At 35.4% G+C, this 52,749-nt stretch overlaps 3 long non-coding RNA genes and 1 pseudogene across 4 annotated transcripts; 3 read left to right on the top strand and 1 right to left on the bottom strand.

Annotated features, from left to right (window-relative positions):
• The first annotated feature begins 11,329 nt into the window (after positions 1 to 11,329).
• Positions 11,330 to 13,222, top strand: LOC108451468 (digalactosyldiacylglycerol synthase 2, chloroplastic-like; annotated as a pseudogene).
• A 5,680-nt stretch (positions 13,223 to 18,902) lies between these two features.
• Positions 18,903 to 21,175, bottom strand: LOC128285134 (uncharacterized). Of its 2 annotated transcripts, XR_008275551.1 has the most exons (3): positions 21,057 to 21,175; positions 20,534 to 20,611; positions 18,903 to 19,089 (listed from the first exon to the last, which is right to left on the bottom strand). It is a non-coding gene; the product is annotated as an uncharacterized LOC128285134 (long non-coding RNA). The 2 variants fall into 2 exon arrangements; XR_008275550.1 differs by lacking the exon at positions 18,903 to 19,089 and having other exon boundaries at positions 20,415 to 20,611.
• Positions 21,176 to 41,009: 19,834 nt separating this feature from the next.
• LOC128285620 (uncharacterized) lies at positions 41,010 to 43,444 on the top strand. Its single transcript, XR_008276132.1, has 2 exons — positions 41,010 to 41,269; positions 43,245 to 43,444. It is a non-coding gene; the product is annotated as an uncharacterized LOC128285620 (long non-coding RNA).
• A 3,921-nt stretch (positions 43,445 to 47,365) lies between these two features.
• On the top strand, positions 47,366 to 49,489 carry LOC128285621 (uncharacterized). The gene is made up of 2 exons (XR_008276133.1): positions 47,366 to 47,525; positions 49,338 to 49,489. It is a non-coding gene; the product is annotated as an uncharacterized LOC128285621 (long non-coding RNA).
• Positions 49,490 to 52,749: the final 3,260 nt, after the last annotated feature.

Genomic DNA, 52,749 nt, shown 5'->3' with positions numbered 1-52,749 from the left:
GTAGAAATTGAAAATACCTCGGCGTGCCTCGAGGCTCAACTCACTTTCGCAATATGAGTTGATTTTGGAAAAACAAAATTGGAGGACGAAATTGAACATCAAAATATCAAAACTTGTCATTTGGTAGAATTCAAGTGTCTTTTCATTTGATTCAATGTGACTCTCATTCCGATTTCTTGCTCATTGGAGTACTGTATATGCCATGCATGATGCACATGTTTGTCTTAAATACCTTTATGCCTACATGATTATGCAAAGGCTCTTTAAGTATGTTTGTCGTATGTCTTTTTTCGTCTCGATTCTTGTGATGGTCTGCATTCATTACTTGACTCTTTGCCATGTACATGTCTTCAAGCTTCACGGTAATCGACGTTTCTCGGTGTCACTCTTTTGTCCCCAATTGAACTTTGTTCCTACTTTGAGGCTCTTGCGCTTATTAAATTTTCATCCGTAATGCTTAACATTTCTTTTGTTTAGAGCATGTCATTTCACCATTTATCACGTAAATAAACACATAATGATATGCATGAAAATGGTCAGCAGGACAAAATGATATCTCATATTCCTTTATTTCAACTGTGGCAAACAAAGAGAGTTAAGCGATGAAAGTACAAAAATGTCAAAAAGAAAGAAAGGGTCGATTCAATGGATACAAATGCTTTAGATATTCGACACATGAACTCTTCACGTTCCTTAATCAAGAATCTTTTAGAGTATGGCTCCTTGCGTAGAAGATTTGAGCTTTCAGAGATGCTTCAAATCATGTAGTCTCACTGTTTGTCGCATGATTTAGAACGCCTTGCCTTGTAAACCGAATATTTGTTCCATTAGAACGCCTCTTGGGTTTTCATTCTAATATTTTATGTTTAACCAAAGCGCCCTTTCGGGTTTTCGCTCTGATCCCTTCCTCCTTTTTTTTTTTTTTTTTTTTTTTAGATGCCCTTTTCGAGTTTTCATCTTAAGCATAATATTTCTTCACTGCATCTGAGTTCTTTGGATTTGACAACTCTTTCCCATCCATCTCGGTAAGGATCAAAGCTCCTCCTGAGAATGCCTTTTTACTGACGCACGGTCCTTCCCAGTTTTGGTGCCCATTTTCCTCGCAGATCTTTTTGTATTGGGAGAATTTTTCTCAGCACGAGTTCTCCTTCGTGGAATTCTCTTGGTCGTACCTTCTTGTCATGGGCTGCGATCATTCTCTTTTGGTACATTTGCCCGTGACAAATTGCCTTTAGACGTTTTTCTTCAATGAGGTTCAACTGATCATATCTAGCTCGAATCCATTCTGCTTCTTCTAACTCTGATTCCATCAATACTCGCAGAGAGGGGATCTCAACCTCGATGGGTAGCACGACTTCCATTCCATAGACTAGAGAGAAAGGAGTTGCTCCGTAGATGTTCGTGACAGATGTGCGATATGCAAACAAAGCAAATGGAAGTTTCTCGTGCCAATCTTTATATGTCTCGACCATTTTCCCAATGATCCTCTTAATGTTCTTGTTAGTCGCTTCAAAACCTCGTTCATCTTTAGGCGATAGGCGAGGAATTATGATGCTTTATTTGAACCGCCGCACACTTCTTTCATCATTTTATTGTTCGATTCATGGCATTATCTGAAATGATTCTTTCGAGCAAACCATACCAAGCAAATGATTTCCTTTTTCAAAACTTGCAAACTGCAATCCTCGTCACATTGGCAAATGAAGCGCTTCTATCCATTTTGTGAAGTAATCGATAACCACAAAATGAATCGATGTCCATTGGATGCTTTTGGAGAAATTGGCCCTATAACATCCATGCCCCACATAGAAAAAGGCCAAGGAGAAGTCATGACGTGAAGGGGCGAAGGGGCTACATGAATTTTGTCGCCATAGATTTGACATTTGTGACATTTTCTGGCAAAACTAATACAGTCGCTTTCCATCGTCAACCAGTAGTAACCGAGTCTCATAATTTTTCTGGCCATACTGAAGCCGTTGGCATGTGTCCCACAGATTCCTTCATGGACATCTTCAAGTATCTTTCTGGCTTCGACATAATCCACGCATCTCAAAAGTATTTGATCCTTTCCCCTTTTATATAGGATATCCCCATCAAGAATGAATCCCACCGCCATTCTTCCGATTGTTCTTTGTCGTTCTCATTTGCTTGTTCGGGATAGCTTTGATTCTTGATATATTCTAAGATATCGTAGAACCATGGTCGTCCGTCCGCCTCTTTCTCAATGCTACAACAAATTGTGGGGACCTCATATATGCTCATTTTGAGGGCATTATTTCGCTTCTTTACTTGCTTTGAACATTGAAGCCAAAGTGGCCAAAGCATCCGCCATTGGTTCTCTTCTCGTGGGAAGTAATGAAAAGTTATTTCTTTGAATTCCTTGATTAATCCACCACTAAATTGTTGTACTTAATCAATTTTGAATCCTCACTTCCCACTCTCCACGAATTTGGTAAATCACTAGGGTGAGTCCCCGTACACCTCCAAGATCTCGATGTTTCGTTCGATAGTCGCACGAAGCCCCATGATCTGAGCCTCATATTCTCGCGATATTATTGGTACGAGAAGAAGTTCAGCCTTGCGGTGAAGCGGATAATGATTCCGTCTGGTGATACCAGATTACTCCAATTCCATGCCCTAGAGCATTTGACGCACCATCAAAGCACATCTTCCATGACTTCTCTTTTGATGACTCGGATTCTATTTCGTGATACACATTAAGTCTTCGTCGGGAAATCGAATCTTAAAGACTCATATTCTCTGTCGCTCGAGTTGCTAAGAAGTCACTATTGCGCTCCCTTTTATCGACTTCGATTTACATAGGTAATGTCATATTCGAAGGAGGATCGCCATCGCGCCATTCTTCCCGATAGTGCGGCGATTCCATCATGTATTTTATTGGGTCCAGCTTTGAAATTAGCCATGTCGTGTGATACAACATATATTGTCCGAGTCTCCGAGCTACCCAAACCGAGCGCAACAATATTTCTCAATGGACGAATATTTTGCCTCATATTCGATGAACTTTTTCGAGGTAGTAGATCGCTTTTCTTTTTTTCGACTCGTCGTGTTGCCCAAGATGCAACCCATTGAACTTTCGAACACGTCAAATACAATATCAAAGGTCTTCCAGGGTTGGCGGTACTAACACCGGAGGACTAGACAAATATTGTTTTATCTTATCAAAGGCCACACGGCATTCTTCGCTCCATTCTCCGGGTTATGTTTTGAAGAAGCCGAAAGATTGGGTCGCATTGGTTGGTAAGTTGAGCGATAAATCGGGCAATGTAGTTTAATCTCCTAAAATCCTCTAACTTCCTTTTGCGTGCGCTTGGAGGTGGTAATTCTTGGATGGCTTTTATTTTATCCGGATCAACCTCAATACCTCTTTTATCGACAATGAAGCCTAGCAACTTTCCGAGGTAGCCCCGAATGTACATTTGGTGGATTAAGCTTTAATGAAACTTTCTCACCTCTCGAACAACTTCTTGAGGTTCACCACATGCTCTTCTTCCCCTGGATTTAGCAATCATGTCGTCGACGTAGACCTCTATTTCTTTGTGCATCATATCATGGAATAACGTTACCATAGCCCTCGATATGTTGCCCCAAAGATTCTTTAACCCGAATGGCATCACCTTGTAGCAAAACGTTCCCCACATTGTTATGAAGGTAGTTTTCTCCATATCCTCGGGGCCATCTTGATCCGATTATACCCCGAGAATCCGTCCATGAAAGAAAACAATGAATGTTTTCTTGTGTTGTCCACCAACGTGTCAATATGTGGCAAGGAAAATTATCTTTTGGGCTTGCTCGATTCAGTCATGATAATCCATGCACATTCGTACTTTTCCATATTTCTTTGGTACCGGACTATGTTAGCTACCCATTCGGATATTTGGAGGATTGTAGGAAGCCGCGTCAAACCGCTTTTGACTTCCTCTTTTATCTTCAACAAAGATTTGGTCTCATCCGTCTTAATTTTTGCTTTGGATGGGCTTGCATTCGGCTTTAATGGGAGCTTATGGACCACTAAATCTTCATCTAGCCTCGCATGTCTGGTATGACCATGCGAAAACATCTTTGTATTCATGAGAGTAAAGTGATCAAACTATGCCCGGTACTCTCGAAATAGAAGTCCCAATCTTCACTTCTTGTTTCCTCTCTTGATGCCCAAATTTATTGTTTCCACAGATTCTTCATGAGGCGAGAATCTGTTTATCCTCTTGCTCCACCATTCTTAACAATTCAGAGACGAGACATAATCTTGACATTTTCTTGACTTCAAATTCTCCTAAGCAAACAAGATTCTCAAAATCGATTTCAAGATTCAGAATTGGGCTTATTCATGTCGTCAATATCCGAGCACCTGAAAGTTGAAATGGAAAAGGAAGCTATAGGGGGACATCCAAGTATTGGAAACAACAAACAAAATGTTATGTCATGGTAATGAGGCAAATGTAAAGATAGGCTATGAAATGAGAGAATGATCATGAAATTAGTGATAACGCGAAAAATCGTGACAAAATGCATCTTCATCGATATTCATTTAAATGATAAAGAGCGAATGAAAGCTCTTACAAAAGAATTCTATTATATCTAAGGACACAATAGAAGGTTAATGTTTAGCATTACTCTGAAGACTTATAAACTACAAGAAGCTCCTCAGTAGTTCAATTGTTCAACATAAAACCAGGAGGGCAAAGGTGTATCCTCGAGACATCTTTACTTGTACCAACTTCTTTGTCGATGACACTTATACCGACATTCGAAAACCCTTTCAATTAACCCAAAGATGTTTCGTGGATCATCTTGTCCAGGTACAACATTCCGCAGATGTAAATATTTTTGACAAATGAGGGTACTCTATCGGTTCCCATTCGGTTCTCGGCCTAAAGTTCTTGCAATTCTTTCTCTTGATCCTTCTTCCACTGTCTTCTTCTTTGACGCATGTCGTTGGAACCCCAAACCGTATCGGGCCTTGTGGTGCATCGCCTTAAAGCCCTAACTATTCCTTGTAGATGTCTCCCTAAACCTCTTCTCGCACGAGCTTCTCTTCCTGATCAACTTGACACCCATTCGGTATTTTCAGCGGTTTGGCATCGAATTTTGTTTCCTTCAACGATGAAAGTGGCATTGACGAATTCGAGGATCGAAAGGAACATTCCACTGCGTCCTTACTTACTTCCAGGTATGGCGCATCAGCAGAGATAGATGCGACAATGTCTTCTTCACCCTCGACTGTGACCAAACAGCCATCCATGATAAATTTCAACTTTTGATGGAGGGATGATGGAACTGCTCCAGCAGAATGGATCCAAGGTCTTCCCAAAAGGCAGTTATAAGAGGGTGTAATGTCCATGACTTGGAACTCGACCTCATAGATGTAAGGGCCCACTTCCAAAGGGATTTCGATCTTTCCCATGACTTCGCGCCTCGTCCCGTCGAATGCCCTTACCATGGAATGACAGGGCCTTAAGTAGGACAAATCCATCGGTATTCTGGAAAGCGTGGCCAATGACATGACGTTTAATGCTGACCCATTATCGATGAGTACGTTCGGTATTATATAGCCCTTGCAGCGAGTCGTGATATGCAGCGCTTTCACCGAGCCTCTACCATTTGGCGGTATCTCATCATCACTAAAAGAGATGAAATTGTCCGCATTCAGATTGTTTACCCATCTACCAAGCTTTTCGACAGATATGTTGTTGGCCACATAAGCTTGATTTAACACCTTCAATAAAGCATTCCGATGTGGCTCTGAATTTAACGAGAGAGATAGGCGAGATTCGTCTTTGGTGCTTGCTCAATTGTTCCACCACACTATACTCGCCGTGCTTAATAAATTTCAAGAATTCTTGAGCTTCTTCCTCATTCACGTGCTTTTAGTTTCTTGTACGGTGGAATTTCTTGCTCGACCTCGACTTCGTGCATCAACGCTTTCCCTTTTTGTTTCAAGTTGCTACTTTTCTTTATCGGTTCAACTTCTTTAGAATAGCACCGTCCATCGCGGGTAAAATGACCTACTTCCCCAATGTCTTGGGCCAGACTTCAAGCTTTTCACCTTGTGTGTAACGATGTTGACATCGTACTTCCACGATCTTGTTTTATTGTCCTTATAGGGAAAGGAGATGGTACTTCAATTATCATTTTGGTTTCATGGCTCCTTCTTCGCGTCATAATAGATTATTAACGGTCGGTCGGCGCTATATGGGAAACCTGATGATTGATTGTCAGAGGCACATATTTCTCCACTGTCGGCCTCTTTGGCTTTACAAAAAATCCCAATCTCCTTATTGTCCATCATACTTTGCAGTAAACTTCTGAATTCCTTACAGGACTGAATGTTATGCTCCCCAATACCATGGAGCTTGCAAAAACTGTGACCTTTTGCATCTTCTCCTTTGGATACTCCGTTAAAACGACAGAGCAACCCTTTCTCACTTAGTATCTCCCAGATTCTCTGCAGAGGTGTTCGTACTTCAGAAACCCATCTTCTATTTTGTTGTTTATCCTCCTCTCCCTCTGCGCCACATTCCCTTGGTGTGGTTTGGGAATGGATTCTGTCTTCTCGCCAGTACCATCGAATCGCAAAATGCCCGCATCGATGAGCCCTTGAACTCTCCTTTTGAAAGCAAGACAATTCTCAGTAGAATGCCCCTGGTTCCCCGCATGGTAGGCGCAACTAGCATTTGGATCGTACCATTTCGGGTATGGAGGTTTAAGGGAGGCCATGTAATGGGGAGATATCAATTGTTTCTCCAGAAGTTTTGGGTACAGTTCCCCATATGACACGAGAATAGGGGTGAATCATTGCTCTCGAGATTAGGCCTTGTTGGTCTTGGTTCATTTCGGGTTGGCTTTGAGTGGGCGAGTGTTTTGTGGAAATGTGGTGACGGGCCTTTGGTTATTCATGGCGTATCTGAGGTGGGACGGATGTGATGCTTGGTAGTAAGGTGTTTGAGGAGGGTAATGGAAATTGGGGTGGATAATTTCGAGGTCGGGGTTGGTTAGAATCTGAATTGGGAATGTAATGACTCCAGTTCCCACCATGTGGGCTTCGCTCTTTCTTCCTTCTGGTCTTTGCTTTTCTTGAGCCTTGATCCTTCCATTCGCCGCTCTTGACGGCATTCTCTATGAGTTCACCAGATATTACGATATCCGAAAAATCCTTCGTAGCACTTCCCACCAACTTGTCATAGAACGGTGCTTTCGAGTATTGATGAAAAGGATTGTTATCTCGGTCTTAGTCGATGGAGGCTCCACTTGGGCGAGATATCTCTCCATCTTTGCGATATTGTCTAAAGGATTCTGCTGGTTTCTTCTCCATCATTTGCAAGGTCATACGATCTCGCACCATCTCCGATACATGCTTGTACTTGATCGCAAAATATCGACGCCAAGTCTTTCCAGGATCGAATCTTTCTCTACTAAGTTGATTATACCACCGAGAGTCACCTACGTTAGACTATCTTGAAAGCAATGTATGAGTAGTTTATCCTCGTTCACATAACCGGTCATTTTTCGACAAAACATGACCAAATGCGCCTTTGGACATCTTATCCCATCATACTTCTCAAAATCGGTACTTTAAACTTTGGGGCAAAATCGATCGGGTACCAAATCGAGCTCTTTGGCACCTAGTGCGAAGAAGACTTGATGCCTTCTATCGTTTTGAGTCTTTCCTCTAGACTCCTATATTTTGCGTCATGGTTATCCGATTTCAACTTGGCTACCTCTCTTTGGGTCATCCAGATCCGGAACTAGTGGATCGGCAGGACTAGCCCCCGGTTTGACGCGAATATTCCTTCCCCAAATTAGCGGATGGAGCGGTGGCATAGGTCGATGTTCCAAGCCGTGGGTTCCCTTGAGTGCACCCTCTTTGTGTTGTATATGCGAATGGTGGAGTGAATCACGGGGATAGAGTGGATCCCGATCGTGGTGAATTCTTGATCGAGATTCTTCAATGTCGGGGCTCGCATGGGTCCTTTCCTTTAACTAGAGTGACATCATCTCCATCATTTTGGCCATTTGATCTCTTTGCTCGAGTGATTCTTCTCGAGATCTCATCATTAGGTCTCTCGTCTCTTGTTGTGATTTGGCCGATTGCTCTTGTAATTCTTTTTGAGTCCTTTCCATCCTTTCAATTCTCTCATTGAATTCAGCTTCCATCACTCTAGCTTGTCGGCGCGTTTTATACTGATGACGTGGTTCCAGTCTTGTGGTATTACAACTGCGAATCATATATTTTGTCTTCAGCGACCGAGTATGGGATATGCAATGTATGGATGAATGCATGAATGAATGTACAAATGTCAAAATGTTAACATGTTAATTATGCAAGGAATGCAAAAAATTGGTGTTAATTTCAAGGTAGCCCCATATTTAGGCATTTCATTGATCAACATAGCCTATTACACAAAGTTTCCATTTTTCAATGGTTACACAAATTTCCTAGCCACATTGCCTTGTTTCTTTACTTGCTCTAAAAACTCTGATATGTTCGATCTTTGGCTCGGAGGGAATTGGTAACTGAGAACTTGGCTTCATCGATAATTGAACAACTTGCATAGCCGCTGCAATTTCATTGATCAAAGTCGAGTTGCATTTCCTTTTCCTTGAGAGTTCCTTCATCTGCGTGAATGTCCCTATCGTATTGCTCACTCTTTTCTTCTAGAGCCTTGAAGGTTATCTAATTGTTGTTGATGAGATTGCAGCATATTTTCTAGATCTCGTGTTTTCCTTTTTAATTCTTGATGTTCGACCGACTTTTCGCCAATTCTGCGATGCTATTTCATACTCGGCGTTCTTCCTTCTTAACTCTATCAAAGCGTGCATGACTTTTTCCTCCTCTTTCTTTGCTTTTCCTTCCAAAACTCCATTCCTCCCTTGATATTGCTAATTTCTTCCTTCCATTCTCATTGTCGACTTGCCCAACCCGCTATTCTTTATAGTGTTTCTTAATTTCTTATTTTCCAAATGAAGGTCCCTTAAGTCGTTTCTCACAATCTCGGCTTCTCTTTGTACCTTTTCGATTCTGGATCTTTCAACCGAATTTCAATCTTGAGTTGATAGTTTTCTTCTTGAAGGGCACTAAGGTCTCGAGACATCTTGGCCTTTTCTCGCTCAATTTTTGTCTTGCCATTTCTAGCTCGACGGCATTTCCTTCGAGAAAGGATTCGGATGGGGTGGTTTGTTGTCGAGATTTGTCGACTATTCACCCGTTGCTTCCTCCATACGTTGTAATCTTGGGTAAGGGTATCAGCATACAAGGCTAATTCCATGAAATGAATTTCCTTCCAAGATTTTGCGGTGTCTCGGACTCTCTTCATATATCCTTCACCCGTGAAAGCGAACTCGAATCGTGCTAATCCTCCGATTCTGGGGAGGAATTGTCGCAAGAAAATTGCCTTTGGACCAATAGCGAGCATATCCAACTCCTCCCCATAACCCAAGTAAAGGTACCCAATCTTGGCTTCCACATTTGTATAGCAAAGACCGAAGGGCGGATCCAGGTGCTCTCCATGTTATATCCTCTGTGAAGGTTACGAAGATCGATACCCAATGTTGCTCAAGAACTTCCTTCGCCATTCTTTCTTGAGGAAAGCTTCTAGCGGGGAGAATGTTTTAGAAAACATATGGAATGGAGGCGCTCTACCTTCTAGAAGTGACTTAAAATCCAAACATTGAGCAAGCTGCAGATCCGATAAATCGTCCCTCCCTTTTCTTCGACAACTACTCGGGGACACGAAGGTCTCGGCTAGGATGGTTGGGACAGGTTGATTCCTTGTTTTAACCTTTCAAGAAATCAACTCTCGCCACTTCGAGATGTCCGAGAATCTTTGGGAAAATAACCGGACCATAAATGGCCAGCGAATAGATTTACCCTTTTCAAAGATGTCGGGATGGTTCGAGTCAAATCTCGTAGGGAGGACCATGGAATGCAAATGGTTTCGTTCTTCTTCTTCATCTGTTTTTCAGCCCATGCATCGGTCATGTCATCGGTCTTACTAACTTTTTCTTGAAGGTCATCGGCTTAGGCTCCTTCACATATATTTTGCCGAATTGTACATTGTCGATGCGAGTAAAGCAAGATACTCTTCTATGGTTGGAGTCATGTCTTCTTGATTGAAGGTGAAACAACGATAAGTCGGGTCCCGAACCGAACCATGGCTTGAATCAACTGCTTCGTCACACGGATGGTGATCGGTGAGCTATATCTCCATACCTCTCGTGAAAACGTCTCTAGTGTCCGAATCCCATCGATTCCAAATTCAACCAAGTCCTCAAAGTTATTTTGGCGAACATTTACAGTTATATGTTCGGACAAATTGGCGACACACCCTTTCACTAGACTATCCCCTTTTCTCTCGAGTTTTAGAGACCGATCCGAACCACGGCATTCTTCTCGGTTATTTGTGTAATTGACTCCTCCATCAGAAACCCGTTTTTTGGCAACCAACCTTTAATCAACACCTTCCTAATATGATGCCTATGATGCATGATGAAAATAAAAACAAACAAACTTGGTTAGTAAACACAACAAATATAATTTAAAAAACAAACTAAACTACCCAATCCAATTATTTTGCATAAACAGTGTAAATGAAAGGTAAAAGGCATTTTCCCCGTGTACTTATTTTGGTGACTATAAGCGGACAGAGGTTCGGCATGGCTCTAATTGGATAGCTCGTATGGTTCATTATATGCAGTCTCGGTTCTAGACAGGTACTCGAATTGCTCGTACTATCATCTGCTAAGATTAGCACGAAGCCTCGGTCATAACCCATCACAGGCTCACGAGTTCAATTCGAGGGATTACATTTATTTATGCCTATGCGGAGGGACAAGTTAACTCACGAAAGCATAAGTCATATGTAACCGAAAGTATTCACTAGCTTTGTCGGAGGGCGAGTTAACTCACGAAGGCGTAGCGTTTACTTTCACTTAAACGGACGGGGCCCGGGTAAAGAGCTCATGTTATGCGAAAATGCAAGTGCATGGTGTGTGGGGAAAAACTCATGAACCTTTACGTTTTACTTAAACCAAACCAAAATTAAAACCATAAAAATCGAAAACTAAAAAAACAACCGAATAAGCAAGTTAGAAGAAGCATTTACGACATGATACAAATGCATGAATTTTGAAAACGAGATTTTCGGATCACGACCAAATTTTTACTTTGAACAAAGAAATTTGAAAATTTTGACAAAACGTGTTTGATTCGACTCGACTCGCAAGGCTATGTCCCCAGTGGAGTCGCCACAATTAGCGACCAACCGAAAGCTAAAATTTTTTACGTCGCTACATATCTCTACCATCTTATATAGCCAAAGGTGGAGACAGAAAGATCACATTGGTGATTCCTTGGTTGTCTTTGAAAGATCAAAAACTAGTATAGTCGGACAATGCTATGTTCGGTTCACCTTGGGAGCAAGAGTCTTATTTCGTCAATGGCCTGAACGGAGGATTGCATTTATACCTGATTTCGGTATATGCTTTTATCCTGGAAAGGTAATCGCACACCTTTAACAAATTCCTAAAGTTAAATGAACATAGATAATTTAAACATCAGAACCATCATTTAATTACCATGGTGACAATCTGATGATAATTTATAGTACTAATTGTGATGCACTTTGCTGTAGTTAAAAAAAGCATAATTCCTGTAGGAGACATATCGGAAATCATCCCTGATGAAGAGGCAGATACTGCTGTCCTCGAGGAGCCCGAGCATCTTACGTGGTTTCATCATGGGAAGAGATGGAAAACGAAATTTCGCCTCGTCATAGGAATAATTCATACCAATTATTTGGAGTACGTAAAGAGGGAGAAAAATGGACGATTGCTAGCATTTCTTCTGAAATATTTAAATAGTTGGGTTGTTAGCATCTATTGCCATAAGGTAAGCTTCCTAATAAGCCTTGATTTTTCTGTGCTTGCCAACAAGTTAAAGCGACTTTTGCTTGATATTTACAGGACTATACAAAATTTGCACTGTTGGATACTTTATTAACTTGTTAGGCTAGATTATTTAAGGAAGACAAAGATTGCAACTTTGCCTCGGGTGATATATTGTTCCGACCTAACAGGAATCAGTGCCACCTTGTTGGTCCACTAGAATGATATGTGTCTCTGATTTTACTAGCATAGTCTAGCTGTTGATGCTGCTGATAGAGAAGAAAGGAGCACTAGGAGAGAAGAAAATCGAATTCCTCGCCTCTCCAAGTGTTGATATTATATTATAATATAATTAATTTCATCTGATTGTAATCATGTTGTTATTGCAGGTAATTAGGTTGTCTGCTGCCACTCAGGATTATCCCAGATCCATCATCTGCAATGTTCATGGAGTTAATCCCAAATTTCTCGAGGTAGGCAAAAAAATTTTCGAGCAACAACAGAGCCGTAACAAAGCCTTCACCAAAGGGGCTTACTACATTGGGAAGATGGTTTGGAGCAAAGGCTACGGGGAACTACTTATTCGTGATCACCAAAAGGAGTTAGCTGGTCTCGAGATTGATCTGTATGGCAATGGAGAAGACTCCGATCAAGTTAAGGAAGCTGCTAACAAGCTGAAATAGTTCCTGGTTGTGATCATGCTGATCCTTTATTCCATGAGTAAGCCTCACTTTGTCCCCCACTCTCTCTTCATATCTGGATCGGGATCAATTAATTTTGATTTTTTTCTTTTCTGGCCTTCCCCTTCAGTTACGAAATATTCTTGAATCCTAGCATCACAGATGTTGTTTGCACAATCACAGCCGAAGCATTGGCTATGGGAAAAATCGTTATTTGTGCCAATCACCCCTCGAATGATTTCTTCTAGCAGTTCTCGAATTGCCGAACTTATGATGATGGCAACGGTTTCGTTGAAGCCACACGTAATGCAGAGCCTGCTCCATTGACCGATGCACAGAGGTACGAGTTGTCATGGGAGGCAGCAACAGAGCGGTTTTTAGGAGTTTAAGAACTCAACCAGGTCGTTGCAAAAGAATTGGATAAAAATCAGTCAACGACATTCGCATCGATATCTTTAAACCTGCAGAAGAACATGGAGGCAACGTTAGCATATCTCCATTACGTGGCTTTAGGATTTGAAACAACTAGAAGAGCATTTGGTGCAGCTCCTGGGAGCTTGTATCCTGATGAAGAGCAATGTAAAGAACTTGGTTTGTTCACTCTTATAGGGAGAGTAGGGTCCAAAAAAGATAATTGATTGAAACATTCTTTGCAATTCAATGCAGTCCAATTACATTGTCGAATTATTTATGCACATCATTTATTGGTAAAATTTCTTTTTGAAGGTTTTTACTTTAAACAGGGTGAAAATTGCTTAACAGATGAAAGTAGAGTTCTCCATTTTGACACGAATTTGAAAGCCCGACTTCATTGATCTGAATTTAAATTTTATTTAATTTGATAAAGAATCACTGGAACTCGGGGAGGAAGAGGGTAGATGCTATGGCTGCATCTCGAAATGATTGAAAAGCGGAGTGCATATTGTCGAAACCATTTAAAAAAAAAAAAAACGGGATTAACTTTGGTTTTGAAAATGGAAATGAAAATTGAGAGTCGTCACCAATCTTTTTTATTTAGGTGTGATCGGATCATCGAGAAGTTTGGTCATTTTAATAAAACATTTTACTAAAACAACAATTTTGGTCTACGAATTTTGAGAAAACGGGATCGGGAGTCGGTTACATACGAGGAAGGATTAACACCCTCGTAACGCCCAAAATTGGTACCTAATCAATTAATTAATGTCTTAATGCCGAAAATTAAAAAGATTTAAAATAAAGTTTGAAGTATGATCCCTTTTTATGAATGTTTGTTTTACAAAAATATTTGAATAAATCGAAGCGGATGTTAAAGACCTTCTTGTCTCGAAGTAACAAAATACTACATCCAGTACATTAGGACACGACATTTTAAAACCTCGAGAATAAGCTTGTCTTTTGATTTTCGAAATTCATGCATTTTGATTTTGAAAGGTTATTCGATCATTTTGGGTTAAACGAGAAAAAAATCGAAACCCAGTAAGTTAGGGCACGATTTCTCGAACTTCCCAAAATACGAAATATTATCTTATTTTATTTAGAATTCATATTTTTGAAATTTGAAGGGATATTAAGTTATTTAGGTTAAATGAGAAAAATCGAAACCTAATAAGTTAGGGCACGTTTTCTCGAATTTCCAAAAGAAAGAAATATTGCCATATTTTGAAAGTTTCTCTTTTTTGAAGTAATTATCAAATATAAGTTTAGAATGATATGAGCTGATTTGAAATATGATATAAAGACGGCTGACTATATTTGAACATAATATATGGGGTAATAATAATGGAATAACATGAAGCGACTATAGTAAATGAATGTTATAATAGTACTAATGCACTACAATAATAGCAATTTTAAGGAACAAATTCTAACAATGAAACATACAAAATGAATGAATAATAGCAATGGCAACATTAACAAATAATAGGCAAATATGAATATAAGAAAAAAGGGCTTGTAAAAATATTGGCGCTAAAACATAAACAAAATTGATGGCCCGATTTATAGTAAAGCATGTATAAATGAATGTGATAGTAATAATAATTCATAATAGTAGGAATAATATATATATATATATATATAAGTAAAAAAGGTGTCTAATCTTAAAGACATAAAAGAGATGATAATTAATCAAGTAGATGAATAAATTAATAATAATAGATAAAAATAAAGGCATGAATAAACTAAATAATTAGTAAAAGATTATTAAAGATTGGAAGGATGATAAATAAAGGGATGCAAGAATGTAAATGAATAATACATATATATAATAACGATGTATAAAAATATTTAAAATAACCTTGACACATATAAAACTTTAAATAAAGAATATACATAAAAGAGAAATAAAACAAATGTGTAAATTATATAAATAAAGTATTTTAAAAATATACAAACGAAAATAGATAGAAAATAAACGATAAAAATAAATTAAAATAATGAATAATATAAAAGTGAATAATAACCTAAAATAAATAATGAGACAATTTTACAAAAATGAAGTTAAAAGGAAAAGGACTCAATTGAGATAAAGATAAGATCAAGAAGATAATCCGTAAATAAATAAGTCGTTGGAACTTAACTTAGGAATGAAATATAACGCGAGTAAACTCACGGGGACTAAGAACGAAATTACCCCAAACTAAAAAAAACACAGTGCTTAAACATGGACTAAATTAATATTGAAATAAATTATGAGGCACAAATTAGAATAAAAGGAAATTGGATTTGGAAGAGCAGCAAATGCGGAGGGACTTTACGCGCAAATTCCTCATTGAAAGGTAAAACACGCGGATCCCATAGAAGGCGGGTCGGGTCGCGCATGGGTGGTTCAAAACGGTGTCGTTTTGGCACCTGGACCCCCACCCAAAAACGACGTCGTTTCCAGGGTTACTCAAGCCTATTTAAAAAAAAAAACCTTCATTTTCTTTCTTTTTCAGAAGCAGACAGCAGCCTCTTTCCCTCAATTTCTTTTCTCTGCTAGGTTTCTTTTTTTAAACCCATCATCGCAGGTGGTCCTTCATTCCTCCACCGTGGACGGTGGTCGTGGCAGCATCGAACGGGCTTTTCAGCCCTTGATCAAGCCACGTTTGAAGGCCAAGCCTTCAAGGCCTGGGCGATCGAGATCGGGAGGCTTCCCTTTGGAGTTCGAACCCGATGATGGAGGGAGGAGTTTCGGCGACGCGATTCGGTAAGTGCCTTTTCCCCTCCTTTTTTATTTATTTCAAGCCTCTTTTTTATAAAGAAAAAGATTTGCAAAATAACTAAAATAAAAACAAATGGAAAAATCAAAAATAAAAAGATAAAAAAAATAAGAACAAACACCTCTTAGATTTCTTTTCTGCTTTCGATTTCTCTGAAAATATATGTGTAATACAAATTTTTTTTAAAAAATGAACCCCCTTTTACATTTCTGTTCTTTGGCTATATAGCCGAATCCCCCCCGTTTTTCGCTATTGCCCTTGCTTTTGTTGCTGTATTTTGGCTATGTCCTTGCTCGTTTTTAGGTTGTTTTGCAGGGCTGTGGAAGGTTAACGGGCAAAGGTTTCCCTTTCGGTGCAAAGGGACGAGGGAAGCCGAGCCTCGGGCGTTGTGTGCGCTGACGGAGGCACGTGGGGTGCGGCGCTCGAGAGAAAGCTAGGGTTAGGCTTTGCTTAAATTTGATTTAAGCATTGGGCCAATTGGGCCATCAGGGTTTGGGCTTAGATGGGTTTAGGTTTTGGGCTTTAAATTTGATATTTTTTGTAAATGGACTTTTTAAATTTGGACTTATTATTTTGGTTTATTTATATCGGGTCCGGGCAAATTTAAGCCCGTACACATATCATTAGGTGTAAGCAAATGACTTGAACAGAATCTTAAAAGTAAAAATTTCTTTTCAATAAATTTAGATTATGATAGAAAAAATTGCAGAGTATTAAGTAAATATAGAAATGAGATAACGAAACTATCTTTTCTAAACATATTTATTAAGAAATAAAAAGATCCAAAATGGCCAAGTGCACTCTTGTGATCATCTACCAAGAAACTGCTAAATGCATTTTTGTGATTCTTGACCACACTGCAATGTTACTTCTGAGGATCATGAATCACAATACTTTCTTGCAAGTATGCATGCGGGACCTTCATCTCAATCATCCATTAAATGCTCCTCTTTCAGCTTTCCTATATAAATAGTTAAAAAGCATTTAATTCAGAATCAATATTAAGGAATGCAAATAAGATTTTAAAAACACAGCATCCATCATTAGAAAAAAAAATTCAAATTAGAACATAGACTGCAAATTAACCCTACAAAATCTCCTAAATTCGAGAACAAAACATATCCAAGATTTAATCATTAGTAGGTGATAATTCATTTTAGAACCAATTTCACCTAAGCTGCACTATTGGTTCTTCATTGATAACAAATATAAGGTCAGCTCTCATACTTCCATTAGTAGGATTCAATTAAATACGTTAAAAGTATTTAAACTTTATATTTTTTTTATTGGCAAATAGATGATAAGTCAATAAGATGAAGGTAAGTAATTTGTTTCTTTCAAATTTTAAGCTAAATTTGATTGAGTTAATTATATTATATACTATCTTTTAATTTTTTAAAAATTATTGTAATAGGCCCATTTCACCCGAGCCCACACCAAAACCAAAAAAAAAAAACCATAAACCAAAATAAAAATAAAGGGTCCAAAGTCCATCAATTACAACAAGCCCAGTTTTGGCCCAATTAAATATCAAATTTTACATTCAACCCCGAGACTCAAAATTGAAACCCAAAATCTATTGACCTAGACCTTAACCCAAAGTCCCATTACACCCAAAATCCCCCAACTTAATCCCTGGTCCAAGTCAGAGTAGCCCATTGCCAAAATGGCCCAAAAAGGCCCAACAACTTGAGAATACCAAAAACCTAGAGGTTTCTAGAACACGCTAGTACTGCAGCCAGGGAATCGGGTTTTCACGAGGGATTTTCCACTCACGGCCTCCATGTCACCACGAGCGGCTTCTTCCGTACGGCCGTTTCTCTATAGAACTTGCGAGAACAGCCCCAATAACAGAAAATAAACCAGCAGATGACAGCAAAAAATTAGAGGTTTTTTTTTTCCTTTTTCTATTTATCCTGTAAATCGGCTATAAAAGGCCGAGAAAATCAGTGTAAAAGAGGACGAACGCATATTGAATACAAAGAAAGCAGTCAAAATTTTTAGAAGGTGATTTTTGTTTAAATTTCTTTAAGTTTTTGCATTTCCTTGCGATTTATTGCCTTCAAATCTTCCGTCATTGCGTTTGAAAATAAAAGGAAAAAAGAAAGAGGAGTCTTACCTTGCGAATATGCCATAGATCTCTTTTTGCTTCGTTGAAATTGAAGCCGAAAGGAGATCTCAAGGCTAAAAAGTCATCCCTCCAAGCTTGAATGTATTGGTTGCTGTTTGTGGAGGTGAATCTGCAGTTGGAGTGAGGGATTTAGGGTTTGAAAAAAGAGAAAGAAAGGGATTAGGGTTTCGTTCAACCGAACGGTTTGCTTGGTTGGGTTTAGCCATTATAAAGGATCTGAAATAGCGTCGTGTAAGCCAATTTCAATGGCTTAAAAACAACACTATCTGGGAGTCATAACCCGATGACCCGACCCCTGCTCGGATGAGATCCGCGCTTTTGGTCTTAGAGGGTTAATTGAGCGCTTGGTCCTCCCCTTTCGCACTGTCATTCGATTGAGCTTCATTTGTTTTACTTTGTTTTTTTTTTAAATTTATCTCTGTAATTTGTACATGAATCAACTTGATTCGCGCCTCAATGCTATGTTTTGAGATCTGGAATATTTCCAGCTTTGATGTAACACCCCCTAACCCCAAACCTCCCCGGAAGAGAGTTATGGAGCGTTACCGGAGTTTACAGAATAATTACACACAATTTCATTTACTTATGTTCATGTCAAAACTGTCTTCTTGAGTAACAGTCACTAAAATATTTATATCTAGAGCTACGAAACTCCAAATTAAGTTCCGTTAATTTTTCTTAAAACTAGACTCATATACCTTTCTACCATAAAATTTTTATAATTTTTGGTTTAGCTAATTAGTATAGTTTATTCCTCAAAGTTACCCCTGATCTGCTGTTTGACAGTTTTGACCTTTCTTTACTAAAATTTAATTATCTCATAGCACAGGACTTGGATGATGTTCCCGTTTATTCCTCTTGAAAATAGACTCATTAAATATTCTAAGCATATAAATTATAGCCTGTAATTATTTTTATACAATTTTTAATGATTTTCCCAATTCAGAATAGGGAATTCCAAAATCAATCTGACATTGTCTCACAAAAATTCAAATTCATACCAAATTAGTCAAATCCTATTTTATACTATAGCCAAATCTAAATTTATTTATTTCATCCTTACATTTACAATTTCAAAATGACATACACAAGACATCCTAGGTACATGCCATTACCAATAATTAACACACTTTACCTTAATGAATTCGGGATCAGATTGGGATGCTGATTCAACGTTCTATCTTTACTAAACCTGCGCACGGACACAAACCGTACGTTGAGTATGGTATATTCAGTGGTATTTCTATAATCCGAACACTTGATAATATAACAATTAAACTTAAAATCACAATGATAAATATAACCATTCATTTATTTATTTTATAGATAAGTTTCATTTACTTACCATAAAAATTCTATACAAGCCATATAACAAACACAACAACATATTTGCTCAATTCTTTTCATTTGCTTACTATATAAATTCTTTCAATATATTCACAATTCACTTGTATTCACACTTTACTTCTTAACAATATACCATTTTAATTCATTCTAACATCAATCATCATCCATTTGAACTTCACTCATTTCATGAACCTTTTGGTTCATGTTTTCAATCTCATATCTCAATTTCAATTCTCAATTCAATTTCTCATTTCATTCCAATAGTTCAATCAATCAAATTCAGTCGACTTATCTTTTCACTTATTTACCCCTATTAACAAACCCGGACTTTGACGGATACACGGATTCCAACCCAAACACACCAGTACGACACATTGTGTCTAAAACGGTACATAGTACCTGATCAGTATACGACACATAAAGTGCCTAAAATGACACACGAGGTGCCTGATACGACACACGAGGTGCCTGAAATACGACACATAAAGTGCCTAATCGGTAAAGCCGGCAAATCCCGTACACTTTCAGATCCTATGGCATGCCAATTATATCTGACTTAGCCCGACTAGTTAATAGGGTATTTCATTCACTTTCTCAATTTAATAATTATTTCATCAATATCTCATTCAGATAATTACATATATTTACCCATTTTCACAATTCATACAGTTTCATTCAATTCAACAATATATTTCAATTATTCACATTAATTCATAATTCAATACAATTCAATTCATTTTTCAATATCAAATATTCAAATATCACAATCTCATATATTCATATCAATTTCCTCATATTTCCAATCAATATATTTTTCAATATAACATTCATTCAATATTCAAATTTCTACATAAATCATATATATTATATAATTCAATCAATATAAATTCAATCAAAATAATTTCAATCAATATAAATTCAATAAAACAGATATTCATAAATCAATTCAATATAAATTTATCACACACTAAATCAATTCATTTCAATTATAAAGACACAATACAAATAATTCCCATCTTAATTATTTATCATAATATTTATCCAAAATTCAATTATCATAATTGCATAATATCTCATTCACACACACACACACACACACACACATATATATATATATATATATTTATAATATATAATTCAATTTAATTCAATCAATATAAATTCATCACATACCAAATTAATCCATTTCCATTATAAACACAATAATTCTCACTTCAACATTTATTAAATGCATTGAATAAAAAAAATATAACAATTAATAACTAGGTTCGGATTATAGAAATACAAACCGTATTTTCTCGAGCTAACTCCCTTTGTCTTTGCCATTTTTTTCCTTTCTTAGTCGAGGTTTCCCGAGACAACATTAGCTACGGGAATTAAAATAATTCATATTCGTTAATTCACTACTAATTTATATCTAATTAATACAATTTTTATTCAATTTCTACTTTAATTTCAATTTAATCTTAACTAGATTCACTTACTTTTTCTATCTCAATTCATACTTCATTTCTATTCAAATTTTGTCCAAACTCATACTTAACTATTAAATTTCCAGCATATTTTCATAATTTCGAATTTATTTCCATTTAATCGCTAAAACTCAAAACTTATAGCTTAGTTTACGATTCAATCCTTTATTCAATTCAATCAAAATTTCTATCAAATAAACCCCAATTCCATCATTTTATTCAACATGAACCATACTTAGAAATCTAATGACTTTCAAAATTTCTACTTAAAACAAGTAGTATTTATCTCTAGGATTCCAAAAACTCAAAAATCATAAGAAAATGGGCTAAATTGACTTACCAAATTAACTTGGAACCTTTAAAACCTTATTTTTCCCTTTTTCTTTTCTTCCTTTCTCCCTTCTCTGTTTCGTCCCCTGCTATTCTGTTTCTTTCCTCTTTTTATTCTTTTGTTTCTTTTATATATATATATATATAATGACAATAATAACTATAATAAAAATCTATTTAATAACAAATATTTATTTAACACTTGTACCAATTATTTTTATACACTTGTTTTTCTTCTTTTTTATATATATATACATATATATTTAATAATTTAATAATATACATAATTCAAGAAAAATCTTGATTTTTCTTTCATTCACCATACTCATTTCATGGGTATGGCTTAATTGCCATTTTGATCCTTTTATTTTCTATTACTTTAAAACTAAACTTTCACATTATATTCAATTTAATCTTTTATCCAATTATCCTTAATTAAGCTAAATTTACTTAATTAAACTTTAATTAATCACTCACTTAACTTCATAAATATTTTTACTTTTTTTAATAAATATTTTCTAATCCATTTTTCGAAACGGTGACCGAAAATATACTTTTCTAATAACCTTAAAGTTCGGGTCGTTACATTTCTCCCCCCTTTAATAAATTTCGTCTTTGAAATTTTCCTAAGAGAGGCGGGGGTACAAGTACAAAGATTTCGCTGTTTCTCTCGGTTCTCATATTATTCCCTCAATATTATGACATTATCGCTCAGGCTAGTATCTCAACCGGCTCTTTCTCATACGATAGATTGCGTCAAATTTCAATATCCTTTGTCAATATAACATGTAACAGATCTAATCTATATCATTTTCTAAGCTTCAAATCATGGAAAAATTATCATAAACTTTCTGTAACTTCAGAAGCAAAACCAAGCAATATTTTACCGATCCGACTTTTCTACAACTTCACATGGCCCAACAGAATAAGAACTCAATTTCTTTTTCAACCTGATCTTCAAAATTTTCTTTCAAACTGAATCTTTAAGAAATATCATATCACTAACAAAATACTCGATATCCTAACGTTTCAAGTCCACATATAATTCCTGTCTGTCAAAACTGCTTTCAATCTATCTCGAATCACTTCTACTTTTCTTCAATTTCACGAATTAAACAGTTCCGCATATTCTTTTTCTCACTGTATTTAATCAGATCTCATGCAGTTTTACATCATAATCATTCAAAACTTCATACATTGCTGAAAACTGTTATCACGTACCCAAAACTTTTTGTACTTGTTCTATAATCAGAGTATAAACCACGTATCTCAATAAAAAAATAATAGAAACCACCATACCATGAAATCTGATAATCTCAGAAACCTATATTTCAGACAATTATTAAGAAATTTATTCATACCTGAATAGAATTTGCAGACTTTACCATACCTTCGATGATTATTCAAATACTGTCTTTCTTTTTCAAAGATCGAGATAATTCCAATTCAAACCCATAGAAATTATATCCCACTTCCATTTTGATATCCTTTCTAGTCATGTGATTAGCTCAAGATATCTCAGATCGATATAAACATTTATATACAATTTCAAAGTACTACTTTTCTTTCCCAGTCTTCAACACATCTTCCTCAAATCACTGTACATTTTATTTCTTCCAGAATGCATAGACATAGTATTGCTATAAATTTCATACAAATTCTTCTGTCTAAGCTCTGAATTCTTCAATACAGCTTCTATTTCTAAACAACAAATAATCATCAAATTCAATCTGAAATTTTCAATCAAAATCATTTGTTCACTATACCCATTTAACCATTAATTCAAGATCACATTTACGAACTTTGCGGACTCTTTGTAGAGAAGTAAGTTTAACCTTTATTTCAATTAGAATTGAGCGATCATCAGATAATGACAATAGAGTGTTCATAACTCCATTTGCTTTTTTTTTTTCCCTGGATGATATTCAATTATAAAATCATGATCCTTTAATACAAAGACAATAGCTATCACTTTGAATCATGTATCAAATAATTCTTCTCATGTAGTTCTAACTTTCCAAAACATAAACCGTTAATTCATTTTCTTCGTCAAACATCGCTATCCCTGTAAATCACAAGTTTCTTTCTTTGGATTTTAAGCTAAACCGAACTAGTGCTTCAGCCATCGAGTTTTCAAGCGATTAAAACTTTCCGACATTTATCGATCATTACAATGCCATATCTTTCTATGGTAACCATATATTTCAAAAATCTTTTTCTAACTTTCTGATAATAACCGACTAATCTCAGAAATTCTCTGATTTCAAATACATTTTTCAATATTATTTCAAGCACAAGATCTATAATAAATTCAGCTTCTTCAACCAACAGTAATTCGGGTAACTCTTCTGGAAACACATCAAAATTGCCATTGAATTAAAATTTGACTCAGATACTTTAATATCCAATTCATAAGCAAAGTAAATACCACAACCCTTTTCTAGCACATTTCTGTGTTGACATGTTCAATATCACAATAAACAATTAGTTCAATTTTCATCGTTCTAACCTTGCAGTATAATGCACTTTTGCTTACAATTCACCACCATATCATGTAGAATTAACCATTCCGTTCTTGAAATAACATCAAATAATAATAACATCAAATCAATCAGGAAACAGTACCCTAATATCATTATCAAACAGTTCTTGTAATTTTATCAATCAATAAATATTGATCCGAAAAATTTGATACTTCAACCAATAATTCGTCGAACTAAACAGAAAAATCTTTAACAAATGCTAAATTCATGCAATCATACAAATAAATAAAACCAATATCAATTTAAAATAATCATATCAGTGCCGATAAAAGAAGAAGGTACCTATAATGACATCCGGTAGAGAAACATCTTCTTATATACAATTAACATATGCCCTGGCTGATATTCATTCTCCAGATTTTATAGTGACATCCTTTATCACACTTCGACTACCACTCGCATTTCTAGGTTACAGAGTAATCTACCTCTAATAACTGTTGTATTCTATCTTGAAATTTAAATAATATCTCTTTCAACTCTCTTCAATCAATCACTAAGATAATGATCAGAAGAATCATATCTAACTCATATTTCGCTCTTTATTCTACATTCTTCGACTTTATGTTTTCATTTAAACCATCTTCAAACTACTTGTACATTATGGTTTCTATTGGAATATACCCTCTGATATACTTATTCAATCAAACAAATTCCCTTCATACTTAGTTACAATCATATGACCCTGTTTAAGCTTCAAAAATTTCTTTGCATTTCTAATCAGGAAATCTTTGACTAACATATATTTCTTTCAGAACTCATTTTAGAAAATTCCAAATAACCCTTTCATAGTTACAGCATAAATCAATATTTTCCACCTTTGGTAGATTGAATCTTTTAGTAGAAATATCATACCTTCCTATCATTTATTCGATGAACCAATCAATTCATTTACAGCCTTGATAATATTCTCTTGCCAAATTTCAATTCTTTCAAGATCATTTTCAGCTGTAATTTTCAATTCTTCCACACTATATGTACAAAATATTAACAACAGATATGTTCAGCTGTAATTTTCAATTCTTCCACACTATATGTACAAAATATTAACAACAGATATGTTACCCATTCAGACAAACTCTGTACCTTAAAGCACTTCGGGAACCGATTGAGAAACAGGAGGGGCATATATCATAACAAATACAATTTCTTCTATTCACTGAAGAACATCAGTTATAATTCTAAATAATTATGTATCATTTTTTTTCTATTATTTCATCAGTCATCATTCAGTAGTTAATTACCCATTGAGTTTATACCCAGTGTTGTTGATTCAGTTTTCATCTAATTCACGAGACTATTCGTCTCCAGTATACATTTCATAATCAATACCATCAATATTTTCGTCTAACATTTTCACTATAAAATAGTACCAAACAAAAATATCAGCATCCGATCCTGACTCAATTTAGACTCAATTATGGCATGTACCTCTAGACTCAATTCTGAGCTCGATTTAGTTCGAGAATCGACTAAACCTGAATAGCTCTGATACCAACAATTGTAACACCCCCTAACCCCAAACCGCCCCAGAAGAGAGTTATGGAGCATTACCGGAGTTTACAGAATAATTACACACAATTTCATTTACTTTCTTATGTTCATGTCAAAACTGTCTTCTTGAGTAACAGTCCCTAAAATATTTATATCTAGAGCTACGAAACTCCAAATTAAGTTCCGTTAATTTTTCTTAAAACTAGAATCATATACCTTTCTACCATAAAATTTTCAAAATTTTTGGTTTAGCCAATCAGTACAGTTTATTCCTCAAAGTTACCCCTGATCTGCTGTTTGACAGTTTCGACCTTTCTTTACTAAAATTTAATTATCTCATAGCACAGGACTTGGATGATGTTCCCGTTTATTTCTCTTGAAAATAGACTAATTAAAGATTCTAAGCATATAAATTATAGCCTGTAATTATTTTTATACAATTTTTAATGATTTTCCCAATTCAAAATAGGGAATTCTAAAATCAATTTGACATTGTCTCACAAAAATTCAAATTCATACCAAATTAGTCAAATCCTATTTTATACCATAGCCAAATCTAAATTTATTTATTTCATCCTTACATTTACAATTTCAAAATGACATACACATAAGACATCCTAGGTACATGCCATTACCAATAATTAACACACTTTACCTTAATGAATTCGGGATCGGATTGGGATGCTGATTCAACGTTCTATCTTTACTAAACCTGCACACGGAAACAAACCGTACGCTGAGTATGGTATACTCAGTGGTATTTCTATAATCCAAACACTTGATAATATAACAATTAAACTTAAAATCACAATGATAAATATAACCATTCATTTATTTATTTTATAGATAAGTTTCATTTACTTACCATAAAAATTCTATACAAGCCATATAACAAACACAACAACATATTTGCTCAATTCTTTTCATTTGCTTACTGTATAAATTCTTTCAATATATTCACAATTCACTTGTATTCACACTTTACTTCTTAATAATATACAATTTTAATTCATTCTAACATCAATCATCATCCATTTGAACTTCACTCATTTCATGAACCTTTTGGTTCATGTTTTCAATCTCATATCTCAATTTCAATTCTCAATTCAATTTCTCATTTCATTCCAATAGTTCAATCAATCAAATTCAGTCGATTTATCTTTTCACTTATTTACTGTAACGCCTCAATTTTCGGGAATTCTGTGAATGTTGGCATAAGTTTAATTATGTTAGTGGGCCTCTAGAAAGCCAAGCTTAAGATAGAACCCGACAATTTTAGTTAATTTTTGTTCCATAAGAAAAAGGGGGTGAAATTATGAAATAGAACCTATGTGAAAATGTTTGAAAATGCTATAGGCTAAATTGAAGTGGCCAAATAAATAGGAGTGCAAAATAGGAGGATTTACACGACAAACCTCCCATTTTACATGAAGTGGCCAGCCATCATGTTGTTGTAGACAATATGAGCACTTGATATCCATAATTTATGGTACAAATTGATACAAATTGATAATGGGTTAGGTAAATGTCCCATGATAATGGATTAGGTAAATATTCCATGATAATGGGTTAGGTAAATGTTCCATGATAATGGTTTAGGTAAATGTTCCATGATGGGAATTTCATGTCTTTTGTATTAAAGAATTAAATGGATGAAATATGAAATTTTATTAAAAGAAAAAGGGGTTAAAAAACAAAGTTTTGTCCATCTTTGTTCATCATAGCATAAAGTTAGAGAAGAGAAAGGAGAGGAGAAAGCTCTTGAATGTTCGGCCACTTGGGGAAGAAAATTGAAGGTAAGTTCATGGTAGTTTGCTTCTATCTTGATGTTCATGAGTTCTTCTTGATTCTACCTTAACTCTTGAAGCATATTTTGGTTTTTAGTTGTGTTGTGAGCATTTAGTCATGAATTAAAATGAAGGAAATGGTTGTTGTTTCATGTTCTTTTGATGAAAAATGGAAGATAGGTGAAGTTGAGCCAAACAAATGAGCATGCATGTGCCTTAGATGCTAAGGGGAAAAATTGGCTAACACGTTGTGCTTTAAAATGATGAAATGGAGATTATACTTAATTAAAATCATAGATATGTGATGATTAATTGGTGATATACATGTTTATATAACAAGCATGCAAGTTAGGTGTGAAAGAGTGATTTGGTAATAAATCTGCTTGGGACAGCAGCAGTAACGTGACTTTAGAAAATCACCATAAATTGTGCGAGATGAGTTAGAAACTGCATAAATTATGTAATTAAAGCTTAATGAGTCTAGTTTCAAATGGAATAAACTAGAACATATTTTGAATTCTGTACAATGAGAAATTTGATTCGTAATGAAGAGTGGTCAGATTAGTCAAACAGTGAAACATGGGAAACTTTAAGAAAAATCTGGTATTGATTGGCCATACCAAAAATTCTGAAAATTTTATAGATAGAAGATATATGAGTCTATTTTTAGAGAAAATTAACGGCACTTGATTTGGAGTTTCGTAGCTCCAGTTATAAATAATTTAGTGACTGTTGCTCAAGAAGACAACTTGCAGTGAAATTATGATTATGTGGTAAACATTGACAAAAATTTGTTAATGAGTTGCTTATTGATTTCTTATAAGCTTACTATGATCTGTAGGTGTGGTTGGCTGAATATTGTAAGGGGTTAATCGTAGTTTGTATTTGAATAGTTAGATTAACGTGTTAGTAATCCAATTGTAGGCGGTTCGTGTGTGGATCTAAATCAAGATATCGTTGCAAACAGTGTGTAACTAACACCCTCTTTCTTAGTCCGGATCGGCAAAAGTCGAAAAGTCGAAATGCCGAAAACCGGTATTTTGTAGATTTGCGAAAAGCGAATGCTCGTGAGGTAAATCGATTAATGTTTTGGTAAACTGCAAAATTTGGACTGCAAAGTGAATGATTTACGTGCCTCGATATTTTTGGGCTTAATGGGCCAAAATTGAATGATGGGCCAACGGCCCAATTCGATAAGAACCCTCGATGCGTGATTTCGTTAGTACGTGAAAAGTAGGAATATGCATGAAAACCCTAAAATAGATAAATTCTGAAATACCTTTAAAAGTGGAAAATTTACGTTTACCCTAGTAGATAAATTACCGAAATACCCCTAGGTTAAATTGACCTAAATGCATGTTTAATTGTTGTTATTTCTTGCATGCCATGTTGTTATTATCGATGCATGGGATTTGGGATATTGACGGAGGAAGTACTGAAAGTGGCTTGTCCACGATTGGAGGCTTTGCCTCAATTTATCGATAATCGAGCAAAGAAGGTCAAGCTGTGGAGTGTGGAGTGTTTGGGTGGGTTGAGCTATTCCCACATAGAGTGTATGGCTGGTACGGGTGGAGTGTAGTGGTTGGTGGGTTGAGTAGTCTCCCAAATGGGCTTGCATATGTTTTCTTGATGTTGCATGTATTTTGAAATGGGCCTATGGGCCATACATCATTATCTGAATAAGGGCTAAGGCCCGTTTATTGTAATCTAAAAGGGCTCGCCACTGTTACCCAAATGGGCTTGCATATGTTTCTTGATGTTGCATGTATTTTGAAATGGGCCTATGGGCCATCATTATCTGAATAAGGGCTAAGGCCCGTTTATTGTAATCTGAAAAGGGCTCGGCCCAGTACCACTATTACTGAATGGGCTTAGGCCCAATGGGCTTGAGTGACTTGGGCTTTGAATGGGTTTTCCTTACACATGAGTTTCCCCAAACTCACCCTTTTATTTTCATCCACGCAGAAATCCCCAACCATAGTGGGCTTGGAGTCGTGAGGGAATTCGGAGTGGCCACCGCTCGAAAGTTTGATTTTCTTCCGTGAACTGGACATCCTTTTAATTACGTTTGAGGTTTTGGGCTTTTAAATGTAATAAGGTCGCTTATTTATTTTGATGGTTTCTATATGTTTTATTAAGATAGGTAATATTTATATTTAATCGTTAAAATTGGATAGCTTTAGGGCGTTTTCAAAAACAGTAATTGTTTTCAAAATAACACGAAAACAAGCAAACCTTCTGCAATGAAGATATTTTCCAAAATTAATCACTTTTCCTAAAAAGGACTTAATCAAATCGGTTTCCTAGAAATATACGTGACGTTAAGGTATGGCAATGGTGGTTTGCATGTCTAGGATTGGATCCGAAGGGAGTTTGGTACTTAAGCAGTCGATGGACTCACCTCCTCTTTTCCGGTTTTCTACCTGGTGCACAGTTTCCATTCACTTTAACCTATAATGAAATTATCTTTTAAAACACTAAGTAAGTTTTTTCTGGATCAACAATATAAAATGTTTTGAACGCTTCGATGTGGCATGTTGGATCCGGTCATAACGTCTGGGCCGGGTTTTGGGTGCTACATTTAGTGGTATCAGAGCCTAGGTTGCAACAACTCGGCTGTGGAATGGGTTTACAAAAATAAAGATTTTCGAAAACGAAAATTTTATAAAGAATGCGAAAAACTCGATTTTTAAAATTTAGATATTTAGAAGGTGACATTCAATCTCCTACCAAGTCGTAAGTATTACTCGAACTCTTCGAATATTTTTCGACTTATCTGTTCGTATTGAAATCTGCTAGGATACTCTAGATAGGATGATCTGAAACCATAGGAAAATTTGATAAGAGATCAAAGCGTAGCTAGACTTGATTCTACGAAAACAAACTCGAACTCTCATGCGATTTGTAAAACATCTGTAATAAACACTGGAATATTAATTGATGCATAAAAATTCGTAATCAAGATAATACGATATGAGTACAAGAGGCCGTGGAAGAAGCCGAGGAAGTGTTCGAGACAGATCTTCGTCTTCGAGACATATATCGGCGGTGGATACAACGGTACCACCGGCAACAGAGGTAGAGTCTCATGACCGCAGTACTGGGGATGATGCCCTGTCATAGACAATGCTTCATGTTCTGGAAAGGGTTGCCGGGGCAAGTACGGGCAATGGAGTTCGGGGATCTATTTCTGAACGACTTCGGGCTAACGGAGTGGAGATCTTTAGGGGCGTGTCTGGTATCGCCTCGAATGTAGCAGAATATTGATTGGAGGCCACAGAATGGATTATGGACAACTTGGACTGCTCTGAGGAGATTGTGAGTGGGGTATCTGTATTAAGTCCTTTGGGTCACTCGGTTAGGGTAGACAAACTGTATAGGGATGTACCCTTGGAAACTCAAGGTAAGATTTTCCCTGGAGATCTGATGGAGTTACCTCTCGGAGAGTTTGATCTCATTTTGGGAATGGACTGGCTTGTTAAGTATAAAGCGACTCTGGATTGTGCTGCTAAACGAATGGTGTTAAGAACCACAAAGGATGAGGAGGTTATGGTGATAGGTGAGCGAAGGGATTATTTGTCCAATATGGTATCGGTATTAAGAGCTGAAAAGTGGATTCGGAAAGGTTGTAAGGTCTATTTGGCATTTGTAAGTCAGTCAGAAGAGGAGGGATTGACAATAGATAAGGTTAGGACCGTAAAAGAGTTCCAAGATGTTTTTCCGGAAGAGCTTCCAAGATTGCCTCCGAACCGAGAAGTTGAGTTTGGAATAGATTTGTTACCTGGAACGACACCTGTGTCCATCGCACCATATAGGATGGCACCGAAGGAGTTAGTAGAGTTAAAGGCTCAAATTCAAGAGTTATTGGATAGGGGCTTCATTAGGCCAAGCGTGTCTCCATGGGGAGCACCGGTGCTATTTGTGAAGAAAAAGGACGGGGCAATGCGCATGTGCATCGATTACCGCCAGTTGAACAAACTGACGATAAAGAATAAGTATCCACTGCCAAGGATTGATGATCTGTTCGACCAGCTTAGAGGAGTTTCTGTATTTTCCAAGATCGACCTTCGATCTAGATATCATCAGTTAAGGGAGAAGGAACTCTTTGTGAAGTTCAGCAAGTCTGAACCAGGATACTACAGAAGGTTTGTGGAAGGTTTTTCTGTGATGGCAGCACCTCTGAAAAAACTCATAAGGAAATGAGTACCGTTTGTATGGACTGAGAAGCAGCAGGAAGCTTTTGAGAAGTTGAAGAAAGTTCTGACTGAAACACCTGTGTTAATTCAGCCAGAGTCTGGGAAGGATTTTAGTGTGTACAGTGATGCATCACACGTGGGTTTGGGCTACGTGTTAATGCAAGAGGGTAAGGTGGTTGCATATGTATCACGACAGCTTAAGCCTCATGGGGGGAACTATCCGACTCATGATTTAGAGTTGGCAGCAGTGATATTTGCACTTAAGATTTAGAGACATTACTTGTACGGAGAAAGGTGTATTATATACACAAACCACAAGAGTCTTAAGTATTTGTTGACTCAGAAAGAGTTGAACCTTAGGCAAAGGAGATGGATTGAGTTGCTTAAGGATTATGACTGTTCGATCGAGTATCACCCAGGCAAGGCTAATGTGGTAGCCGATGCTTTAAGTCGTAGAACCGTATCTGATCTGAGAGCAATGTTTGCTCGTTTGAGTCTGTATGATAATGGCAGTTTGTTGGCTGAATTGCAAGTAAGGCCAACCTGGGTGGACCATATTAAGGAGAAGCAGTTGGAAGATGAGTCTTTGGTTGCTCGTTTTCAACAAGTTAAGAAAGGGGAAACTTCTGAGTTCGGTTTAAATGGTGATGGAGTTCTGTGTTTCTGAGGAAGAATTTGTGTTCCGAAGGACTCTGATTTAAGGCAGACAATATTGAAGGAAGCTCATGGGGGACTATGTGCCATGCATCTGGAGGGAATAAGTTGTATCACAACTTGCGAGAATTGTCTTGGTGGCACGGACTTAAACGAAGTGTGAGTTTGTAGGAAATGTCGACATGTCGCAAGTGAAAGTGAGCATCAATTACCCTCTGGACTGTTACAGTCAGTGAAGATACCACTTTGGAAGTGCGAGAGGGTAACCATGGACTTTGTGAGTGGGCTGCCCTTGACACCATCAAAGGAACACTCGGTGTGGGTGATTGTGGAAATGTTGACCAAATCGGCCCATTTCATACCTGTTCGTACTGACTTTTCACTTCAAAAGTTAGCCAAACTGTATGTGGCGAAGATTGTACGACTTCATGGAGTCCCAGTTTCAATTATTTCTGATCGGGATCCTAGATTTACATCTCGGTTTTGGCAAAAGTTGCATGAGGCGTTGGGGACGCGATTGAATTTTAGTACGGCTTTTCATCCCCAGACTGATGGTCAATCGGAAAGGGTTATTCAGATTCTGGAGGACATGTTGAGGGGATGCGTGATTGACTTTCGAGGTAGTTGGGAGGATTACTTGCCGTTGGCAGAATTTGCATACAATAACGATTACAGCGTAGTATTCGAATGGCACCGTATGAAGCATCAGATGGACGAAGGTGTCGTACACCTAGTTGTTAGACCGAACTAGGAGAGCGACAAATTCTTGGACCAGAGTTGGTAGCTGATACTAAGGATAAGGTTAGAATAATTAGGGACCGGTTAAAAGAAGCATCTGATAGGCAAAAGTCATATGCAGATTTGAAGCGTAAGGAGATTGAGTACTCAGTAGGTGATATGGTCTTCTTAAAGGTTTCTCCTTGGAAGAAGATATTAAGGTTCGATAAGAAGGGCAAGTTGAGTCCGCGGTTCATTGGGCCTTATCGGGTTTTGAAGCGAGTAGGCCCAGTGGCTTATCAGTTGGAATTGTCTCCAGAGTTAGACAGATTCACGATGTTTTCACGTCTCCATGTTAAGGCGTTATCGTTCGACCTCGCTCATGTCCCGCGATTGTAAATTGAAGTTTAGACTGATTTGACCTTTGAGGAAGAACCCATACAAATTTTAGATCGAGAGGTTAAAGTTCTAAGAAGGAAGTCGATTCCGTTGGTAAAAGTACTGTGGCGTAATCATGGAAGGGAAGAAGCTACTTGGGAATCAGAAGAGACTATGCGTCAACAATACCCTCAACTATTTGGATCAAGTAAATTTCGAGGCTGAAATTTCTTTAAGGGGGGTAGAGTTGTAACGCCCCAATTTTCGGGAATTTTGTGAATGTTGGCATAAGTTTAATTATGTTAGTGGGCCTCTAGAAAGCCAAGCTTAAGATAGAACCCGATAATTTTAGTTAATTTTTGTTCCATAAGAAAAAGGGGGTGAAATTATGAAATAAAACCTATGTGAAAATGTTTGAAAATGCTATAGGCTAAATTGAAGTGGCCAAATAAATAGGAGTGCAAAATAGGAGGATTTGCATGACAAACCTCCCATTTTACATGAAGTGGCCAGCCATCATGTTGTTGTAGACAATATGAGCACTTGATATCCATAATTTATGGTACAAATTGATACAAATTGATAATGGGTTAGGTAAATGTTCCATGATAATAGATTAGGTAAATATTCCATGATAATGGGTTAGGTAAATGTTCCATGAAAATGGTTTAGGTAAATGTTCCATGATGGGAATTTCATGTCTTTTGTATTAAAAAATTAAATGGATGAAATATGAAATTTTATTAAAAGAAAAAGGGGTGAAAAAACAAATTTTTGTCCATCTTTGTTCATCATAGCCTAAAGTTAGAGAAGAGAAAGGAGAGGAGAAAGCTCTTGAATGTTCGGTCACTTGGGGAAGAAAATTGAAGGTAAGTTCATGGTAGTTTGCTTCTATCTTGATGTTCATGAGTTTTTCTTGATTCTACCTTAACTCTTGAAGCATATTTTGGTTTTTAGTTGTGTTGTGAGCATTTAGTCATGAATTAAAATGAAGGAAATGGTTGTTGTTTCATGTTCTTTTGATGAAAAATGGAAGATAGGTGAAGTTGAGCCAAACAAATGAGCATGCATGTGCCTTAGATGCTAAGGGGAAAAATTGGCTAACATGTTGTGCTTTAAAATGATGAAATGGAGATTATACTTAAGTAAAATCATAGATATGTGATGATTAATTGGTGATATACATGTTTAAATAACAAGCATGCAAGTTAGGTGTGAAAGAGTGATTTGGTAATAAATCTGCTTGGGACAGCAGCAGTAACGTGACTTTGGAAAATCACCATAAATTGTGGGAGATGAGTTAGAAGCTGCATAAATTATGTAATTAAATCTTAATGAGTCTAGTTTCAAATGGAATAAACTAGAACATATTTTGAATTCTGTACAATGAGAAATTTGATTCGTAATGAAGAGTGGTCAGATTAGTCAAACAGTGAAACATGGGAAACTTTAAGAAAAATCTGGTATTGATTGGCCATACCAAAAATTCTGAAAATTTTATAGATAGAAGATATATGAGTCTATTTTCAGAGAAAATTAACGAAACTTGATTTGGAGTTTCGTAGCTCCAGTTATAAATAATTTAGTGACTGTTGCTCAGGAAGACAACTTGCAGTGAAATTATGATTATGTGGTAAACATTGACAAAAATTTGTTAATGAGTTGCTTATTGATTTCTTATAAGCTTACTATGATCTGTAGGTGTGGTTGGCTGAATATTGTAAGGGGTTAATACGTAGTTTGTATTTGAATAGTTAGATTAACGTGTTAGTAATCCAATTGTAGGCGGTTCATGTGTGGATCTCGTCAGCATATCGTTGCAAACAGGTGTGTAACTAACACCCTCTTTCTTAGTCTGGATCGGCAAAATTCGAAAAGCCGAAATGCCGAAAACCGGTATTTTGTAGATTTGCGAGAAAAGCGAATGCTCGTGAGGTAAATCGATTAATGTTTTTGGTAAACTGCAAAATTTGGACTGCAAAGTGCATGATTTCTGTGCCCTTGATATTTTTGGGCTTAATGGGCCAAAATTGGAATGATGGGCCAACGGGCCCAATTCGATAAGAACCCTCGGTACGTGATTCTGTTAGTACGTGAAAAGTAGGAATATGCATGAAAACCCTAAAATTGATAAATTACTGAAATACCTTTAAAAGTGGAAAATTTACGGTTTACCCTAGTAGATAAATTACCGAAATACCCCTAGGGTTAAATTGACCTAAATGCATGTTTAATTATTGTTATTTCTTGCATGCCATGTTGTTATTATCGATGCATGGATTTGGGATATTGACGGAGGAAGTATCTGAAAGTGGCTTGTCCACGATTGGAGGCTTTGCCTCAATTTATTGATAATCGAGCGGCAAGGCCGCAATCGTGGAGTGTTGAAATTTGGGTGGGTTGAGCTATTCCCACATAGAGTGTATGGCTGGTACGGGTGGAGTGTAGTGGTTGGTGGGTTGAGTAGTCTCCCAAATGGGCTTGCATATGTTTCTTGATGTTGCATGTATTTTGAAATGGGCTTATGGGTCATACTGTTATCTCGAATAAGGGCTAAGGCCCGTTTATTGTAATCTAAAAGGGCTCGCCATTGTTACCCAAATGGGCTTGCATATGTTTCTTGATGTTGCATGTATTTTGAAATGGGCCTATGGGCCATATCATTATCTGAATAAGGGCTAAGGCCCGTTTATTGTAATCTGAAAAGGGCTCGCCCAGTACCATCATTACACTGAATGGGCTTAGGCCCAATGGGCTTGAGTGACTTGGGCTTTGAATGGGTTTTCCTTACACTGAGTTTCCCAAACTCCCCTTTTATTTTCATCCACGCAGAAATCCCCAACCATAGTGGGCTTGGAGTCGTGAGGGAATTGGAGTGACCACCGCTCGAAAGTTTGATTTTCTTCCGTGAACTGGACATCCTTTTAATTACGTTTGAGGTTTTGGGCTTTTAAATGTAATAAGGTGCTTATTTATTTTTGATGGTTTTATATGTTTTATTAAGATAGGTAATATTTATATTTAATCGTTAAAATTGGATAGCTTTAGGGCGTTTTCAAAAAACAAGAATTGTTTTCAAAATAACACGAAAACAAGCAAACCTTCCGCAATGAAGATATTTTCCAAAATTAATCACTTTTCCTAAAAAGGACTTAATCAAATCAGTTTCCTAGAAATATACGTGACGTTAAGGTATGGCAATGGTGGTTTGCATGTCTAGGATTGGATCCGAAGGGAGTTTGGCACTTAAGTAGTCCGATGGACTCACCTCCTCTTTTCCGGTTTTCTACCTGGTGCACAGCTTCCATTCACTTTAACCTATAATGAAATTATCTTTTAAAACACTAAGTAAGTTTTTTCTGGATCAACAATATAAAATGTTTTGAACGCTTCGATGTGGCATGTCGGATCCGGTCATAACGTCTGGGCCGGGTTTTGGGTGCTACATTTACCCCTATTAACAAACCCAGACTTTGACGGATACACGGATTCCAACCCAAACACACCAGTACAGCACATTGTGCCTAAAACGGTACATAGTACGATCGATATCGACACATAAAGTGCCTAAAAGCGACACACGAGGTGCCCGACACGACACACGAGGTGCACGAAATCGACACATAAAGTGCCTAATCGGTAAAGCCGGCAAATCCGTACACTTTCGGATCCTATGGCATGCCAATTATATCCGACTTAGCCCGACTAGTTAATAGGGTATTTCATTCACTTTCTCAATTTAATAATTATTTCATCAATATCTCATTCAGATAATTACATATATTTACCCATTTTCACAATTCATACAATTTCATTCAATTCAACAATATATTTCACTTATTCACATTAATTCATAATTCAATACAATTCAATTCATTTTTCAATATCAAATATTCAAATATCACAATCTCATATATTCATATCAATTTCCTCATATTTCCAATCAATATATTTTTCAATATAACATTCATTCAATATTCAAATTTCTACATAAATCATATATATATATAATTCAATCAATATAAATTCAATCAAAATAATTTCAATCAATATAAATTCAATAAAGCAGATATTCATAAATCAATTCAATATAAATTTATCACACACTAAATCAATTCATTTCAATTATAAAGACACAATACAAATAATTCTCATCTTAATTATTTATCATAATATTTATCCAAAATTCAATTATCATAATTGCATAATATCTCATTCACACACACACACACACACACACACACATATATATATATATATATTTATAATATATAATTCAATTTAATTCAATCAATATAAATTCATCACATACCAAATTAATCCATTTCCATTATAAACACAATAATTCTCACTTCAACATTTATTAAATGCATTGAATAAAAAAATATAACAATTAATAACTAGGTTCGATTATAGAAATACAAACCGTATTTTCTCGAGCTAACTCCCTTTGTCTTTGCCATTTTTTCCTTTCTTAGCGAGGTTTCGAGACAACATTAGCTACGGAATTAAAATAATTCATATTCGTTAGTTCACTACTAATTTATATCTAATTAATACAATTTTATTCAATTTCTACTTTAATTTCAATTTAATCTTAACTAGATTCACTTACTTTTTCTATCTCAATTCATACTTCATTTCTATTCAAATTTTGTCCAAACTCATACTTAACTATTAAATTTCCAGCATATTTTCATAATTTCGAATTTATTTCCATTTAATCCTAAAACTCAAAACTTATAGCTTAGTTTACGATTCAATCCTTTATTCAATTCCAATCAAAATTTCTATCAAATAAACCCCCAATTCCATCATTTTATTCAACATGAACCATACTTAGAAATCTAATGACTTTCAAAATTTCTACTTAAAACAAGTAGTATTTATCTCTAGGATTCCAAAAACTCAAAAATCATAAGAAAAGGGGCTAAATTGACTTACCAAATTAACTTGGAACCTTTAAAACCTTATTTTTCCCTTTTCTTTCTTCCTTTCTCCTTCTCTGCTTTTCGTCCCCGCTATTCTCTTTCTTTCCTCTTTTATTCTTTTGTTTCTTTTTTATATATATATATATATATATATATATAATGACAATAATAACTATAATAAAATCTATTTAATAACAAATGTAGCGACGTAAAAATTTGTTTCGGTCGCTAATTGTGGCGATCTAGTGAAAAAGTTTGGAAACTGAAGTTCGATTTTGAAATAAAAGGAGTCGCCACCGATCCTTTTATAGGTGTGATCGGACACCTTATAAATTTATTTTGAAATGAAAAGAAATGAATTTAAGTCCACGTTAAAATCCGAGAGAAAAATAGGGTTCGAGTCGATTCTGCGAGGAAGGTTTAGCACCCTCGCGACGCCCAAAATTGGTATCTCATAAACACGTGTTGTCTTGATTTTCAAAAATACGAGTCCAATGTAAAATTTAGTCGTGATCCGATTGAAAAGACGAGAAATTTTAGTTTATTCCGTTTTTTTTTTAGGAGGGTATATCGCTTTAACACGAGTCAATTGACGTTCACCCAACATAGCGATGAACTCGATGACTTAATGTTAAATCGGTATATTGCCTTGATTGTTGAAATTAATTAGAAGGACATGGATAAAATTCTTGAAGTAATGTAAAACAAAATTGAGATGAAATAAAATAAATAAATGGAAAAATTAAAATATGTGAAGTAAATAACATATAGGGCAATAATGCAAAAATATTGAAAATATATAATATATAACACATAGATGATATATGCATATACATTAGAAATAACAACAATATAAAATGGACTTACTAATATACTACGAGACATATACATTCATAGATATAAATAATAAGGATATTAGAAATACTAAGTATATAATGTTGGACTAAATACATAATATAAAAATTTGTAGAATGTAGTATTAAAATATGTGCACGATATTTGTGCTTATTTAAAAATAATAATAAAACCGTTGATAATATTTCACAAATATGTATATATACTAAAATATACATAACAATATATAAAGTATAATATATTAAAAACGTATGTAAAACATATAAAACGAAAATACATATGTTAAATAATATTAAAACATTTACATAATGCATACATATAGGAACAAACAGCTAATAATACATGAATATGTACATAGGCATATTAAATATATATACATATAATCAATATAGAAATATTAGAATAAAGCAATTAAAAAGTAATGCTATGCACAAATAGATATATACATATATAACAAAATATATACTATGGTTAATGATAATAACAATGACGATATAAAGATATATACATACAACAACACATTCACTACATTAACAATCATAATAGTAATGGCATTAAAATACGAAGAACAACAATGTAACACAAAATACTATATATATAAATCTATACACATAAATAAAAATATACACTATTGTAATAAAGATAATAATAATATATTATTAAAATATATAAAAGCAAGCATAACATTTAAATATTAAAATAAAGTAGCTAAAATACTAAACATAAATACATATATGTATACGCATATAATAAAAATATATAATAATATATAATAATATATAATAATAATAATAATAATAATATGAAAATACAAGAAAATTTAAATAAGAATTAAAGATAAATGAAAAAAAAGGACCAAAATTGGATTAAAATCAAGTTTTGGGGCCAAATCTAAAATAAAAATAAGCCACGGGTCATTATTGCAACACGCATGAAACATGGGGGACGGAATCAGAATATTCCGTTCTATCAAAACGCAGCAGCGCATCAACAGGAGTAGATTGCAAGTCGAATAAATCTTAGGGCCGATTATAAACAAAAATAAACCTGATTTAAAACACTGAAAATGCGGAAGGATCTAATGCAAATATACCATTGACTTAAAAACACGCGGATCGACACAGTGTGGTCGAGTCGACCGACCAGCGCCCAAAACGGCGCTGTTTTTAGTCTAAACAGAGGGGGTCCAAAACGGTGCGTTTTGGACCCCTATATAAGTCACAAATTTTCTAAAAAAAATTCATTTTGTACCGTGGAGAGAAAAAAAAAAGAGAGAAGAGGAGAGGGAAGAAAAAAGAAAGGGGAGAGGAGGAGCTCGGCCACGGCCTGATTCTGGGTTCGGTCACCGAGTCTCTGCTGGTGTGCCACCGTGCACTGCAGTGGCGAAAATTCGAAAAGGTCAATTTTTTTATTTTTTATTTTTTATTTTTTTGTATTATATTATTATTTTTATATATTTTAGTATATATATATGGGAAAATAGAACAGAAGACAAAACAAGAATAGATTCACAATCACTTTAGGTTTCCGGTTCTGATTTTTGACTTGTTGATTCACTGATTTTGGGTGTTCGAATCTCTGCCTTTTGATGTTAAGATCGTAGTATTTCGGATATCAATTGTTTGCTTTTTTGTTAAGAAATCGAAAGAGAGAAGAAAAAAAAAGGGGGAGGGGGATTTCAGTTTTTTATTCGGCTTTTATAGCCTATTTTTGCTTCTGCTTTGCTTGTCTGTTGGTTTTGCAGGGCATGGCCGGTGTTGGTGGTGGGAGTGTCAGACGGTATGGGCAGTGCCAGGTCTCGGGCAGAGGAGGAAGTGGTTTGGCAGCTCGCGTGGAAATGAGTGATCACAAGACATGGGGCAACAATGAGTGGTTTGGTGATTAGGGTTTTGGGGTTTTGGGTTTTGGGTTTGTAAGGGGTTTGGGCTTCTGTGTATTGGGTTTTGGGTTTGTAAGGGTTTAGGGGTTATTAAATGGGTCATCCGGGGTTGGGTTGTAAAAGGGGTAAATGGGTAATTGGGTTTAGATTATTGGGCTCCAGGTATTGTAATGTATTTGGGGTTTTGTGGGTTAGTGGTTTAAATATTTGGGTTTATTGGGCTGTGGGTATGTAACGCCCCAATTTTTGGGAATTCTGTGAATGTTGGCAAAATTTCATGCTTTGATTTTGTCATTTGTGAGTGAAATTATGAAATAGAACCTATGTGAAAATGTTTGAAAATGCTATAGGCTAAATTGAAGTGGCCAAATAAATAGGAGTGCAAAATAGGAGGATTTGTATAACAAACCTCCCATTTTACATGAAGTGGCCAACCATCATGTTGTTGTAGACAAAATGTGCACTTGATATCCATAATTTATGGTACAAATTGATACAAATTGATAATAGGTTAGGTAAATGTTCAATGATAATAGGTTAGGTAAATGTTCCATGATAATGGGTTAGGTAAATGTTTCATGATAATGGGTTAGGTAAATGTTTCATGATAAGAATTCCATGTCTTTTGTATTAAAGAATTAAATGGATGAAATATGAAGTTTTATTAAAAGAAAAAGGGGTGAAAAGAACAAAGTTTTGTCCATCTTTGTTCATCATAGCTGAAAGTTAGAGAAGAGAAAGGAGAGGAGAAAGCTCTTGAGTATTTGGTCATTAGGAGGAGGAAAATTGAAGGTAAGTTCTTGGTACCTTGCTTCTATTTTGAAGTTCATGAGTTCTTCTTGATTCTACCTTAACTCTTGAAGTATATTTTGATTTTTAGTTGTGTTGTGAGCATTTAGTCATGAATTAAAATGAAGGAAATGGTTGTTGTTTCATGTTCTTTTGATGAAAAAAATGGAAGATAGGTGAAGTTGAGCCAAACAAATGAGCATGCATGTGCCTTAGATGCTAAAGGGAAAAATCGGCTAACATGTTGTGCTTTGAAATGATGAAATGGAGATTATGCTTAAGTAAAAATCATAGATATGTGATGATTGATTGGTGATATACATGTTTAAATAACATGCATGCAAGATAGGTGTATGAAAGAGTGATTTGGTAATAAATCTGCTTGGGACAGCAGCAGTAACGTGACTTTGGAAAATCATCATAAATTGTGGGAGATGAATTAGAAGCTGAATAAATTATGTAATTAAAGCTTATTGAGTCTAGTTTCTAATGAAATAAACAAGAACATATTTTGAATTCTGTACAATGAGAAATTTGATTCGTAATGAAGAGTGGTCAGATTAGTCAAACAGTGAAACATGAGAAACTTTGAGAAAAATCTGGTATTGATTGGCTAAACCAAAAATTCTGAAAATTTTATGGATAGAATATATATGAGTCTATTTTCAAGGAAAATTAACGGAACTTGATTTGGAGTTTCGTAGCTCTATTTATAAATGATTTAGTGACTGTTGCTCAGGAAGACAGCTTGCAGTGAAATTATGATTATGTGGTAAACATTGACAAAAATTTGTTAATGAGTTGCTTATTGTTTTCTTATAAGCTTACAATGATCTGTAGGTGTGGTTGGCCGAATATTGTAAGGGGTTAATAAGTAGTTTGTAATTGAATAGTTAGATTAACGTGTTAGTAATCCAATTGTAGGCGGTTCGTGTGTAGATCTCACAAGATATCGTCACAAACAGTGTGTAACTAACACCCTCTTTCTTAGTCCGGATCGGCAAAAGTCGAAAAGTGAAATGCCGAAAACCGTATTTTGTAGATTTATGAAAAGCGAATGCTCGTGAGGTAAATCGATTAATGTTTTTGGTAAACTGCAAAATTTGGACTGCAAAATGCATGATTTTCGTGCCCTCGATATTTTTAGGCTTAATGGGCCAAAATTGGAATGATGGGCCAATGTGCCCAATTCGTAAGAACCCTCAAGACGTGATTCTCGTTAGTACGTGAAAAGTAGGAATATGCATGAAAACCCTAAAATAGATAAATTACTGAAATACCTTTAAAAGTGGAAAATTTACGGTTTACCCCTAGTAGATAAATTACCGAAATACCCCTAGGTTAAATTGACCTAAATGCATGTTTGATTGTTGTTATTTATCGCATGCCATGTTGTTATTATCTGATGCATGGGATTGGGATATTGACGAGGAAGTCTTGAAAGTGGCTTGTCCACATCTTGGAGGCTTTGCCTCAATTTATTGATAATCGAGCAAAGAAGGTCAAGAATCGTGAGTGTTAAATTTGGGTGGGTTGAGCTATTCCCCACACGGAGTGTATGGCTGGTACGGTGGAGTGTAGTGGTTGGTGGGTTGAGTAGTCTCCCAAATAGGCTTGCATATGTTTCTTGATGTTGCATGTATTTTGAAATGGGCCTATGGGCCATATCATTATCTGAATAAGGGCTAAGGCCCGTTTATTGTAATCTGAAAATGGCTCGCCCAAGACCACTATTACCCAAATGGGCTTGCATATGTTTCTTGATGTTGCATGTATTTTGAAATGGGCCTATGGGCCATATTGTTATCTGAATAAGGGGCTAAGGCCTAGTTTATTGTAATCTGAAAGGGCTCGCCCAAGATACCACTTATTACTGAATGGGCTTAGGCCCAATAGGCTTGAGTGACTTGGGCTTTGAATGGGTTTTCCTTACACACCGAGTTTCCCAAACTCACCCCTTTTATTTTCATCCACGCAGGAAATCCCCAACCATAGTGGGCTTGGAGCTGTGAGGGAATTCGGAGTGGCCACCCGTTCTGAAAGTTTGATTTTCTTCTGGTGAACTGGACATCCTTTTATTTACGTTTGAAGTTTTTGGGCTTTTAAATGTAATAAGGCCGCTTAATTATTTTTGATGGTTTTAATATGTGTTACTAAGATAGGTAATACTTATTTTAACTGTTGAAATTGGATAGCTTTAGGGCGCGTTTTCAAAAACAACAGTTGATTTCAAAATAACACGACAACAAGCAAAGCTTCCGCAATGAAAGTATTTTCTAAAACTAATCACTTTTCCTAAAAATGACTTAATCAAATCGGTTTCCTAGAAATATCCATGACGTTAAGGTGTGGCAATGGCGGTATGCATGTCTAGGATTGGATCCGAAGGAGCTTGGTACTTAGCGATCAGATGGACTCACCACCTCTTTTCCGGTTTCCTACCTGGTGCACAGCTTTCATTCACCTTAACCCTTAATGAATTAATCTTTTGAACATCAAGTACAATTTTCTGGACTTAGAATGAATTTTTTTTTTTTACGTTTTTGATGTGGCATGCCGGATCCGGCCATAACTTCTGGGCCGGGTTTGGGGTGCTACAGGGTATTTTGTAGAAGGGCCCAAAATTGTCCTACAACAACAAATATTTATTTAACACTTGTACCAATCATTTTTATACACTTGTTTTTCTTCTTTATATATATATATATATACATATATATTTAATAATTTAATAATATACATAATTCAAGAAAAATCTTGATTTTTCTTCCATTCACCATCTCATTTCATGGGTATGGCTTAATTGCCATTTTGATCCTTTTATTTTCTATTACTTTAAAACTAAACTTTCACATTATATTCAATTTAATCTTTTATCCAATTATCCTTAATTAAACTAAATTTACTTAATTAAACTTTAATTAATCACTCACTTAACTTCATAAATATTTTTACTTTTTTTAATAAATATTTTCTAATCTATTTTTCGAAACGGTGACCGAAAATACACTTTTCTAATAACCTTAAAGTTCGGGTCGTTACATTTGATCCCAGTGCATTCGTACGCATTGCGCTTTGGTCCCTATTTTAATTTCAATAGTTTATTTTATTTATAAATTATCCCTTTTATTTTAATTTTATTTTAATTGAGTTTTCTATTTGTATAGCTCATTATTTTTCTAAAAAAGTTCACTTAATATTTTTTATTTTTTTATATACATGTTGAGTTACTTTAATAATTTTACTTTGTTTTTATAAATCATTATTTTGAAATTCTTTTTTATATCATATTAGTTTAACATTTTGTATAATATTTCATTTAAATGTTTTTATATATATTTATACATATATAGTTCATGGTAAAATTAATTTGATCCTATATACATTATTAATTCCATGTTATTTTATACATATAATTTCTTCTAAATCTATATATATATATATGTGTGTGTGTGTGTGTGTGTGTGTGTGTGTGTGTGTGTGTGTGTGTTTTAAAATCTATTATGTATATAGTTCATTCCCTAAGAACATATTTTATTCCCTAAGAACATATTTTATTATATACTTTTGTTATCCTATCATATTTTATGTATTATTTAAATTATCTTTTATTGTATGTATATTGTCAACCTTAAATAGATGTATCATTTTTTAAATATTTTGCACATAATTTGATTCAAAATTTTTTTTATAACATCTATGTTGCAGGCCAATTTTGGCTCAAATACAACCCAATTACTCAAACCCTTTAAAACCCAATACAAAACAGCCCAAACTACTAACCCTAGCCCAGACCAATAATAAAAAATAGCAAAGAAAAAAAAGAACCCTGGCCACCCCATGATATTTGCCACCCCATGATGTTTGCCACCTCACGCCTCTACAGCATCATTCCCAGGCATCACACACTCCCACCAACTCCTCCATACCCTGCAATCAGACAAGACAGAAGCAATAAAAAATAGGTGTAAAAGGGTTATAAAAACCCAAATCAAAAACTGAAAGGGGGTTCCCCTTTCTTTTCTTTTTCTAGACAATCTAAAATACAAAAGAACAAGAGAAGTATCTCAAGTTTATAATCAAAGTAGCAGTTTTAATTAGTACTCAAATACAAGCAAAATATCCAAACAACCAAGCATCGATATCAACACTAAGGTGATTTTCTTTTTTTTCTTCATTTCAGTTTCGACCTTCTATTTTATATGTGTACATACTAAATAAAATAATAAAGTAAACAATAACAAAAAGAAAGAAAGAAAAATTTTACCTTTTCGAATATCCGGCCACCGAGCACGGTGGCCGGCACCGGCGAGACTCCGGTAACGGACCGGTGCTCCTTCCCCCACCAGATTTTCCTTCCCTCTCTCCCTTTCCTCTCCCTCTTTTTCTTTTTTTCCTTTCCCCGGCTCAAAATGATTTTTTTAAAATTTTTTTGACTTATATAGGGGACCAAACGCACGGTTTTGGTCCCCCCGGGTTAATAATAAAACGACGTCGTTTTGGGCCCCGGGTCGGGTCGACCCGACCCGCTCCAACAGGATCTGCGTGTTTTCTAAACGGAAGGGCTATTTGCGCAATCGGCCCTTCCGCTTTTTAAACGTTTTACAATCAAGTTTTTATATTTTAATTTGGCCCTAAAATTTTTCCTGTTTTTCAATTTAGTCCCCCCGTGCTACGCTGCGTTTTGTATAAATGGGAATATGGCGCTCTTGGTCCCTTTGAGTCACTTGCGCGTTGCAGTTCGGCCCCGTGGCTTATTTTATTTCAATTTTCACCCCAAAGTTTATTTTGTGCTCGATTTAGTCCTTTTATTAGTTTATTGTTTGTTTTCAAATTATTTTGTTATTATTTTTATTATATATTATTATAAATTATAGTCTATATAGTCATTTTATTTATTTATTACACATATAGTATAGTATCTTTTATATATGTATATGAACTTAGTATACTTGGGTATTATATTATATATATATTTTATATGTTATATATATACTTTTAATATTGTATTTTATATATATCATAGATTTTTAATGTTGTATTATTATATTTTAATATTATACTACATATATTTTCATATTACATTATATACATATATTTTTATATATATTATCATGTATATATTTTGATATTACTAGTTATATATTACTTATATATTTCCATGTATATATTTTATCTGTCCCATAAACACATTTATGTAGTGTTGTTAATATTTTTATGTTATTAGCATTTCTAATATGTATGGTATATGTTCATTATCATATATTATATATATCTATATACTTTCAATATTATTAGTTATTTCTTATATACTATTCCATGTACATATTTCCATATTATCTTATGTATATATATTCTTAAATACTCTTACATGTATATGTATATTTTAATGCCATACTATACATATATTATTGCATAATTAGTACACATGTTTTATTATACATATATATACACTTTTATTTGTATTATTTCCGTATATCATATTATTCATTTTATACTTATTATTTTCATTATTGTCATTTATATATTATTATTATTTGGTGTACATACATCTTTTATTATTATTATTAGTATATAAATATATTTTCTATGTTTATAGTATCCCTAATATATATTGTATGTGTTCATTTATATTATGTATACATGTATCTAGTATGTATATGTAACGCCCCAATTTTCGGGAATCCTGTGAATGTTGGCATAGGTTTAATTATGTTAGTGGGCCTCTAGAAAGCCCAAGCTTAAGATAGAACCCGACAATTTTAGTTAATTTTTGTTCCATAAGAAAAAGGGGGTGAAATTATGAAATAAAACCTATGTGAAAATGTTTGAAAATGCTATAGGCTAAATTGAAGTGGTCAAATAAATAGGAGTGCAAAATAGGAGGATTTGCATGACAAACCTCCCATTTTACATGAAGTGGCCAGCCATCATGTTGTTGTAGACAAAATGTGCACTTGATATCCATAATTTATGGTACAAATTGATACAAATTGATAATAGGTTAGGTAAATGTTCCATGATAATGGGTTAGGTAAATGTTTCATGATAATGGGTTAGGTAAATGTTTCATGATAAGAATTTCATGTCTTTTGTATTAAAGAATTAAATAGATGAAATATGAAGTTTTATTAAAAGAAAAAGGGGTGAAAAGAACAAAGTTTTGTCCATCTTTGTTCATCATAGCTGAAAGTTAGAGAAGAGAAAGGAGAGGAGAAAGCTCTTGAGTATTCGGTCATTAGGAGGAGGAAAATTGAAGGTAAGTTCTTGGTACCTTGCTTCTATTTTGAGGTTCATGAGTTCTTCTTGATTCTACTTTAACTCTTGAAGTATATTTTGATTTTTAGTTGTGTTGTGAGCATTTGGTCATGAATTAAAATGAAGGAAATGGTTGTTGTTTCATGTTCTTTTGATGAAAAATGGAAGATAGGTGAAGTTGAGCCAAACAAATGAACATGCATGTGCCTCAGATGCTAAAGGGAAAAATCGGCTAACATGTTGTGCTTTAAAATGATGAAATGGAGATTATACTTAAGTAAAATCATAGATATGTGATGATTGATTGGTGATATACATGTTTAAATAACATGCATGCAAGGTATGTGTGAAAGAGTGATTTGGTAATAAATCTGCTTGGGACAGCAGCAGTAACGTGACTTTGGAAAATCACCATAAATTGTGGGAGATGAATTAGAAGCTGAATAAATTATGTAATTAAATCTTGTTGAGTCTAGTTTCAAATGGAATAAACGAGAACATATTTTGAATTCTGTACAATGAGAAATTTGATTTGTAATGAAGAGTGGTCAGATTAGTCAAACAGTGAAACATGGGAAACTTTAAGAAAAATATGGTATTTATTGGCCATACCAAAAATTCTGAAAATTTTATGGATAGAAGATATATGAGTCTATTTTCAGGGAAAATTAACGGAACTTGATTTGGAGTTTCGTAGCTCCAGTTATAAATAATTTAGTGACTGTTGCTCAGGAAGACAGCTTGCAGTGAAATTATGAGTATGTGGTAAACATTGACAAAAATTTGTTAATGAGTTGCTTATTGATTTCTTATAAGCTTACTATGATCTGTAGGTGTGGTTGGCCGAATATTGTAAGGGGTTAATACGTAGTTTGTATTTGAATAGTTAGATTAACGTGTTAGTAATCCAATTGTAGGCGGTTCATGTGTGGATCTCATCGAAGATATCGTCATAAGCAGTGTGTAATCGACACTCTCTCATAGACTAGATTGGCAAAAGCGAAAAGCGAAATGCCGAAAAGTCGGTATTTTGGGAATTTTGATGTCTGAATGCTCGTAAGATAGTTGGGTTTGTATATTTGGTAATCTAAAGTAATAAACTGCAGCAGCTGCGGTTTAGTACATTTTGATAATTTGGGCTTAATGGGCCAAAGATCGGGTTCATGGGCCAACGGGCCCAATTCGTAAGTATGCGGTAAGTGTTCGATAGTACGTAAATAGTTAGGATATGCATGAAAATCCTGAAAGTAGCTAAATTGCTATAATACCCCTATGTATGGAAAATTACTGTTATACCCCTAGGTGCAAAATTACCGTTATACCCGTAGGGTTAATTTTGACTGAAAAGCATAGCGATCGATTACGTATGATGTATGCCATGATTATATATCATTGCATGGGGACATGGGTTATATTATGGAGGAAGCGTTCGGTGGCTATGCCACAAATATCTCGATTTGGTGGCTCGCCATATATATCTGATACGGTGGCTCGCCACGATTATCAGATCCGTGACTCGTCACATTATACATTCTCGCATCCATGCTGCAAATTCGTGGTGTGTAGCGGTTGGGTGGGTCGAGTTGTCTCCCCACGGTGTAAGGTTGGTACGGGGTGTTATGGATGAATCTGGGTTGGGTTTCGCATAAACATGTAAAATCATTTTGTTCATTATGGGCCTATGGGCTTTATTTCAATTCGCTCGGCTAAGGCCAACTTATTATGTTTCGTGGGTTGAGTGATATAGGCTATGGTTGGGTTATTTTACACATCGAGTTTCCCAAACTCACCCCTTTTATTTTCATCCACGCAGGTAATCCCCAACCATAGTGGGCTTGGAGCTGTGAGGGAATTCGGAGTGGCCACCCGTTCTGAAAGTTTGATTTTCTTCTAGTGAACTGGACATCCTTTTATTACGTTTGAGGTTTTGGGCTTTTAAATGTAATAAGGCTGCTTATTTATTTTTGATGGTTTTTAATATGTATTACTAAGATAGGTAATACTTATTTTAACTGTTGAAATTGGATAGCTTTAGGCGTGTTTTCAAAAACAACAGTTGATTTCAAAATAACACGACAACAAGCAAAGCTTCCAATGAAAGTATTTTCCAAAATTAATCACTTTTCCTAAAATGACTTAATCAAATCGGTTTCCTAGAAATATCCATGACGTTAAGGTGTGGCAATGGCGGTATGCATGTCTAGGATTGGATCCGAAGGGAGCTTGGTACTTAAGCAGTCCGATGGACTCACCACCTCTTTTCTAGTTTCCTACCTGGTGCACAGCTTCCATTCACTTTAACCCTTAATGAATTAATCTTTTGAACATCAAGTACGATTTTCTGGACTTAGAATGGAATTTTTTTTTTACGTTTTTGATGTGACATGCCAGATCCGACCATAACTTCTGGGCCGGGTTTGGGGTGCTACAGTATATATTTTTATCTTTATTACTATTGTTGTTAATTTTTAGCATATGTTTTATGTGTGCATGTATATATATCTCTAGTATATGTATATAGGTGTATATCTATGTAGTATCGTAATAGGTTTCTATTATTATTCCCAATGTGTATATACTATGTAAATATTTTAGTACTATAATACATATATATGTATTCATGGTGTATTTGCATTACGCATACGTATCTTTTAATATTATATCTTCATATACGTCATATATATATTTTTCAAGCTATATTACATTTTACATTTTATCTTATAAATACATGTATATATATTATTTTTAACTATCTTATGCACATTATTTTTAACTTTACATTATGTATGTTTCTCTCATATCATTAGTTGTATATATTTTCATGTTACCTTATGTATATATTATCTTATGTTATTAATACTAAGTGTATTTTGTATTTGTTCATGATTTGTCTTTATTTTTATATCATTATTATTGTTTTTCAATGTTCTAGTATCCCATGTTAACATTTTTCATTAATAATGTTATTGTTTGCATCTTTGATTTATTTTCAATTCTTACTTCATAAATATTTTTATGTTTTAATTAATAATCGAGGCAACATATCGATTTAACATTAAGTCATAAATTTCATCGCTATGTTGGATGGAATTTGTCTACCGTGTTAAAAGCGGTATATCATTCTCAAAAACCGACAAAAATTAAAATTTCTCGTTTTTTAATCGGATCACGATTAGAACTTAAATTGAACTCGTATTTTTGCAAATCAAGACAACACATGTTTAAAAGATACCAATTTTGGGCGTCGCGAGGGTGCTAATACCTTCCTCGCGCGTAACCGACTCCCAAACCCTAATTTGTCTCGGGAATTTGACATGGACCTAAACTTATCCTCCATTTTGTTTTAAAAATAAAGGAATCTAATGGGTGTCCGATCACACCCTAAAAAAGATCGGTGGCAACTCCCAGTTTATTTTAAAATCAAATTTCAATTTCTAAGTTTCTTAATAAATCGCCACAATTAGCGATCAAGTAAATTTTTACGTCGCTACAGCTGGCGACTCCACTGGGGACCATTTTTGAGAGTCGAGTTGAATTAAACGCGTGTTGTCAAAATTTTCAAAGTTCCTTGTTCAAAATTAATATTTAATCATGATCCTTAAGTTTTATTTTTGAAAAAATCATACATACATATCTCCTAATTTGTTTTATCTTTCGTTTTTCAGCTTTAAGTTTTATGGTTTTAGTTTTGTAGTTTTAAAATAAATGAAAGGTTTGCAAGTTTCTCCCCACGCACCGTGCACATGCATTTTTGTTGCATAACATGAGCTCATTACCCGGGCTCCGTCCCTGTTAAGTGAAAGTAAACGCTACGCCTTCGTGAGTTAACTCGTTCCTCCGCACAGGCTAGTGAATACTTTCGGGTTACATATGACTTATGCTTTCATGAGTTAAGTTGTCCCTCCGCATAGGCATAAGTAAATGTAATCCCTCGAATTGATCTCGTAAGCCTATGATGGGCCATGACTGAGGCTCTGCACTAATCTTAGTAGATGACAGTACAGACGATTCAAGTACCCATCTAGAACCAAAACTGCATATAGTGAACCATACGAGCCATCCAACTAGAGCCGTGCCAAACCTCCGTCCGTTTACTAGTCACCGAAATAAGTACACGGGAAAAACACATCTTACCTTCTGTTTCTTTTACATTTACGCTTTCTATGCAAGGGAATCGAGTCCATTGGACCAAGTAGCTTAATTTATTAGATTGTCCATAGTTTTTCTCTATTCATATGTGTGGTGCTAACCAAGTTTGTTTGTTTTTATTCTTATTTTACATCATGCATTATAGGTATCATATTAGGAAGGTGTTGACTAGAGATCGGTTGCCAAAAAACGGGTTTCTAATGGAAGAGTCAATTATACAAACAACCGAGAGAAATGTCGCAGTTCGAGACTGGTCTCTAAAGACTCAGAAAGAAAGAGGGGATAGCCTAGTGGAGGGATGTATTGCCAATTTGCCCGAGCATGTAACTGTGAATGTTCGTCAGAATAACCTTGAAGATTTGGTTCGGGTTTGGAATCAGTGGGACTTAGACACTAAGGGTATCTTCACTGAAAGATATGGGGACATAGCCAACTTGATTACTGTCAACGTAGACGAACGATTGATCCAAGCCGTGGTCAGATTTTGGGATCCAGCCTACCAATGTTTTACTTTCAATCAGGAAGACATGACCCCAACTATAGAAGAGTACGCTGCTTTGCTTCGTGTCGAAAACGTACAACCTTATAAGATATATGTGAAAGAACCTAAGCCAATGACTTTCAAGAAAAAGTTAGTGAGATTGACAGACATGACTGACGCGTGGGCCGAAAAACAGATAAAGAAAAAGAATGAAACCGTTTGCATTCCATGGTCTTCCCTACGAGACTTGATTCTGAACCATCCCGACATGTTGAAAAGGGTAAATCTGTTCTCTCTAGCCATTTACGGTTTGATCATCTTCCCGAAGGTCCTTGGACACATAGAAGTTGCGGTGGTAGATTTCTTCAAAAGATTAAAACAAGGAATCAACCTCGTCCCAACTATCCTGGCTGAGACCTTCAGATCACTAAGTAGCTGTAGGAAGAAAGGGGAAGGTCGTTTTATCGGATGCGCGTAGTTACTCAATGTATGGATTCTGAACCACTTCTGGAAAGTAGAGCGCATATCGTTCCATATGTTTTCTAAAACATTCTCCCCGTTAGAAGCTTATCTCAAGAAAGAATGGCCAAGGGAG

Source organism: Gossypium arboreum, chromosome 12, assembly GCF_025698485.1.
Source record: "Gossypium arboreum isolate Shixiya-1 chromosome 12, ASM2569848v2, whole genome shotgun sequence".
Taxonomy (NCBI): domain Eukaryota; kingdom Viridiplantae; phylum Streptophyta; class Magnoliopsida; order Malvales; family Malvaceae; genus Gossypium; species Gossypium arboreum.
Note: the sequence above shows the minus strand (reverse complement) of the source record. Positions and strands in the feature narration are given on the sequence as shown.